The 72,089-nt window shown below is 37.6% G+C and overlaps 1 protein-coding gene across 2 annotated transcripts; it reads left to right on the top strand.

The window, feature by feature from the left end:
* The first annotated feature begins 24,760 nt into the window (after positions 1 to 24,760).
* On the top strand, positions 24,761 to 68,713 carry LOC105222353 (mucin-5AC). 2 transcript variants are annotated; one of them, XM_049451682.1, is made up of 4 exons: positions 24,761 to 24,802; positions 52,842 to 53,794; positions 60,881 to 63,533; positions 63,615 to 68,713. In XM_049451682.1, the coding sequence occupies exons 2-4, from the start codon at positions 53,199 to 53,201 to the stop codon at positions 67,839 to 67,841; spliced, it is 7,476 nt and encodes a 2,491-aa protein (XP_049307639.1). In that variant the 5' UTR covers positions 24,761 to 24,802; positions 52,842 to 53,198; the 3' UTR covers positions 67,842 to 68,713. The 2 variants fall into 2 exon arrangements, with proteins under 2 accessions (XP_049307639.1, XP_049307638.1); XM_049451681.1 differs by having other exon boundaries at positions 60,881 to 68,713.
* The last annotated feature ends 3,376 nt before the right edge of the window (positions 68,714 to 72,089 follow it).

Genomic DNA, 72,089 nt, shown 5'->3' with positions numbered 1-72,089 from the left:
TGTTCGTTATGCCAGAGTGGACTCTACTTTTCGATTTCCTGTTGATTTCATAAAAGCTTCTATTCTGCGATTGATTTCGTGGCTGACGTCGCTGTTGGTATTTATACTGGATCCTAGATAAAGGAATACTTTCCCTCCCTTGTTGTTAAAACTTTGTTGGATGACAGTTAGTACTTTGTCATGTCTTCGTTCCCCGCCAGACCCACCTCCATGCCGCAAAGTCTGTCTTTTTTGCGCCACCAAGGGCAACCTTGAAATAGACAAGAGGTTAGTGTGTGTCGATCTGTTTTTCTTCAATCTGTTCCAGGAGTTGGTGTTTCGTGAATATCTAGTCGATAGTTGATTTCCTAAGTTGGAAGCTATGCATATAAGTTCCGGAGAGTAGTACTCTCAATAAGATATAGGATTCAGAAAGCTGATCTCGTGGTAGTCGGCTCAGATTGTGTATAGAGCTATAAGCTACCGTGGCCGGATATCGACGGTTCCCAAAAAGTAGCGATTTCTTGTGGAGTACAGGACGTTCGAAAAATTTCAGATGAATAATTCAAAAATTGAGGGACTAGTTGGCGTATATGAGAACTGACCTTGCTATCTCGAATCATCATTTATATCTATAAATTTAGAATCTTCAAAATTCTGCTAATAAACATTTCAACTAAGATACCTTGTTTAGGATATAAAAATGCAGTTGGACATTAGCGTACTTTAAAAACAAAAATAATAATTTCTTTGCTTTATGGAAACATGGATATTTCAGATTTTATCTGGATCTAATCAAAAACGCTCGTCAGTTATAGCACGAACATTCCTTTCGCTTAGTTCTTAAAAAGCTCAAAAACTCACATACAGCTTTAACTACACCCAAAAACAGTGACAGACTTGTATTTTGAAAGAGATGAGGTCATAAGCATAGTTCCAAAACAAGACAAATTCATAAAAGTATTAGCAGCAGAGTTTCTTTTTGTCTGTAGAAAGTGTTCTGGTTCGTAATTCTTAATCTCATTCCTTGAATGAAATGTTTTTTTTTTTTGTTTGGTTGCTAAGATTGTATGGATTTATTCGTCTAGATTTCTGGATACTTTTTTATCCAATAGCAATCTTTAGTGATTTTGCTTCGAGTTTATTGAGTATACATATGTAAATAATGATATGTTTTCTATTTCAAAGAAGCTGATGATTTGAAATGAATAACCGAGTTCTGAGGTATTATAATACAGAGATTATGAGCTTCCTTCTTGTGATAATCTTTCATCAATAATTTCACTGAAAATTTTAAAACGAAGAGTCCCAAAGCGTGAGTGCAAAATCTATTAGAATCGTATATACTTTTTCTAACTTGTGATAAAACTGTTGGGAAATTTTTAGAGTGTTGTGGAACCTGACTTTTGATTCTTATGTCTTCTTCAATCTTCTGTCAAACTGTTGATTTACTACAGTTTTCCAAACGTTGCTCCCTACGACTACTTAAGCTTCTGTTCCGTAAACACTGTTCATCACGCCTGCTTTGAGTGTTCAAATGTATGATTCACACTCATGTTTCATATTTGTTTATTTACATTAATATTTGCTCGCGGTAATCATAAGACAAAAACAAATTGATAGCATCTCCTCTAACGCTCCCACGCGGAAACGAAGCTTTCGCTTTTATTTATGCTTTACATCTATAAATGTCTGTGTTCCTTTTACAACCTTTGTACTATTTTCTCCGTTTATGAGTTTCTTCCACTGTTGTGCTGTTATTAAATTGCCACTTAAGTATGAAGGTTGCCACCATTTGACATTCAAAAAATTGTTTACCAAACATAAGCACAGCGTCAGAGGGAAACATATTTTTAGGCGCGTAAGCAATGGCATATGCTCAAAAACACAATGGCTATGACATATTCATGATGGCTACAAGTCATTTAAATTTAATAATGCGGAGGTTGGTCATTGACAGAGATTCATATAATGCTTGACTTCAAAATGCTATTTTCACGATGGCAGGCGGAGTGGCCGGCGACAAATATAGAAAACCCCCTAAAAAAAAATACGAAAAATATAGGAAAAGTACAAACAAAAAACACTAACTAAGCCGAACTCGCAGACGTTTCTTCTTTGTGGACTTTTCCATATTTCTGTGTTAAGCAGCTTTTGAATTTTTTTTTTGGGTTTTTTCCTTTTCATTCTTCCTTCGTCACCATTCGACTTGAAAATATAAGATATGCTCAGCTATATTTACATATTGTCGACTGTAAGTCACACACACACACACACACCCACACACATACACACCCACACAAAGTTCGCTATCCGGTCGAGTCTTTGATCTCCCCCAATATATTTACACTGTGTGTTTTTGTTTATTCAACAGCCTCTTATGTTTCCTCGATGAGGACGATGCAATTGGTACAATCAAAGTGTTTCATACACGAGTTCTTGTGCTCTTTGTGCAAATGGCCAATTAAAAAGTGGAGTAGTGAAAAGAAGAAAACACAATAAAAAGGGAAATTCTCAAATTCACTGAAGAAAAGCCACGGCTATTGACTCGCTGTCTGTATGTGTGTGTGTCCGACTGTTTGTCTGGCTGCAATCGTTCGTTGGATGCGCGGAATGTCATTGGCAATTTAGGGTCAATTTCGGCAATAAACGCGGGGGTGAGAGCGAGCGCGTGCCATTGTTTGAGACCCTTTGTTTGCGATTCTTCTGTTGAGTTTCAGTTTGTTACTGATTTTGTCCACTTTCCGCGACAAGTTGGTGACCGTGGGTTGCTCCCTTCCCTGCGCTGTCGCTTGTTTAGTGCGCTCTTGTCAGTCGCTCAATGTGAAGTCACTTCATTGCTCTTAGCTCAAACCGCAGTCACTCAACACGGTCTTATTTACGCTGCTGGTGCGTGTTTGTTTGTTTTCATTTTGATTGTGTGTTCGTGAAATGTGTGGAAAGAAGTCTCGGTACTTCTTTTTTCTCAAAAATTTAAAGTCGTTCAATTTAAGGAAGGCCTCTGTTGGATTTTATTGTTTTAATTCGTATTTTTCATCCTTTCTTCTAGACTACAATCACGCTATTAATCTCAATCAAACTTACTAAAGTTCTCGGGTTTTACATACATAATATTTACAGTTAGTTAAGAAATATTTTCGACATACTTTAGATTCCCTTTAAAACTCAAATGATATTCAGGATTTGACCTTTGGAAATGTCTTCTGTCACGCCAACTCGTATACCTGAGACCAATCATCACTTAAGTTAACTATTTAGATTAGTGATGTTTAGTCACGAGTACTCCCTCTTGGACAGCGATATTCCCCTGACCATTATGATGCCCAGAACTCTTAGTTAGGGTAATGATTCTCCTATACTGCACTCTGGGCCAGAGATTTTTCGCAACCCCAGAAGTACTACAACCCTAAAGCTCGAGTGAAGACAGGAGAAGACCAGGTCGTTCCCATCCAGATGGAATATGAATTAAAGTACTCTTTCTAGAAAGTTTCTCGGCTTTACAGTTTCGTAAAATTCCATTGTGGCTAGGCAAATTGAATATAGTAGTAGCTTGATGCTACTGCTAGTGATGTCATCTACTCGTTGCTGTAGAGCAACTCTGCTATTGAAGTTTATGCATACCTCTCTAAGCAAAGCCGCTTTTCGGAGAAGTTCCATTTTTGTTGGATTAAACTAGATTTAACCCAAAAAAAGGTTTCACTTGCATCCACTCGATACATTTTTGAAAAAGCTTTTCTACAGAGCTTCCGCCACACCCACATACTCGTATTTAATGAGTAACCCCATCGCTTCCCTTTAAAGAAGCTCTTTTACACCAAAGTAAGAAGCTCTTTTACACCAAAGTAAGACAACCAAGCCTTTCTGACCCTCTCCTCAACGTTAAGCTTCGCTGATAGTCTTCTATCTAGGCCGAAACCCAACTACTTCATCTTTCGATAGTGTAAAGCCGGGAGCTTCCAATGAGGGTTGTATTCTTTCCCGGTTTTTATACTAAGTTTTAAATAATACCCGTTTAGTTTTTTATGGATTAACAACTAGTCCTCTGTTTTCCGCACAGCTAATTTCGTACCATATCTTATATCGTATTTAGGATTTTTTCTTTAACAATTAGAGCAACCAAGGTATAACAAACAGAATACTCAGCTAATGTTTATGCATATGAATCTCGGCATAAGAGCATCCAAAAAGAAGGTGCGAAGAATCTTGAAACCAATGAGATAAGAGAGTGGATAGTCTTGTCTTGCAGTTAAAGAGCTGAGAAAAAGAAAGGTTCACGCATCAGAGGCATCACAAGTGCTGCCTATTTATTTGAACATCTCATATAGTTTATTCTATTGGCTACTCTCCAACAATTATCAAAAACAACTCACTCGAACTAATCTAGTTTGGGACCTATATTATACTCTACTTGGGCTGTGATGTACCCCTTTCTACTTTGACTTACTCTCGCCGCATACTTTATTGTAAACCAACACCATACAATTAGTTCGACTGGATTGCTAGGTCTGAAAGTCCTAAATGGATGGAACTTATTAGTTCCAGTTAAATGGGCTTAAAATAACGAAATAAGACCTTTTCCCTCCTTAATTAATTTAGTTCATACTCATTACTCTAAACTCAAAGTTCCTTTAAGGTAAATATTTCCCACTATTTTTCGCAAAGCCGAGAGAAACGCAAAAATTGTTTTAATGCCCAATAATCATATTTTCTTCATCAAATAATTTTTATACTCTCGCAACAAAGTTGCTAAAGAGAGTATTATAGTTTTGTTCACATAACGGTTGTTTGTAAGTCCTAAAACTAAAAGAGTCAGATATAGGGTTATATATACCAAAGTGATCAGGGTAACGAGTAGAGGTGAAATCCGGATGTCTGTCTGTCCGTCCGTCCGTCTGTCCGTCCGTCTGTGCAAGCTGTAACTTGAGTAAAAATTGAGATATCATGATGAAACTTGGTACACGTATTTCTTGGCTCCATAAGAAGGTCAAGTTCGAAGATGGGCAAAATCGGCCTACTGCCACTCTCCAACAATTATCAAAAACAACTCACTCGAACTAATCTAGTTTGGGACCTATATTATACTCTACTTGGGCTGTGATGTACCCCTTTCTACTTTGACTTACTCTCGCCGCATACTTTATTGTAAACCAACACCATACAATTAGTTCGACTGGATTGCTAGGTCTGAAAGTCCTAAATGGATGGAACTTATTAGTTCCAGTTAAATGGGCTTAAAATAACGAAATAAGACCTTTTCCCTCCTTAATTAATTTAGTTCATACTCATTACTCTAAACTCAAAGTTCCTTTAAGGTAAATATTTCCCACTATTTTTCGCAAAGCCGAGAGAAACGCAAAAATTGTTTTAATGCCCAATAATCATATTTTCTTCATCAAATAATTTTTATACTCTCGCAACAAAGTTGCTAAAGAGAGTATTATAGTTTTGTTCACATAACGGTTGTTTGTAAGTCCTAAAACTAAAAGAGTCAGATATAGGGTTATATATACCAAAGTGATCAGGGTAACGAGTAGAGGTGAAATCCGGATGTCTGTCTGTCCGTCCGTCCGTCTGTCCGTCCGTCTGTGCAAGCTGTAACTTGAGTAAAAATTGAGATATCATGATGAAACTTGGTACACGTATTTCTTGGCTCCATAAGAAGGTCAAGTTCGAAGATGGGCAAAATCGGCCCACTGCCACGCCCACAAAATGGCGGAAACCGAAAACCTATAAAGTGTCATAACTAAGCCATAAATGAAGATATTAAAGTGAAATTTGGCACAAAGGATCGCATTAAGGAGGGGCATATTTGGACGTAATTTTTTTGGAAAAGTGGGCGTGGCCCCGCCCCCTACTAAGTTTTTTGTACATATCTCGGAAACTACTATAGCTATGTCAACCAAACTCTATAGAGCCATTTCCTTCAGACATTTCCATATACAGTTCAAAAATGGAAGAAATCGGATAATAACCACGCCCACCTCCCATACATAGGTTATGTTGAAAATCACTAAAAGTGCGTTAACCGACTAACAAAAAACGCCAGAAACACAAGATTTTACGGAAAAAATGGCAGAAGGAAGCTGCACCCAGCCTATTTTTAAAAATTAAAAATGGGTGTGGCGTCGCCCACTTATGGACCAAAAACCATAACTCACGAACTACTAGACCGATTTCAATGAAATTCGGTATATAATATTTTTTTAACACCCTGATGACATATACTAAATATGGGCGAAATCGGTTCTCAACCACGCCTTCTTCCAATATAACGCTATTTTGAATTCCATCTGATGCCTTCTCTGTATAATACATACATTAGAAACCAATGATCATAGCGGAATAAAACTTTACTCAAATACGGTATGTGAGCTGAGGTATCCCTTGTGGAAAAATTGTTGTGATGGGACTATAACTTTTCAAGGTTCCTGATATCGAACACGAAGAACTCAGTGCCTAACCTAACCTAACCTAATTTTTCACCGAAAATATCGGTAAATCTCTCAGAATTTAATTCTAATTAATTTTACAGCAAAATAAAAAAATATGTAAATGACGGATAATGAAATCTCGATTATTACTTTATCGTGCGAGAGTATAAAATGTTCGGTGACACCCGAACTTAGCCCTTCCTTACTTGTTTTCTCTTTAATTTTGCTGTTTTACTTAAATTTTCATTATCGTAATGTCCAAACCATTTTACGAATGACACAAAAACTCACAAAAGATTTCGAAAGCGTACTTCTCCAAACTTCGTTTGTATAACGGAAATGTACCATAACCGTTATGCTTATTAAATTTGCAAGCAATGTCCTTTCTTCGCATTCATTCGTCCGGTTCACAATAAAAACGCGTATTTCGCACCGCTCCGCACCACTCCTTACTCCTTCTCACTTATATTGACAGCTTTCTTTTGTGGTGGTCACCCCTCATCATCGCATTTATGGTGACCAAATATACCCGCAAACGTACATATGTATTTGCTGTCGTCAATATGCTGCCTCAATTATTCAGTAGCAACTTTTTTGCTACAAAAAATGAAAATGAGGGAAAAAAGAAGAATTTCCCCCACTCGCCCTTTGATTTCACTAATCTTTCTTTTCTCATCAAATTTCACAAATTTCCTTAATGGCTGGTAAATTGGGTGAGCTCGCCCGTTGACTGTGGCGGAAAAAGAATTCTATGGAAATTCATTCCGCACAAACTCCATTTATGTATGTTACACAGCAACAAAATATAATGTCGCCTAACGGTAAATGCGCGCAATTTCGTAATTTAAATGTTTGCATTTTTCCGGCATTTAGACCGAAAAGTATGTGAAACTTTGAATTGATCAAATTTCGGTAATATTTTCTTTGTTGTTGTTTCGTTGACTTTGCGGCACACGCGGCATATGTTGACCATTTTGGCAACGCTGTATGCGATAGGTTAGTAGTTGTTGTGCATAATTTCGCAGATAAATCGATATTTGATAGCACTTGGAAAAAAGTTGCTGACCACAAATTTTTATAGCCATTTTAGCCATTTAAATAAACTACTTCTGCAATGAGGCTAACTTTAGGGCCGCTTATGTAACGAAGTTGGTTGGTGTGCGCGAAAGGGTCGGCAGGGTTATAAAAATTCAATTAGATGCCACATTTAAGTTATGCTAAATAATCTAACTTTTTATGACGAAGTATTTAAGGAGAAGAATTCCGAGAAATTTTAAAAGTTTTAATGTGGCTACTTATTCTAACTGATGTCTGCAATGCAATGAGCGGTTTTTGGGGAATATATATGTATGTATATCTATTAATACATTAAATCTTTTAATTTCAACGAATTTTGTAGCAGCCAGAAGGAAACGATGGAGACCCTATAAAATACATATACATATAAATGATCAGCGGGACGAACTGAGTCAATTAAGCCATGTCCGCCGGTCTGTATACATATATACGAACTAGTCCCTAAGTTTTGAGATGTGCCTACAATTTTACACACGTTCTTTTCTCTCTACAAAGTTACTCGTTTGTAGGATATCGGTTCATTATAGCATCTAGCTGCCACGCAAACTAAACGATTAGTATCAAGTTGCACTTTCATTTACAAGATATCTTCACGAACTTTGGTATGGATTATTGTCCACAACAGAAAGTGGACTATAGCCTACATTTACTATACAAACTGACCGATCCATATAATCTATAACCCAACGGATTCAGTTTCTATTATCTAAATGGCAGTCCAATTTCTTAGTATGATACGACCATCAGAAGTTCATCTCAATAAATTGAAAAAAGGAGACTATATAATGAATTATCGCTAGCCCTGTTGTTGTTGGTGTAGTGTAACGGGTATCTAATACCCGTTAAAATGGTAGAAATTAAATAAGTTGTCATCGACGTCATCCCACGAAGCGTGATGTTTCGACGAGATCGGACCAGAAGGAGAAGGGTGTCAGATATGTAGGGTTAGCAGGGCAGGCAAAGAGATGGCTAGTGTCATGCGGGGACTCATTGCATGCCGGACATAAGTATATTTGATATGTCAGGGTCTATTCTGGATAAATAGGACTTGCTACAGTATCCAGAACGAAGCTGCGCAAGAGTCACTCTCGTTTCTCACTGGCTCCACAGTGGTTGACGGTCGGTGCTTGTCGGAAGTTATTTGCGCCAGAAGTATGGTCGGCGTATTGTGTGATGTCGTGGACGTAGCAAGGAAGGACCTCTTGATGCTCCTAGGATGCCGTTTCCTTCCAAGCAGGTGACTGTAGGGGGGCACAGTTAGAACTGCTTCGAGAGGAGTTCATTATGCTTCTTAACTGGGAGCATACGGGCCTCAATATGCGGGTGTTCGATGGGAAACATCCGTGAGACGACAAGTCGCAGTCCGGAGTGCAGAAATCTGACAGGTTTGCAGCTTCCTCGTCTGCGTTTCACTATATCCAGGTGACCATTTTGATGCGGGTTAGTTAAGGACCGGCCGTTTCTTTATCCTTTTCCCATGTATTGCCGGCTTACGACTTGAGAAATTTGTTGCGGTTCTGTACTTTAGCGATAGTCGTGGTGGTATGAGGAGTGAAGGAGTAAATACTGTTTAAAGTCATACCTAAAATTTTAGGGTAATTGACAGTCAGAATCTTAAGGCCATCGACTATAAGATTAGAAAATTAAGGCTGTACTCCTTCGATCTACATACAATACAAATATTGCTTTTGAGATATCCTTCAATAGCAGCATTATTTGTTACTGCGCAATTATTTCAACTGTAAGATATTCTGTAGACTTTTGCGAAGTCGTCGTTAACTTCAAAGACCAATGTGACCATAAATAATCACCAACTGTTAACCACATAACAGATCTTTGGAGAGAAATTCATATAATTCGAAATGGGTAGTTCGCTAAGAAAAACCTATGAGAGCCTGACCCTACTTGAGGCAGAATAAATGATAACAGTTAAATTGATATATTTATATATTTCCGGCTACTCAATGTTAATCTGCATATTCTGGGACAAGCAGAAGCATACAAACGAAGCAAGAGAACAAAAAAGCTGATTTATAATATGCGTGTGAGCAAATTAATTCTCACAAAGCGCAGTTGTTTGTGCTATGTATGTGTGTCGCAAATGGCAATGTTTCTATCGGCGAGAGACAAAATGCGCACATTATTTTTATTTTCACCAGTCACTGGACGCACAATGGCAACTTCAAGCCGAGATCAGAGCGAGTGATGCGCAAAATGCAATTTGTTGCCGTCTTACGGAAAGCAACCAAGAGCTGAAAAAGCGACAACAACGGCAAGTACAACTACAACAAGAACAACAAGGTTACAGCAACTTGGCTTGCGGGCAATAAAACAGATTGAGTACAAAGCTGAAAATACTTGTAGTAGTAATAAGAAATAATGCAAGCCAAGTAGTTGAAGAACTATTGAAGTGGCGGCTACATTAAAAGCACCAAGCACCGAGCTCCAGCTACATAACACACAGAAAGGAGGTTAATCTACTGAAAAATTGCAATAAAATCTCAGACGAAGAATAAGTATCAGCTGCTGCGGCTATCAGCACACGAGCAGTGACGGACAAAAGCGAGCAAATAAAATTGCCCGATTTGACAGTAAGGAGCCAAAGTGTGGAGTGTGGAATGAGGTTCCGCAGATGTGTGTGTGTAACCATTGTTCGTGAGGCGACAGCGAACGCCAGCGCCACGCTTTTTTTTCGCCCGCGCATAAAACCACAAAAATAATCTTCCTAAATAAGTACGTTAAATAAATGAAAACACTTTTGCTATGTCAGCAACACTATCGTCATAGGCAGCATGTTGCCGCGTTTATCTGTCGCTTACACTTGAAAAGAGAAGAGAAAATCACAAAGCACAGCTGATAAACTCTAACCAGCTAGGCTAGCAAGAGTGCTGGCTGACGCAAGCTCTTGCCGCATGCAACTTGTGTTGAGCGCAACGACCGACCGACCAACCAATCGGTCGCCTGCTGGACCGCTTGAGTCTACTATCAGCTCACTATTGTAATAGTTCCTATTTTTCCAACGCCTCAACTAGTTTTTTCTTGTTTTTGTTTTTGCAATCAGCAAGCGGCAACATCACAAATGACTTTACACAGAACACTCTGCTGTACGGCGTTGCGGATGCTGTGTTGCTGGTGCTGGTGCCGTTGTTGTGGCAGCGGTTGCCACAACCATCAACATAATGTCGAAAAGATGAACAAGAGTGGTCAAAAAATTATGCTAAATAGCCAAAGCGGCTTTGTAATGCTTAAACCGAGCGCTAAAGTGGAAAATAGTGAATTATGGAAATTGCGAAAATATGTATGTAGCCACTTATGGGTGGCTATGCGAGGCGCCTCAACGCGCTGGTAATAACAATAACAATAACAGCATTAAGTACGCGCAATATTTCCTTTGAACATTAGCGAGCCGCTACCAGGGTAGAGACTACTTTAGCGCAACAACAACATATGCTGCATAGCACAGCATAATCTAGTAAACCATAAGTGCAAAATTGGTCCATAAAATTAGCTTTGGCGATGTGAATTGATACACCCATTTGAGTCAAGGTAAAATTGCAGAAATTTTAGATAAAGTTTTGATTTGGGTAATCAAATGCGGTACTTATGTTTTCTCAGGTTCACATGAGTATATGCAATATACCTACATATGTCTGAAATACTTTATCTAAACTATATATAAAATATATAAAATTAAAGTTATCATATCATAATCATCATAAGAAAGCAAAATATCAAAGAAATATGTATATAAAATTCTGGAAGTTTTTAAAGTAAAATTAACCTAGCCATCATACATAAAAACTGGATATTTCAGCAAAATCTCAAAATTTACTTCAAAATTTGCGGAAAACACGAAAAATGTTAACTTCGGCTACACCAAAACTATAAAACCCTTCACTTATGTATATTTTATAGCATGGAGAGGTATTAAAAGATATTTTTCTTAATTTTTATTGGTTAATTTATATTGCAGCTTTGTGATATAGTGACCCGATTTGACATTTTTTTTCGGAGATTGTAGTGATGCCTTGGATAATAATCTTTGCCAAAGTTCGTGAAGGTATCCTAACAATTTAAAAGGTTTTCATACTAAGACTTTATTTTGATCGTTCAGTTTGTATGGCAGCTATATAACATTGTAATGCGATCTAAATAGTATGTTCGCAAATTATAAGGTGTCATCTGTGTCAAATTTCTTGAGGATCTAACCTAACCTAGTTTATCTTGTTAAATAAAAACAATTTTTGTGCTTATATCTTTTAGGAGGGTTTTAAAGAGTTGTGTTCAAAAAGTATCGCGAATCGTAACTGACAGTTTTCTTCGATTGCAGGGGCGTGGTGCATTATGAGTTCTTGCCACAGGGAAGAACGGTCAATAAGGAATATTACCTGCAAGTTATGCGCAATTTGCGCGAAGCAATCCGCCAGAAACGCCCGGATTTGTGGAAGAACAAAAATTGGCTTTTGCACCACGTTACCCCTGCTCACGCCTCGTTGCTTTTGCGCGAATATTTGGCCAAAAGCAACAAATTAATGGTGCCGAAGCCATCGTATTCCCCAGATCTGGCCCCCTGTGACTTTTTCTTGTTCCCTAAACTGAAGAGGCCCATGAAAGAACGGCGTTACACTTCTCTTGACGAGATAAGGACGGCATCGAAGGAGGAGCTGAAGAAGATAAAAAAAAGATTTTTTGAAGTGCTTCGAAGATTGGAAAAACCGTTGGCACAAGTGTATAATATCTCATGGGGATTACTTTGAAGAGGAAAAAATACATATTCATGAATAAATAAATACTTTTTGAAAAAACATAAAATTCGCGATACTTTTTGTACACACCTCGTACAGGATTTTTTTTATAGATACGCCACAAAAGTAGACCGATAGAAACAGCAAACGATGCCATATTTTGTTCCGCTCTTTTAACATTTCTCTTCAGTAAGGTTTGCCATTTCATCATGGAATAATATACGATCCAACAACGAGTCGAAATTATTAAAATTTACAACTGATCGAGTTCCATACATAATGGGATCGAATATACTTTCACAGGAATAAATAATTTAATTGATATCCCAAACCGTTTTTCTGTAGCGCTATTATTGAAAGACCCTTTACTTGTTAAGAGAGCAGCGCTTGAACAAAGTGAACAGAAAAGTGATGATTCGAAGACGATGATTACTTAATTGGTTAATTATCCTTTATTATTGTGGTAAGGTGTATTCAAGTTCTATTTTAAATCGAAATAAATGAAACTTAAATATTAATGAAGAGTAGACAACATATTAAACTGACTATAACAAATTTTGTATGCCATCGGTAGTTACCACAACATGAACCAAAGTGCCGGGTCAAATAATTCTTTTAAAATATCTCCAGCAATCGCTGAAATAGTTTATGTCCATCTATACATAAGAGTTTAGAAAAAACTCCTATGTACATTGAGGTAAATAAATTTAGTTATACGACCGTAAGGCAAGCTCAACAACCTTGAAGCTGCAGATGGCACCCATTTCAACTTCAGCTGAAAATAAGTGCTGGCGTCTAAAAATATTCCTAACCAATTTCTATTTCAAACTTTTCTGACCAAATATTCATTTTTTTCAGCTATAATGCTGAACAGCAACTGGTTAAAGTATTTTTAATCTCTGTCGTTCCCACTTCGAAGTCATTGCAGAAGCCAGGCAGCCTAAAACAGAATTGAAATAAAAGGTCTTGAGACACAAAACACCACCACCGAACTATTTTTAATATTTATACAAATTATTTTTACTTCCTTAAAATTTCAATGACATAATGTGTGCGGCAGTCAGAAATATGACCACATTCCAACCACTAGCGTCATAAGTTCACATTAGACAAAAGAGCACAACGCAAACAACAGCAGCAATTACCGTTTAACTAACTAACGTGACACATTTCCCCGAGGTATTTAGCGGCTGTAAAAGCGTTCCTCTCCATCATAAACACACACACAGGCTCGTATGTGTGCACATGCTTGCATGGCTAGACACTTGTGCAACCAAATCTTGAGTCAAGTTGCGGTCGGCGCAGCTTTTTGCATGAAGTGCACCAATTGCACCATTCACAACGCTCCTCGGCGCTAATGTCACCAATACAGCCATCGCCACCACCGCCAAATTGTAAATAATACCAGGCGCTTAGCGGCGTCATAATAGACGCAATTTTAGTAGCTGTTGACAGGCCGCAGCAGCCACTTTTGAGAATAGCTATGTGGATGTGTGAGTTTGTGGAGCGTAAATGCATGTGTATGTATGTATGTGAATATTGCGAGACATGCAAACAGTCACTAGTCGCCATAAGCACGTAATGCAGGGTATATGTATATACATATGTCACCGCCGACATATCACTGCAGTGAAACAGTAACTAGTTATGAAGTGTACCTGTTTAGAACTAGTATTTTATAACTTAACTCAAACTATACATTTTTTAAGAATGAAATTAAAATAATGTTTTTAATCATTTTTGAAAATAATTCTTTGAAGACATTTTCTTTATTTTATTTTTTTTTAATAGTACGACAATGTGAGCGCCCAGTACTGTGATGCAACGCCCTTGACTATTCCTTCCAGTTCTTTTGGTAAAAACTCATTAATCCAGCAACTGTGTACTTGAAGACATTTTATGACAAAATATGAACAGGCAACTCTTCATGCTACCGCGTAAGTTCAACATTCTTACCAGCATAAAAGCGCTAGCTATCACACGTCTTCAGTTTACAAAGCCACATGAAATTTTAAGTTTCGCAAATTTATGCGCTTTCGTGAGAACTTTCGGGTGGCACACATTGACTATGAAACATGGTCTGCTCTTAAGCTCTTTACGGTTATATTTTGGTGTTAATTTTGTAATTGTGTTATGCTCCCGCGTTTTCTCGCTGATATCACCATGAGCGGTTGTTCCGCCAAGAGTTGCCAACAATGAATTTTACATTGTGCGAAAATGTTTCATTAATAAGTTTTAATGAAAATGAACTGTAAATAGTTTTTGAAAGGTAGCAAGTTAAAAGGGATTTTCATGTATGGAAAAAACTCACAGGGTTTCGGTACATTTATTTTGTTGTTAAAGCATTTTTTACCACAATCTACCCACTAAGTATAACTTTTGTGGAATGAATATTTTGGAAATAGGAGTAAGCCTTCATCATTTATAAAGTGCTGTTTTGATTATGCGTTTTTGTAGGAAATATCTCAACGTAAGTATATTGAGTTTGCCCAAAGTATGTTACACCCAGAAGGAAACGTCAGATATCCCATAAAAAAATATATATATAAGTGTTGGATATCCCATTAAACAAACGTACATGAGTTATAAATGATAAGTATAAGCTTGCGTTATTGACATGTTCCGTCCGCTTAGGCACATACGTGGCGCACAGTCACTGTTTGATGACAGTGCTCATATTCATTTTGTTATGTTGGTTGTCCCTCTTGTCACTGTTGTGTATTGTCATAGGTCAGTGTTGCACTTTATAAGTGTGGTGAGTATGCGTACGTTATTTTCAGGTGTGTCCACTGCGTGTTGTCCTGTCATCCTTTCTCACCTAAGTAATCAGCGTACCGAACTGAGTCGTTTGAGCCATGTCTGTCTATCCATCTGTCTCTAACGAGTTCATCAGTATTTTAGATATCGCTCTAAAACATGTCACATGTTCTTTTCTCCCCAAAGACATAACAATACAAACTGAAAATTCGGATTCAAGTTCTCGCATTGGAAACATCTTTAATTGTGAAGAGTATTATAGTTTACATGCAGCTGAAGTTGACGCTTTTTCCTGTTTTTAATATCTTGAGCTATCTCCTAACCCAATTGCCCAACTTGCCAATAAGCCTTTTACGCTCAGTTTTTGCATGAACAACGCTAAAAGTTGCTCTATTATATCAGCCGGCACAGACCTTTGTAATATGACATTCCCTTGACCACACCTCTTAGGTAATTTTATATGAATTCCATATTTTTGAAAGCTTTTGGCGTGATAAACAATGAATCGCTTTTAGAAAACAACTTATTTGAAAGCTTCTTCGGCCAAAACAGTATAAACTCCTATTTCTCAGACAGTTTCAGTAGACGGTCATTCGATGAGAACGAACGGTTATCAGAATGAAATATTGTATATACTCGTATTGATAGTACTTGCGATAGTAATCTATCGTTTAAAGCATTACAGTAATATTGGTGTAAAAAAGGTAAATCAAAACTAGGGAACATTTAAGAAAGCAGAAGTGATTAGGTACGGACCTAATGTAACGACACTATAATGACCCAGAAATTCTAGATGTACTGCGCGTTAAGAAAAGCCCTCTACTATCTGCATATGCAGATGACTTTGTAATCTAAAGGAAGGTGTTGAAACACTATTAACAGTATCTAAATACAATCTAGAATAGAGCATTGCAAGGGGGTCTTGAATTGCATAAAGAGAAAACTGATTTGTTTATGTTCACTATGAAATACAAAATTCCCTCCAAAGAGGCTCTCTCGTGCATTGGTGTTACAAAGTGATTGTCAGACCAATTCTTTTCATCGCTGCGATGCACATATCATAAACTTTGAGAACCACTTCTAGATGTGACGGCTTTTTGGTCATTTACAAGGCGTTTAGATCTCATTAGTCGACTAACTTAGATCAGATCAAGTCTCTGGCGACAGCTGGAGTTGGAAAATACTCACATAGAGCAATCTTTATGGGCATTGTATATTTGCTTTAAGAATATTTAAAGTACTCAAATTGTATTGGAAATCCTCGTATATGGGGCTACATACATCACTCTATATTGGTTTAATATCACCACAGCTTTATTTTTTGCTACTCGTTTGATAACCCGGACCACAATAATGAAGAGCTTTGACCAACTAATCTTGGAATAATGACTTCTACTCTATAACAAGTTGTTCGATTAATTTTTGGACAGTGTTGGAAGACTAGATATTACAGGATCCGGCACTCGAAGTTACAAAAGCCATAAATTCGGTTTGGAAAAGGATTTTTATTTATTTTAAAGTACAAAATGTGTGAAAATAATAATAAATTCAGGACCAATTCACTTTTGCTCGATATGACCAACTTTTGCCCTAACTATGGCTGGCCGAATGTGACTTGCCGATATTTTGGCCCACTCACGGACAATGGCTTTCTTCAGCATCTCGAGACTGGTGTATTTTTTACTTCGGACCTTGCTCTCCAAAATGGCCCAGAGAGAATAATCCATTGTCTTGCTGCGTCTTGTTGAAACGTCCATGGTTTGCGACCGAAAAGTTTGTTTGCCCACGGCTTCAAAACAGCTTCCAAAACACTTTCCCAATAATATGTCGCATTTACTTTGACGGCAGGCTCGATGAAAACAATTGGAGAGCGCCCATCTGCGGTGACAGCGGCCCAAACCATTATTTGTGGCGGGTGCTGCCTCCTGGTGGGCAACCGATGACTTAGATCCTCGTATGAACGGTCGGTCAAGTAAACCCTATCGTTTTGAGAGTTTATGAATTGCTCAGTTGGAAAAATTTCTTCGTCAGAAAACACAATGTTCGAAATTTGACCGCTTTCGGCCAAACGAAGCAACTGATTCGCTCCCCCAAGTCTTACTTGTTGCTGCTTCGGTGTGAGATCATGGGCCTTTTGGAAATTGTAAAGCTTGACTTGGGCTCATTTTTCAATATGCGTCGGATGCTGCAGTTGGATATTTTTAGTTCTTTAGCCATTTGATTGGCTTTATTCACATTAAGGTGTTTTAGCTCACGAACAATTGCTGGCTGTAATTTTCCAGCTAAATATAAAGCAATCACACTGCTACGTTTGAATTCCATCGCTGATCATTTTTTTTTGCGTTCACTTTTGCAAAACGCTTTTGTACACTTGTGAACAATACTTCGAACTGTCATTCAGCAAATTTATAAACAGCTGATTTCAATGCGACAGCTGCGCGAACGGTGTGAAGTTGGTTACACTTCGAGGGTCCTATAACATACAATATGTAACTGATATGAGCCGGCGGATTGGGCACTGAGATCGTTTGATATCACACCGTTAGACCTTTTCCTGTGAGAATATGTGAAACCTAATGTCTATGCGGACAATCATGCTTCGCTTTAGTTCTTGGAGCAAAACATCAGGCGTTTAATTCGCCAGTTACCAGTCGAAATGCTAGAACGCGTTATCGAAAAGTGGACTCAACGGATGGACCATCTGAAAAGTAGTTGCAGCCAGCATTTGAAGGAAATAATATTAAAAAAATAAATGTCAAAGAACTTTCTTTCGAATGATAAGAAACAGTTTCCATTAAATTTGAAGTTTCTGTGTTTTTTTATTTAAAAAGGTAGGGAACCTCGAAATGGCTCATCTTTCCGTGTTGAAAGTTATGAAGGGTATACATTTTGCACTTCAAAGATTATTTTATTGAAATAGTGGAAGCATTCAATAGTTGTGCCATATGAATTAGTTTTAATGAGAATCTTAAAGTGAGTTTTTATTCTCTTTTATTGGTAGCGCACTTATATGAACTCCATCCTTCATTCAATGGACATCGAGTGGCATGTAAGGGGCTTGAATTTTATTAATAATATAATCAGGTTTTAGCCTTTGAGGTAATTAGAGACTTTTTAATAAAAATGTGGCTTCCACACAGGCATTTCATGCCATGTGATTTTGCGGTTGAAAAATGCATAAGAGCGCTTTACAAATTGCCTGCGGTTAATTTTCATGGTTTTGCTGACACACAGAATGTACGCGAATGCCGTTATGGGCGCCTTTGAAGCGTAAATTAGCTTGCAATTATTATTTTTTCTCAATAAAAACGCATAAATATAAAATGCATTCGAGCACAAGTAAATATGCAAAATGAACCGGAGGCGCTTTAAAGTACCTACTTAATCAGCCGCACACATGTTCCGAGTTGCCGAGCGCATGAAATGGCCAATCAAAAATCACACACACACACACACACTCACACTAATGCGCCGCAAAAAGTCGGTGAAAAATATTGTAATAAATAAAAATGCAAATATTTTAAAATTGTTACGCGTTTAACGCTTCTGCACTAAGGATACGCACGTGTGCATGTGTGCGTAAAAGATTTTGTAATTGATGTGCATCAGCCAACAACAACAACAACAGCAGCAACTCCATACCACATTGTAATATATATGTATTTGCGCAGGCTTGTTTGCGTCAATGAAAAGCAATTAGCACTAAAGTAAATCGCTTCGAATTGTTTGAATTTCACGCATACGCACTCACACACACACACACCCACACGTCTGCTATTGTAAATGTGTAGTTGCGTGGTCGCTTTGTGTGCTGTAATGACTCGGCAGTCACTAGGCCATCAGCTATCAGCAATCGCACGGCTTCAGCGCTCAGCAGCTTTCTGTCAATCGGATAACAGCGCGTCGAGGTAGAATGCGCACATTACTGTACTTACACATGTCTACCCAGCAGAAAGTGATATAGGTATTTTATGGTCTGCTTATGTTCGGAATGAGTCAGTTTTTGGTGGTTGCTATAAAAAGTTGGCAACTTTTCGTATATTTCTTAGACGCATTGATTAAATGAGTAAAATACTATATTTAGAGTGTTGCCACCTATTTGAAAATATTCGAAAAAATGTAAAGTTAAAGAAATATAATACTACAAAATAATGAAACTTATTGTAGCTTACCGTTGGTAATATTTTATATAAGAGTTGCCACCTGGAAATTTTTTTAATTTTTTAACAAACGATTTACATATATCACTATTGGGCTCCCAAATTTTAAGTACTTGAATTGGGCTTGTATTTAAAAATATTTTTTTAAAAGGTTGCCACCTATTTTTAAATGTCCGAACATATAAAAGGTCATAGAAATATTATAAAATAATGAAGTAGAGCTTAAAATAGAAATATATCTGGACGAGTTGCCACCTATTAAAAATATTTTACTTGTTACTATTGATATAACAAAAATTCCATCACTATCGCAATATATGAATCTCCACGATAATGACGTTATAATTGTTTTAAATAATTAAAGTGATTGATTATATTCCATAAAAAGTTCGAATGTTGCCACTTGTTTGAAAGTGTTTAGTTAAGAAATGAAAAGAAATTTGGAGTGGTCTTTAGCACATTGCTTTCAGTTAGCTTTTTTTGTATTAGTGTTGCCACCTATTTAAATATTTTAATTTAATAAAACAAATTATTACAGCAAGCGTTTCAAACCGGTTGTAGCAAGCTTAAATTTAAAAATATTTTTGTGGAGTTGCCAACTGTTTACAACTTTTAAATCAAAATTTTGTTTACAAGATCAATTAAACTTTTGTGGGCGAATTTCCAATATGTGTATATCTTCTTCATTTTACAATTTAAAATGATTACGCAATTTTTCGTTTAAAACCAAATATGTATGTTCCAAAGTAGAATTATTATACTAAATAAAAGGTTAAAAGGTTGCCACCAGTTTAAAAATTTTTGGTCATAAAATGATAGAGAAACAATAAAATTTGGAAGGGTCTCTGACAAATTGATTTCAGCTAAATTTTTTTTGTATTGGGGTTGCCACCTGTTAAAACACTTTGCTTAAGTAATAAAAAATTATTACAGTATGCGTTTCAAAAGACTGTAGCAAGCTGAAGTTAAAATATTTTTAGGGTGTTGCCACCTATTCAAAAAATTTAAGTAAAATAATTAATTTTTTTATAAAGTTAAATAATTTTAGTGGGCGAACGTCCACCAGTTATGTATATCTGCTTAATTTTAAAACTTAAAAAAAAATTTTTTTTTTGTTTAATATCAAACATATTCCTAAATAGGGGTCCTTTACCCCCGAAAACTGCACTTCAGAAACCAGGTAAGCTAGAATTATGAATGTTTAAGACTCAAAAAGTTTTTGGCTTCTTCTTACTGGGGACTAAGATGAGAATAATCATGGTTCAAGTGCCATCACTTTTGGTCAGACATTCTTTCGATCTCAACTTGCAAACAATTAACCGAAAGTATTCCATGACTTTATTTAAATAAAACTAAAATTATTTGTACTCCTGTTTAATGCTACCAAAATTTTTTTGGCACATCATTTTTAACCATCTTCAAATTCTTCATTATTATGCTGAAAGTCCTCGAGTTTATGCATTTTTCTACCAGGTTAAAGTATGGTCGGGAGCACGCAATATTTGTCGATTATAAATCCCATTTCCATACATCCGCTTAATATATGGCACACGCATTTCTGTATACCCACGCATACATAGCCAACTTAAATTTATTTAATACATTTATGTACGATTCATATATGCAATTACAACCGCATATTTCACGTGTGTATTTTATTTTATTTTGTGACCTTTAACTTTTGATTTTATTTCAAGTGACGCTTAAAAGCCCAAGCCATAGCTTTATTGGCATCATGTCGAAATGCTGACTACCACAAACATATGTGCATCTTAATGTGAATAGTCAACATATAAAATACATACAAATGAATGCATAACATGAAACGGGCATTGCAAAGCATTTTCTACATTAAGGAGGTTCTTTTCGGCAAACAAATTGGATGTGGCGAAACTTTTAGTAATGTGAAGAGCTTCGTTTTAGCATGATTTATCAAAAGTTCACACTCTGACATCTAACAAATAGAAATTTTTCATTTTCTCATATCTCAAGTTTCATTTCGATCACTTTTCGCACACCCTTAATAGCTGTCAATTGAGCTTTTCGCTCCATAAGTTTAATGATTTTCCATACTACTTTTACTTGTCGCTTTTTTCTCGCATGCATTTTTTAATCTTTATGACATGCTATTTATTATAATGCATGACATAAATGGTATATGCGATCAGCGCTTGATTTTATTCACTCATATTTATATGCAACTAAGTAGCAGTCTGCTGCAAACGTTTGCGAATATGCGAAATATCATCGATATTTTAAAGTAGTCATATTTTGCTTGATTTTTTTTCATTAACGCGTGAAATTGCGCGTCAGCAAACGATAATGAAACGTAATGTTATTTATTACTGCTCCACTGCGCCATATTTCAAATTTATGTTGCTTTAAATGCAGTGCTTGGAAAAATCGTATTTGACTGAATTTCATAAGTGGTAATTCTTTTTATTAAATTTTTACATACTATATATTATACAAATTTAAGAAACTTGCTAGGAAACTTATTCAGAAATGTATAAACTTTTTCTTTGTAATTGATATATAGAAAATATTGATATACTCGTACAATGTAAAGGGTGATTTTTTAAGAGCTTGATAACTTTTTTTTAAAAAAAAATGCATAAAATTTGCAAAATCTCATCGGTTCTTTATTTGAAACGTTCGATTGGTTCATGACATTTACTTTTTGAAGATAATTTCATTTAAATGTTGACCGCGACTGCGTCTTAGGTGGTCCATTCGGAAAGTCCAATTTTGGGCAACTTTTTCGAGCATTTCGGCCGGAATAGCCCGAATTTCTTCGGAAATGTTGTCTTCCAAAGCTGGAATAGTTGCTGGCTTATTTCTGTAGACTTTAGACTTGACGTAGCCCCACAAAAAATAGTCTAAAGGCGTTAAATCGCATGATCTTGGTGGCCAACTTACGGGTCCATTTCTTGAGATGAATTGTTGTCCGAAGTTTTCCCTCAAAATGGCCATAGAATCGCGAGCTGTGTGGCATGTAGCGCCATCTTGTTGAAACCACATGTCAACCAAGTTCAGTTCTTCCATTTTTGGCAACAAAAAGTTTGTTAGCATCGAACGATAGCGATCGCCATTCACCGTAACGTTGCGTCCAACAGCATCTTTGAAAAAATACGGTCCAATGATTCCACCAGCGTACAAACCACACCAAACAGTGCATTTTTCGGGATGCATGGGCAGTTCTTGAACGGCTTCTGGTTGCTCTTCACCCCAAATGCGGCAATTTTGCTATTTACGTAGCCATTCAACCAGAAATGAGCCTCATCGCTGAACAAAATTTGTCGATAAAACACATTTCGAACCGAACACTGATTTTGGTAATAAAATTCAATGATTTGCAAGCGTTGCTCGTTAGTAAGTCTATTCATGATGAAATGTCAAAGCATACTGAGCATCTTTCTCTTTGACACCATGTCTGAAATCCCACGTGATCTGTCAAATACTAATGCATGAAAATCCTAACCTCAAAAAAATCACCCGTTACATCTTCTTCCTTATTCACTTAGACACCATTTACGCAGTTATAGCCGAGTTTACAACAGCGCGCCAGTTATTCATATAATATATAAATATTTTTTCCTAGATCAGCATGCCCTTTTTATGAAGAGTTTGTCTGGCGCCTCACAGTTTATATAGTACATTCCGAGTCCATAATATCCTTCGTAGTTGCATTTTTATAACAAAAAAAGGTACAAGAAATTCATTCATTATTCAGATATTACAGCCTTTACCGGCTTTGGCTCACCTTTGTCACTACATTCGGCCGATATATAGTCGGTTTCTGGATAGTACGCGTAGATCCAAGCCTCATTGTCAGTAATTGGAGTTGGAAAGTATTGTTTAGTAGCCGTTAACGCGACGTCGACTGATCCTTCCGATATTCCAACGACGCCACTAAAATCTCTGACTGTAATCGTCGATTCTCAAGCACCAATTCCTCTATTTTATTGACATGTTGATAATCAGTTGATGTTGATGTTCACCGTCCTCTACGTGGTTCGCAATTAAAGCATTCTCGACTCACTTTGAATAATTTGTACCAATCAAAAACACTTGTTCGCGACAAAAATTATCAGCCAAGGTTTTGCTAACATTCTGAACGTGTCGGCAACAAAAATTTTATTCCACACAAAAATGTAATGGAGCTTTAATTATTATTGAATAATTTCACTAATCGAAAGAATCGCCGAATGCACTTTATTTACTTCAGAAAGACTAACGTGTACTAAACCCTAATGATTATTTTGATGTGACTTTTGACACCGATGTCACTGAAAGTCATGCCAACGAAGAAAAAAATAATTCGACGAATGTGGTGTCGCACAAAATTTAAATTCAAAAGTCTTACTATTTTTTGCCCATGGCAGTATATGGTGAATTCGATTCATGTGCTATACCTTATATCGTAATTTCTATTCTGTGCACTTGACAAATTCAACATCTTGCCAATTTGCAAAGTTCTTTTCCATACTATGCAATAACTTACAAGCTCTTTTCTCGGTAAATTTTAATTTTATTTTTATTTTAATTTTTTATTTTCAATTTTTAAGATGGACAGTGCTTTTTTGCACAGTTCAGAAAATTAAGGAAGATATTTTGCTTCAATACAGCTTTTCGCATGGTCCAGAAGCATGTCAAACGGTTGTTTTAGCTCGTTGGCCGGTATGGCCACCAGTATGCCGGTGCAAGCCTTTTGAATGGCCGCTACATCTGCATAACACTGCCCTTTCATGGGCAAATGTATTTTCCGAAAAGGAAGAAGTCGCACGGTGCCATATCAGGTGAATTTGGGGAGGTGTTAATGGTTAAAATGTGATTTTTGGTCAAATAATCGGTCAATGATGTCGATCGAATGTTGGATTCTGAGCAATTTTTGGTCGTCAGTCAATTTGTGCGGAACAAACCGCGCACACACCTTTCGTAAGCCCAAATGTTCGGTCAAAATGCGATAAATCGATGTTTTGGAGATGTTCAATTCCATTTCCATGAATTTCAATGATGATTTCGGCTGATTTTTGATTAATTCACGAACAGTTTCGATGGAATTTCCCGTGATTACGGATTTTGATTGACCCACATGTTGATCGTCATTTATGTCCTCACGACCACGTTGAAAACGTTGAAACCACTCGTGCACCCTGTTACGGGATAGGCAATCGTCGCCATAAACTTCTTTTATCAATTGAAACGTTTTGGTAAAAGTTTTACCAATTTTAAAACAAAATTTAATGTCGGCTCTTTGTTCGAAGGTCATTGTCGCACCGAAAACACAAACATACTGACACTTAAAACGCAATAAATTAACTTCCAATCAATGAAATGTCATGAAATTCTCACTGGACAATCGATAAAAATAGCAGATTCTAACGCATAAGTCGACATATAGATGGTGCCACCAGAGGGCTCAAAATTCAAAAACTCCTGTTTACTTTTGAATGCACCTTGTTGATAAGTTATCCAGTGTGTCAAAATTTTGTTTCCAGCTTCACTTTGCCTAAGTGTGCTCAAAGTAGATTAATGAAACTTATCAATTAAGTGCCATACGTATTATAATAATAACCACCTTAATATAATATAATATTTTTTTTATTCCAGATCCGTATACATACATATATGGTGGCCAATGTATTAAAAGGTGAGAAAATTAATATTTTTCGACTTGGTATACATAATTCTTAAAATGTTACAAAAATATATTTGAGAAAAGCAGATTCAAACGAATAATAATTTTCTTTTACTTAAGCAAAGGTTTTTGTGCGGAAAGTTTAAGAAGTTGCCATTCTATTTATATTCCTAATCCATCATCACTTATTAAATTGGCAAAAATATCTGTAAGATTTTTGAAATCAAACTCGTAATCAAGATAAACATTTTTCTAAGTTTTTCGCAAATATTTGAATCAGATTTCTTTAATTATATTATTCGAAAGTAAACGAACGTTAAACGATTTTCCTCACTTATTTCCAGTTTCTCTTCAAAAAATTGTATTAAAAATGTTTAGAATTAACTACGATTTTTTACGTCGGCTCGTTGAGCAAGCATAAAAATACCCATATACTATGCCAGCTAGCTCCTTCTCTGCATTAGTTGCAAAATAATAATCGTACTATTATTTTTCATAGATTTCCTTTGGCATGATTCATACCCACTTCTAACAACGCAGCTATAATTAAAAGAATTTGTCGAATGTCACATAGCAGTCTTTGCGCCATTTGCATCCATTTGCACCACTTGCGCCCCCATAGATGTGTGTATATCTATGTGTAAGGTAAATTTGTGCGCGCTCATAACTTCCAATCGTCATTATCACCATGCTCTGGCACTGTGTGCGCAAAGCCGTAGCCGGGGTTAGCAGATGCTCAACTGCATATTTGCGTTTGCGAGCTTGTCGAGACTTTGACAAATTAATGACAGCAATGGCTATGGTAACACAAACGACATGCGTCGACAAAGCCACTCAACCGCATATCTGCTGTCGCATTCACAAATGAGTTGCTCATACGCCCCCGTGTTCGCGCAATCATAATCATTTTAGCAGACAATGTCACGCCGGCGTGTGTGCGATGCCAGACATATGCGGTCGATGTGCGGTGCCCGATATGCAGCCAAGTACGTGTGAGTGTCTTGAAATACAGCTTGCCTGCATTTGCTTGCAACGCAGTTATTTTGCGTTTGCGAGTACTAAAAGTGCGAAATAATGTGCATATGCGTAATTCCTGAAGGCATAGTGAGTTGGTTCGGCATATGTTGCTAATCTAGGAATGAAGATAGTTTTGTACAATCAGAAATGAAGAAATATGAAGATAGCATATAGGATATGAGAAAATTTGCTTTCAGCAGCATGAAAGCAGCATTTTCAGACAGCTCATTCGGGTGTCGTTTTGATTGATAATTTTGTATGGCAGCTATAAGCAATAGTTGACTGATTTGAAAAATTTTGTTTCGAAGTTCACAGTGATGCCAAGCAATATCTCGTGAAATGAAAAAAGTCTTTCACACAAGAATTTCTTTTTTATCGTTTAGCTTGTACTATGGCAGCTATATGCTACAGTGATCCGATTTGAGCAGCTTCTTCGGAAATTAGATCTTTGTCTTAGACAATAATCTTTGCCAATTTTTTTAAAGATAGGTGCTCAAATGAAAAAAGGTTCCATACAAAAATTTTATTACGATCGTTTAATTTGTATGGCAGCTATATAATATACTTATCCAATATGCGCATCCAACAAATTTGCAGCTTCTTGAGAAGAAAAGAAAATTCCAACCCGATATCTCAAAGTCTGAGAGACTAGTTTGTGTATATGCGGACAAACAGAAGAACATTATTAAATCTACTCAGCTTGTCAGGCTCATCATTTAAGGTCTCCGACGTTTCCTTCTGAGTACTCAAACTTATTATACCCTGTTTACGATCTAATAAAATATGCAAGAGGTATATCAAAGCGATGACAAACTATACCCAATAATAAGATATGGAATATATGGAGATTATCTCGAAATCGGATTAAAGCTTCCTACATTGAAGTAGAATTTTCAACTGAATTTCATTTTTCTTCAACTTTGTGGCGGCATGAACTCATTAGGAATATGCTCAACCTCACAAGCTTACATACATACATATATAACTGAAATCGAACTGGTCAGAAAAGTATCACACTTATCCCAATTAAAAGAGTTGGTAACTCGACGATCCAATAAAAACATCAAAACCTTATTTAACTATTTTGAACTAATATAAACCTAGTTTTTCTGATCCAACAACTGAAAACCAATGCGGACCAATATATAAAATATAACAGCTCACTATATGGGAAGAACACGTTTCGACTAACTACTTGTAAACTAGTATAAAATAGGCATATTTCCGACCTAAATCTGAGAAAATTAGAACGGTTAATTTTTTTTTCCAAAAAAATAAACAAAATGTACAATACTGAATAGTTGCTCATGTCTTTTATACTAGTTGTTGAGTATGTAATAGTTAGAAGACATTTTACACTAGTAAATCTTACTACTGGCTATGTATGTATTTTTTTGTTCCTACATTTGCTTTCAACACAGTTCTAAAGGTGCGTTCCAAAGTAAACAGGACTTAAAAACACAGAACAAATGGCTGTTTTGGCAAAATCAATTTATTTTATTCAAAACAGTCTCCAAAGGCATTTCGAAGGAGGGTTTTAGCTCGTATGCCGGTGAAAGCCTTTTGAATGGCCTCTGTGTCTGCATAACGCTTTGCAGAAGTCGCTCGGTGCCATATCAGGTGAATACGGGGAGTGGTTAATGGTTAAAATGTGATTTTTGGTCAAATAATCGTCCTTCGAATGTTGGATTCTGAGCAATTTTTGGTCGTCAGTCAATTTGTGCGGAACAAACCGTGCACACACCTTTCGTAAGCCCAAATATTCGGTCAAAATGCGATAAATCGATGTTTTGGAGATGTTCAATTCCATTTCCATGAATTTCAATGATGATTTCGGCTGATTTTTGATGAATTCACGCACAGTTTCGATGGAATTTCCGGTGATCACGGAGTTTGATTGGCCCACATGTTGATCGTCATTTATGTCCTCACGACCACTTTGAAAACTTTGAAACCACTCGTGCACCTTGCTACGGGATAGGTAATCATCGCCATAAACTTGTTTCTTCAATTGAAATGTTTCAGTAAAATTTTACCAATTTTAAAATTAAATTTGATGTTTGCTCTTTGATCTAAGCTCATTTTCGCACCGATAACACAAACATACCGACACTTAAAACGCAATAACTTCACTTCCAATCAATGAAATGCCATGTCATGTCTCATTGGACAATCGATAAAAATAGCGGATTCTAACGCACCAGTCGACATATAGCTGTCGCCACCAGGGGGCGCTAGATTCAAAAAGTCCTGTTTACTTTGGAACGCACCTTGTATGTATTCCTCCATTCACACATGACCATTATCATTCATAAGCGCATGCCACCTGCTGGCGTTGGCAGGTACGTACATGCAACAAATGTTGGAACTAATGCTGTGAAAATTGCCAAAGTTAAAGCTACACTTGCAGAAAGTTCAGCTGCAATTGCACAACAACAACAAACAAGTCAAGAAAATATGTGAAATCGTTGTAGCTGAAAGGAAATGCATAAGAGAATTAAACCGGTGCTGCACAACTGCTACATTAAGTTGCATGCGTGTGTGTGTATGTGAGAGAGTAATTGAGGACTGTGAGAGCAAAAGTTTAACGAAATTTTTATTAATTAAATGTTTCACACTGAGAGAGGGAGCCCCGCCTGGCGGGCTGCCTTCTTCTTGGATTTGCATTTGGCAAGCAATAAATGGGAGTTTTGTGGGAGCAAGTGTGGGATACTGAAAGTAGTTTTGAAATTATGATTTACCAGGAATTAAAATTTGGACTTATAACAAAAAATATTATTAGAGCTTGAAAAACGTAAATCTGATATTTTTCCTTTAAAAGGCGCCAGTTTATTGAAATAATGGTGTTTTTTGCACTTTTTTGATGGTACTTAAACAGAAACTGCAAAATTTTTTTTCATATATTAAATAAAATTAAATATTTTATTTGACTGTTTTTTATTGTTGCACTATTGACAAAGAAATGCTGAAAATTTCGGAAAAATATATTTTAAACTCGGCCATTGCGACGCCATTTCCAGTGATGCCTCGGAAAAAGATGCACCCGCGTTGGCACGATAACTCCTTACAGGATCATCTAAAGTGAAAAAAATACTAAAATTAACTTAGAACTTTTGTCGAAAAAAATGAAAATTAGATTTTTGCCAGATATTTTTTACAAAAAAAAAAAAAAATTCAGTAAAAATTCCTCGACAAAATCGGAAAATGTCATTTTTAAAAGTCTTCAAGAATTGTATCTCAAACACCTGCGAAAAATTTCATAAAGAACGGTTGAGTGGTTGTCGTGAAATCTTGCCAACCGAATTAGAAAACACAGTTTTAAGAAAAAACGCGTTTAAAGACGGCGCACTTAGCCTAGCAAGCCTCGAGCGCTCAAATTCTCAAGTCTGCATCTCCGACAATATTACCTCGAACAACTTGAATTCAGGAAAATATTCTAGAGGTGTTGTAGAATTTAAAGTTTAATCTACGACTGACCGAATAAGCGAAAATATAAAATAGCTATAATTTTGAAGTTAAATAAATTTCGAAAAATTATTTTGAGATATATTTTTCCATTTCCATTTTGCCTGCTCATATTTTGACCTTCTCACATAAAACTGTAGGCTCAGAATCAACGCTTCCTGTTCATTCTTAAAAGTTCAATTTCCCAGGCGCTGAGCACTTTGTCACATGCTTTTCAACTTTGCTTTCATTTTGTTTATCTTCGCCGTCGAAGTGTGATTCGCACATTATTTCGCCGCTAATCTGGCGCTCATCTTCGTCACATAAATGCCACCATCGAAAGTGGTAACCTCTCTATTTTACAAAGTAACGTTTGTGCAGCTGGTAGAAATCAAAATCAGTCTTTGCTCTTTATATTTGCGTATTTGCACATATTTATTTACTTTAAGGCGCCGTAAAATCCTAAAAGTACACACACACACTCATGTGTGAATGTTCAGGTCGGTTGCGTGTTCAGAATATTGTATTTGCGCGGAGTAAACATACAGTTTTTTTTGTTTATTTTTATCAGCCATTCTTTGCTCCTTCTAGCCATTGTTGCTGTGCCTTGCTTACACTTCAATTTCCATTTATTTTTATTGTATTTATGTGTGGCATATGACGATTATCTTCACCAACTTTCGCGTATATACATATTCGTATATTCTAGATATGAATAATACTAGTGAGGGTCGCCGCTGACTCCAACACGGACACATTGCCATTTGGGAAAATATTTTGGAATGTGCCGTTTCCATAAACCCATTTTTTTTTTGGTTACCTTTTAATTAACCCGCTCTAATGAACAATCCTAAGGCTAGTGTAATGTAAGTGCTGTTTAGAATTATAGCTCCATAGTGGGAATATGAATGTATTTTAGACTTGAATGAATTAATTATTAATAATTTTTTAACAATTTGGGCATTATTCTGACTTTGAATCATTCTTCCCTTCCTTTTGATGATACTTTCCAGAGCAATCTCTATGTCTGGGATATTTAGTTCGAAGAGTTCAATTGGATCATTTTCGAGTTTTGAAAGTTTCTTTTACTTAATTTTTTCAAAATAATTACCGCCTTTATAATTCAATGAAAAAAAATCCCCTGGTTTTTCTTATCACTTTTACGAACTCTTGTGGATATACTGGTAATTTTGCACGATTGTGGGCCGCGATCGTAAATTTGGATTTTTCGAGTTACGCTTACTTTCTTAAGAAATAAAAGCAATCAGTGGTGCCAAAACTAGCGATCTGAGAACTCTGTTAGAGTTCCTCATCTCGCAAAAATTAATTCAAGGAAGTTTGTTGCAAAAACTGAGTTTTTTCATTCGCATTGTGACATGGCGCGCTATCTTGCTGAAACTAGTCACTTACAAGATCACGTTTTAGTCTATCTTTCCAAGCAGAAGTGCTGAGCATTCAGCATACAGCATTCTGCAGTAACGATTTCTGTCCACAATCAGTTATTTTGTGTTTAGGTAGTGGTGACTCTTAAATTTCGAAAGTATTTTTGTTCCAAAAGCACAGCAATTTTACTAAGTAACGCCACCAGATACTTCAAAGGACAGCAAACTCGCCATATTTTTTCCCGCTTATTATTCTTTTTTTACTTCCAAAATTATTCAACGCGAAAATAAATATAGCACACCCTGTATATTGTATGCAATGTTAATATTTTTAACAAAACTGTTTATACAACAAAATACCGACGTCCTACGGGCAGCTGTCTTACAGGCAGTCAAACAAGATGTGGCGGAAGCAACAAGCGAATATAAATGTAATAAAATAGCAAAAAGTAAAAAACAATATTACTAACAACTGCGGAATCGAAAAATGAGTTGTTAATAATACTTTTTGGAAAATAATGATTATCTAAATATTGCAAGTATAACATTGAAAATACTTTTACTTCATTCAGCTTGTTATTCATGGTGTAAGAAATGAACATATTGATTAATATTATTGTTGTTGTATTAAATATACAATTTTCATAGGAAATACCGCTCTTCCTCGACATCACTGCTGAAAGCTAAGGCTATGAACATAGTGCAGTCGCGAGTAAAGCAACAAATAGAGCGATTAATGTCTCAATATGGTCAAATATAACCCCTAATTGATCGTTTGTCCATCCGAAACAAATTCATGATGCACCAAACCACGAATGCGGAAAAAGACAATAATTATCGCCTTGATTTTTGAGCGGCCTTGGCGTAGATTTTTGTTCTCGGCTCTTTTTATCCCCTCTATTCCAATAATTGTTGACTTGTTTGCATGTCAAACTCATAAACCCATGTCTCATCGGCAGTTATAATGCTCTTCTTGTATGTGCAATTGAAATTGGCATGTCCAAAAAGACCTGTTTGTGGTACTCTCTTTGAAAGCTTAATCGGAACGAGTCGTGCAAGAACACGTTTCATACCCAAAATATCCACCAAAGTCATGCGAACGGACCCGCGAGAGATGTCGAGTTCTCTTGCCATCTCTCTAACATTTGCCTGACTATTTTCAAGCACCAAGTTCTTCACTTTTTTTAATATCCTCATCTGTTAAAGAGGTCGAAGTTCGTCCAGAACGAGGTCTTCAACGATCTCTCGACCGTCTTTGAATGCTTTCTACCACATCTAGGCTTGTGGTTTTAATAAAACTGAATCACCGTAAACCCTTTCCAACATTTGGAAAGATTCCGCACCCGAAAGCAACGAAAACTCAATAAGTTGACTACTTCTAGTTTCAACTAACAATTGTAGGCCAAATATACGTCGTGGTCAGGCCCTCCGTTTACTTAGCACCGCTCGTTTTTCTAAATATAATTAAATTCCGGCTTTTCTTGGAACACCAATTTGCTGACAGCCCCAGCATTAATATGCCAAAGCAAGGACAGACACATATTTACTTTGGTATGATGTGAAAATAAATGTCTAAAGTATGTTAACTTTCCTAACATAATACAAAAACAATAACTACTGTGATATGCCATTCGCACAAAAGCGAAGAGAGTTCATAATCAAAACGATAAAATCAAAAGCACACCAACAAATAAAGTGTCGAATGGAATACCCCGAGGTGAAAAAAGAAACTGCTTACAAAGAAACAATATTTTCGGCAAACACTCAGGAGCCAAAGGATAACGCAAACGAGAAAGTTTGAATGAAACGGACAGCACGCTGCTATGATATTCACACGCACACACACATGCACATATAAAGAACTCAATAAAGCCACACATGCATTGCTGTGGCAACCAACAGGCAAGTGAGTGAATCGATGAGTAAAGGAAAATCAAACGAAGAATTGCTTGCAAACTATGGGAAGGAGAAGTGTTTAGTAATCTTTTCTGTAGAATTACAATGCGACTGACAGCAACAGAATCGACCACAAGTAGATACTTAAAGACGCCAACATGTGTGGGCACACAGGCATACATGCACGTGATTGGAATATGACAGTGAACTGAAGTGGCCCGCACTCTCGGGAGGGTGAGTAACCAAGGCCGGCAAAGGATTTCAAAGCTGGCAGCTCGACCGTTCTGAAAACCACACAAAGCGGAATTAGACCAGTGCCAGTAACTATGGACTTAAGTGGTAAAGCATGATTTTATGCTAAAGATGTCAGTATACGCGAGTATGTATATACTATGAAGGTGTAACGGTGCTGCTTCAAGGCAAAAGTTCAAAAGGCAAATGAAATGCACATTAGAATGGCAATGACAAAAGTAGCAATTGAGCGAGTAAAAAATGAATGGCGTAAACTGGGTGGGGACAGTTGGGGTGTCAAAGTGTGCAAAGAAGTAAGGCTAAAGCATAGCTGAGAAAACTTGTAAAATTGAGTAAAAGAAAGTGGAAAGGAGTGTTAATGGGTGTAAGATGCAAGAAATATACTGGAAATATATGCGCTGAAGCTACATATATATGTTTGACGGAAGGAAGTTGCTTTTTTGGCTATGAGAAATTTATGAAAGAATGACATATCAAAGAAAAATTAATAAACAACTCAAGTTTGATTACAGTATATTTTTTTAACTGTTTTGCCACGTTTTGCATAATCTCATAATCGCATTGATGTCACTAAGGCAATATCTAGTTTTTTTTAAGGTTACTTCTGCCAATTTTCCACAGGAATTCCTTTTAATTAGATTTTCCAAGCTTTGTGAGAGATTATATTGCTTTTTTCGATTAGAGATATTCTCGAAAAATATCTTAAAGACCAGAATGACTAAGGACTTTCTATATAAGTTCTTTCACAACAACAAAAACTAGATTTTACTCCACCTACGGGGGGCCGTGTATATGCAAATTGGCTGACGTTCGAGAAAATATTAAAACAAAATCAGCCTTTGGTAATGTTCTCAAAATTACGAGTGGAAGGACTTAGTCCAACGAAATAATTTATGATACATTATTATTTTAAGTTCTTCAAATGTAATCAGATTACATAAGAAACATCTTATGCCAACTCATCATACGTACAAGCTCAGTATTTTAGAATTTCGATGGCTTCCCGGATACCAAAATTTTATATTTTTAATGAAACTCATAGACTAGGGTGTTTGCAGTTAAATAATATATTAATACACACAAAATTTTGAAGAGTAAAGAACTCTTTATTGGTACCACTCAGCCCGAAACACAGTTTCGTCAACCTAAAAACAATATTACGCCAGAATATCATCAATATGGTCACGCAGTATCATAAAATTTAGCTCAACTGAAACGCTTCGAGTTAGAGAAAGGCAAAAACTAGGCCGCCACTGCTTCACATATAGAAATATCTGGAAAATCAAGCATCAACAGAGACATTTCAATGACAACAACAAGAATGAGACTAAAACAAAGCTTGTACGAACATTAAACATCAGGTTGCGTATACGTCATGGCATACCTCCACACACCTCACCCAAGGCATTCAGCAAAAACAGTAGCAAAGCAAGGTAGTAGCACGAAAAACTTAAGTCCTATGAGTGCCTGGAGGTTACACATTGGGGATTTCAATGCGTATAAAGCAGGGAACTGCGCGCTTAGGAAAATCTTTCCATGAGGCCACAAACTAAGAAGCAAAAAATAAAAACTAAAACGAAAAGGCGCTGAAAAAAAACAAAAAATAACCAAAGAAAAAGAGGAAAAGTAAACTACTTAAAAGAATGCACTGAGTGTGGCAAGCAGCAGCTACTGAAGCAGGAAATGCCACCAAAAAAAGTGCAAAAAACTGCAAGAGTTTGAAGGTGAAATGGAGGTTAAGCTGGAGGCCAGCCACCTCGACAACTGAGCACGAAAGAAAAACAGTGCCGAAGCAAGCAGATATCGCAGCAGCAACCAAAGAGTCTTTTCCGAAAAAAGCTCAATACTCAATACACTCCACACAGTCGCGCGCGCTATCAACACGCTGCTCATGTACGTACGTATGTATGTGCTGGCACCACTACAACGGCACAAGTCAACAATGTAAACACTTTAGCGCAAGCTGCAATGGAAATCCGGAAACATTTTGTAGAGTGTAAATTTCGGCCGGCATTCGTTCAATGTTTCCGGCCACAATTGGGTGGCAATAGCGGGGCGGCAGTGTGGCGGCGCGCGACCGTGGCAGTAAATTTTGGCAACGACAGCAGCGGCAAAGCATGCAACCAGTCGAATCATTGATAGCAATTGCGATTGCAATTCCGATTGCACTGCTGATAGCACACACATACACACGCACATACATAGATGCTGGTCCTGCGCGCAGTAATGCTGCCGCCGCGCTTGCTGAAGTGTGAATTTGCGGAAATCCTTTGCTTGAGTTCGCTGCCGCTTCTTTCACAGTTACTTTATATATGGCATACACGTCTATATTTATTTTTATTTGGCTGCACATTTATTTTCTGCGTGTTTGTGTTCTACTTACTCCTTATGTACTTTATGTTATGCTACTTTCTGCGTTTTTATTTTTATATTTCTTTTATATCGCCTCAATGTAAGTCAGTTGGCCCCCAAATGCTCTCCTGCTTACAAGCATTTATCGATAAATCGCGCTCAGCTTGTAATGGCACCATTCATTGCTTTTCTTTGCAGTGTTGCTTGCCCTCACTCTCCTGTCACTTTTCGCGCTGATTTCCTGCTTGACGACAGTTATTCGCTTGTTTTAGTTATTTTACTATTTTCCATTTTCTTTTGTGTCGTTTTCCGCTTGAATTTCCGTGTATTTGTAAAAGTTTAATTTTATGTATCCACAGAGGAGTCGCGTTACTGATTCCGTGAGAAGTGATAAAAAGCCATCTCATTTGTGTGAGAACTCGCAAATAAACAAATATTTGTTATTAGTAAAATGCAATCTTAAATATTTTATGCAAACATATATTTTATTAACTTTTAGTCAAATACTAAAGAAAATTAAACGTATTTTTATTCAATAACTCAGGTTAAAATTTTAACTTTTTTTGAAACACAACCTATAATATTTTGAGCGTGCTAAGATCACTTCTTAATAATATGTGAAAAGAAAAACATTGACGCAAGATTCAGGAGTCCTTCTCTTAATACAAGAAAAATACTTATGATTTTCGTGAATATTTCACTTGTGCAAAGATTTTTTTAAGTCTCTGACATTAATCTGTTCTCATTCCTGTATTCCATTTCTTTCGATAGCGCTTCTCCTCTCACCTTATTCATTACTCATAGCACCCAAATTTGCCAGAAATTAATCTATATGAGCGGACTTTATAAAAAAACAGAACAAATGGTTTTCTCGGCATAATCAATTTTTTTTTATTCAAAATAGTTTTCTTCTGCTTTCAAACAATTGGTAACAAGCGTCGATCGATGAGAGCCATTCTTGGTCGTCAGTTTGTGCGGAACAAACCATGCACACACCTTTCGTAAGCCCAAATGTTCGGTCAAAATGCGATAAATAGATGTTTTGGGGATGTTCGATTCCATCTTCTTGAATTTCAGTGATGATTTCGGTTGATTTTTGATGAATTCACGCACAGTTTCGATGGAATTTCCGGTGATCACGGATTTTGATTGGCCCACATGTTGAGCATCATTTATGTTCTCACGACCACTTTGAAAACGTTAAAGCCACTCGTGCACTCTGCTACGAGATAGGCAATCATCGCCATAAACTTGTTTTATCCATTGAAACGTTATTTTATGGTCATATCACACCCCAAAGCTTTATATGATACTATAAGTCCATTTATTCAATCCCTGGTTCATTACTTCAACCCCAATTGACGATTTATTCTTTACTAGAAAAATTAATAAAAAAGGTTCACTAAAATACGAATCTCCTATCCTTTATTAGTTAATGTATTTATGAATCAACATATATGTATTTCCTTTTTAATGTTTCTCTCGCTGAGTTTTTGGATTTTCTCATTCGGATTAGCAAACTCACTGCCATCTCTATGAATACTTTTTGGTACAGGCAGTTCGGCACTATGTAGCATAAGTAGGTCAGTTGACCGAAGACAAGTACGGATACTGTGTAGTTTGTTTGGAAGTGGTTGTAACGCCTTTTGTTTGAGTTAAACAAAAATAACAAGCACTTACATGATCCTTTGGTTCGGTCTAAGTCATTGGTATAGCAAATGACCTATATCTGGGTTCTTGTTCAGCCCAACATTATTACGCAGCATTTATGTTTCTGTATTCAGATTGTAGGTTCGAACAGCTCGACTGGTAATTCACCGGCCTCTGCCGCTCTGTTGTTCTTCAGGCGGATAGTTGCTATTCGAACCTCATCATAGCTGGACAATGGAATTTAAATCAGGTGGAAGCAAGGACGCCCAGGTTAATAAGGCACATACATTTGTGGTCCAACCAGAAACAAAATCAGCTCTATTTGTGTACTGCACAGATATTATCTAGGACCAGTTATTTTATAAAATTTCTATATACCATAAAATGAAAAAAATCGAAGAGCCGTCTTAGTGATAAAACGTTGCGATCGAGGATGATACTTCTTCAAATGCAAATGCCGGCAAACACAGCGAATTAGGCTCCACACTTTGGTCGGATGCATGAATGCTGACAATATCTTAACTGTCATACTTCAAAATGAAGAAAACTGGAAGAATATTGAAAATGAAATAGAAAACATACTGCTGATAAAAAAATACAGTAAGTACATGTAAGTCTTAAGACCAGAAATATGGAAATCCACCCCGAAGTAATGCGAAATAGGCGCCAGGATGGGTAAATCGTCAATTTTTTCCCTCTAGCTCCACATGCTATGTCTATACCTTGGGAAATATACTCCCGAATGTCTATTATTTTAGCTGGTTATTTCAATGCAGATTTTAAGAAAGAAGAGTCCACTACCCTTGGTGAATATTTCAGAGAAGTACTTCATCTTGGCTGGACAAAGTAAGACGAAAATTTCTATCTTTATTTATTAAAGACAATGTTTGTATATTTGATTACCAATTAGTATCATAAAATTAGTTCATTAAACAAAAAATTCGTCAAATAATTCACCGAAGTTGTAAACTTAAACTTAAAATAGATTAACATATAAAGACAACAATAAACACAAGCACAAATAAATATATCAATCACAAATATCAACGAACTCTTTGCAAACATATTTATGCTTTTTAGCGATTTACAAAACTTCTGTGACACAGCTACGTTCCTGCAGCAGTATAAATAACAGTATGTACCCCAACCACTTGTGTCATATCAGCAGCAATGCACGCTTCACTCGTTATCAATACACCATCAACGAAGAACTTAACAAAATAGCTATGGAAAAGTAAGAAAGAGTGTAAGAAAAGTTTCGACTTAAGAAACAAAGTTGCAGATTGTCGAACATCCACGAAAATCCCTACAAAAATAATAACAAAATGGGGGAGGGAGGCGAAAGAGAACAATGCATATTTGGTTTGCAGCCGGAAAGTACATACGTAAAATGTAAAGCAAAACTTTCGAAGAATATATAAATACAAATACAGCACACACACACACACATATTTATTTATACGCGCATATAAAAATAGATACCGACGATAAGCGCAAGTGGCGTACGTGTTGCACACACGATTCCCAGCTCATCTGCACCCAAAACTTACACCGAAAGACTCAATGCTTACGTGCATTCATAGTTCAATACCTAACGGTACACACATAGTTATGAGGAGAATGCGGGATAGTATACGTATATGTCTATACATACATACAGCACTTAAAAGGTATGCAACACGTCAATGAACAGCGACAAACAGTTGTAAATGTCACGTACTTTCTTTAAGTTGCCAGCGACACAAAGCCAATACATAAGCGAAAGTTAGGAAATGGATAAATTATGACTGACGCAACCAAGTGAGCGGGGAAAGCAAAAGAGCGACTTATGAAAGGATTTGTAACAATGCTGAAATTTACTTGCAACAAAATGTTGGCAAAGCTTTGCTCGGCGCATACAAATTGGCGAGGGATCAAGCGATTGAACCAAAACTGTGTGGAGGTGGGCATATTTCAGCAGTAGATGGAGCTTAACTGGAGAGGGTTACTAGTTTCTAATAATGTGCTAAGGTCATCTTTTTTCAGAAGTACCGTAGCGCGATTGGTATAGCTGTCATTGTGTCAAAAATAGTGTGCAACAAATGACAGCGAAAGCCAAAATAACTGCAAATACCTGCAAAAGTAATATCAATCTCACTGTTAGAGGCATTAGTAGTTTGAATGATCCGCTTTCATCTTTAATTTCTAAGTGCAGTTTTTTTTTACTTTTTCAACATTCCTTTTACAGTTTGTACCCTGAGAAAGTTAAGTTACGTTCTCTACATCCTAAGCCTTTAACGAATTTAGTGAGATCATGAAAATTCAAACCTTAAATCATAAATATACATATATTCTTATAACTGTGGTTATACTTAAATCACCAATTAATTATTGGTATGAAAGCTTTTGACGAACATGTCTGAAGGTCCGAAAGCTCCAAAAGCTGCTTACTTTCGTTAAATATAAAGCTCGTTAGAAAAGTACTTAGTACAGTTTTTTCATAATTTAAGGAACTTCAAGCATGAAAGCTTTTAGTAAACTAATATTTTTCGAAAGTGTAACTTTAATTCAAAATAAAGCTTATTAAAATTTATATTTTTCTATTTTATACGGAACTTTTTTTTTAACCTAAAGTGAGCTTTCAACGAGAAAGTTTTTGATGAACACACAATTTTCGAGAGTTAAAAAATAAAATCACTAAACACTTCTTTTATATCATATATGGAGATTAAAGCACGAAATAAAATGTGTTCCGAAGGTCGAGATTTGAGTCGAAATAAATGTCGGTAAAATAAACTTGTGCATATTTTTTTTATCATAAAGGAGACTTGAAGCAGGAAAGCTTTTGGTAAAAAAGCTCATTAAATTTTGTTTAAACAGTTTTTTTTATTTCTTTTTTAAAGGAAGTTGCTAGCGTGAAAGCTCTTGGGGAACAAACAATTTTAGAAAGCTCAGAATTAAGCACGATAATATCTTTTTACTTGGAGAAAACATTAAGCATGAAAGCTTCGGCGGAAAACTTTATGTCGGCAGACCACCTAAGATTCAAATTAAAGCTAGATAAATATAAATATAGAAGCATGAAAGCTTTGGCGAACAAATTTATTTCGGGAAATAAGCTTATTTTACTTTTCAATTTAATTCGACGAAAGCTTTTCAATTCAATGTTTCATTATCCAGGTACGCATTAACAAAAATCCATAAGCCGTCCTTGTTGCGCCTCTAAAGCTTAAACAATGAAAGCTTTCCCCTGTCTCTACTTTTGTGTGCAAAATTACGTTTTCACATTTCTGCTTGCTTTCAATCTCTTTGAGGAAAGTATTTGCCAACAATTCACTATTTCACAGCATCCCCGTTAGTTTGTCGGATGATGGCTTTTGTAATGACTTTATTATTACAGTTGATGCCTCGTGGGATCATGATAAATGTCAGACTGAGTTACAAATACAAGTGCCGAACAAACATACGAGTGCCTGCGCAATGAATAAGATAACAAAAAAGTGCACTCACACCAACGCACATCACTATTTCGTCTCGTATGCACAACTTTTCAATGCGATCTGACATTTTACTCACCTTTGCCAAGTAACGGCGTTTTTTCACTATCGAAGCACCGAATGCAAACAGTAATTTCAGTTTGTCTAAGAGAAGTAAGCACACATTTGTACACACATTGCAACACACGACGAATCTGCTGTCAATCAGTCACTTAGTCAAGCGCTTAGGCGAGCCAACGCTTCGTCATTGGCGTTCGGTTTAATGTTTCCTCAATGTTTGCCGCTTCCTTCATTTGCATTGCTCAAGTGTCCCAAAGGCACTCTAAATGCTTTGCGCTCGCTGACACATCAATTGTTGGGACGCTTTGCTTTTCGCACCCCTTTTTCATTTTCATTTTCACTTTGCATATCAATTTTATATGGATCCTGTCTTTCTTCATGGCTGCGCTTGTTTTTAGCTCACACATGTGTACAAACATGTGTTTTCGTTGTATGTGTGCACAGCCGCTAATGTGTATTGACAAATGAACTGTTTGATTTGTCATTTATTGTTGAAGAGCGGTTTGAATGCCTGACGCCTTTGAGATTCGTATGCGGCAGCTTAAAAGATGGGTTTGCATTGTTGATGGCGACAAACATACATAAATATATCATTATTTATTGATAGAGTAATCATATTAAATGCTTTAAAAAGAGATTATCATAGGTCTTACCATATTTTCTTTAATGTCACTCAAAGCAAATTGGCTTCCAACATAGAAGCTTCAGGGTTAATGAGATTTCATTTTGCGAATATTACTCCCCGATATCTGTATGAAAAGAAATTATATTTTTTTGTTTATAGTATTTTAAACTTCTTCTTAAAAATTAACTAATTTTTTATAAGATTTCAATGCTTGTCTGAAACTTAATGTTTTCACATAATTCTGGCAATTTATGGATACCATACCAAAAGCATTGCGCCGCAATGGCAACCAAGAATGAATCAAGCCAATTTTTGCGGAGGCAAAACTTCGTAGTCGCTATTTTCCAAATAGTTTTAAACCGGTCGTCCAACATGAGACCGACCGTTGTCCTGATGGTGGTTTATTACCTGGTCCGGCCGACAAATTATAGGTATTTTTTTAGCAATCATTCACCAACGTTTGTTAAGTTTTTACTTAAGGCCTCCATTATTGATTGTTTCATCCGGGTTTTGAAGCCCATCCTTATGACGCCAACAAATGCAGATCATTACCTTGGCACCATAGATATTTAGTTTTGCCGTTAACTTGGCTGGTAGGGTAAGTGATTCGCCTTGTCTGAAACCTCATTTGGTTTCGAACGACTCGGAGAGGTCCTTCCCAACCCTGAAAGAGCTTTTAGACAGTTAAGAGGCAGCTCCTTTTCAAGTTGTTTAAAGCAGCTGTAAAATCGACGAAGAAATGGTGTGTGTCGATTCTTCTTTCACGGGTCTTTTCCAAGATTTGCCAGGTCTAAAGCCACACTGACAAGGTCCAATCAGTTTCTTGACGATGGGCTTTAATATTTTACACATTACGCTCGATTTAACCTTATCTGCGATGTTGAGGAGGTTTATCCCACGGTAGTTTGCACAGATTGTAGAGCATCCGTTTCGGTGGATTGGGCAGAGCACACTTAAATTCGAATTGTTTGGCATGCTTTCGTCAGTTTTTCGCCGTCGTGTTTGAATAGCTCAACCGGCAATCCATCGGCCCTCGCCGCTTCGTTGTTCTTCAGACGGGTAATTGCTATTCGAACTTCTTCATGGTCGGGCGGTAGAACGTTTGCTGAATCGTCATCGATTGGGGAATCGGGTTCACCATCTCCTAGTATTTTCTCTATTCTAGCTTGCATTCTATTCAGCAGGTTGGAAAAGTGTTCCCTTCACAATTTTAGTACCCTCCGGGCATCCAGAACTGTGGGGATTCTAGAAGTATATGCTCCGGTTTTAAAACCTTCTGTTAGTCGCCTCATCTTTTCGTAGAATTTTCGAGCATTAGCCTTGTCGGCCAGCTTGTCAAGCTCTTCAATTTGATGCTTCATCGAAGAGAAATTGTGGCTGTGATTGATACATTTATATATACATAAGTAAAACACACATATAAAACCTTCAGAATCAATATTTGTCAATGACTTGTCACAAGTATATTTAGCAAAACAAGGGTAACAGAATCCAGCTCCTCAGGGCACCACTTCACAACATGTTAGTGCTGCTAGCGCGCTTTCCTCCCTCTAACCCGCAGCAAGTGGTTCAATCACCTCACTTCATTTGTTTAATTTATTCTCTAAGTACTTCATGACAAGTGTGTCGTGAGAATGTATGTGTGCATTTGTGACTTTTTGTCACCCCAGCTCCTGCACCGTCGCCCAGATCAGTCATTTCCCCCAACAGCACTTCCATTTCATTGTGAGGTTATGTCATTTTCACTGACAACAAGTCAATCGTTGGCATTTGTTATTTTGTAAATCAATTTCATTTGGGATATTCGGTTTTGTTTTGTTTTCTCACACATTTAATTGTTTCCAAAGCTTTGGTGATTATTCAGCATTTAGCCATAAGGTTCGCACGACAGTCAGTGTTGACAAGCATTTGATAAGGATCGGGTGTCAAGTGTAAATTTTGTAAGATATTATGCAGTTTAGCTTTTATTGGGCACTTAAGGTACATGCTGTCTCCAGTGTGCTTACGGATATGACACATACACATTCACATTACGCAAGTCCTAGATTTTATATAGAATCTTATCTGCCATATAAGCAAATGTAAATGTAAATGACACTTACCTTGTATATAATATATAAAATATAGTATTCATGCGGTCTTGCATTCATGTATGCGAGTTACATGGACGAAGAAAGGCATTGTCACGTTCCCAACAAATCGCAAAAGTAACCGCACCAGCAAGAAAAGTGTCAAAGCTTGAGGATTTCAACTTTGTTTGCTCACATTTACTATTTCGTATTGGCATAAGCATACTTGTATTAGTGCAATGAATTTGTATGCGCTGGCATGTAGCATGTGTGGCAGGGATTTGCGAATCACTGTAACAAATAGCCAATCGGAAAGTAATGTCTTGAACAAAGTGGTATGAGGGATACAGCGCAGATTTTGTCCACGCTTTGAAAACATGTTTTAGAATATTGAAGCTTCCCGTTTCGTATAAAAAATATGGTGCATTTTTAGGGCATCTCTCTTTAGAGTTAACCTGAAGTTTGACTTAAATTCGTAACCCGTCTCGAAAACAGTTTGGCTTATTTTGGAACTTGATTCATAATTTTGCTAAGATTTGAAATCGTAGTTAGTGTTGCATGGATTATTTGTTGGTGGTACTTAAATATCTATCAGTTTGTGTCGAACCATTTTTTGACTAGCCTCAGTTTTCTTCGAGTTTTCGAGTCTGAGTCTTCCGTTAAGTTCATTTATTTTAGGCCAAGCAAGTTTATTTTAAAAAAATCTATATACAGTCTTCATACATTCAAGTTTTCTTACAAAAACTTTTTTGCGACCAGTCTGTTTGTATGTCAGCCTTATGCAATAGTTCTTAGATCTGAACAAATTCTGCAAACATTATATTGTTGCCTTAGGCCGAACTTCGTGAAGATATCTCGTCAAATAAAGAATATTCCTACATGAACTTGCATCCGGATGTACACTTTGTATGGCAGTTTTATGTTAAAATGGTCCAATATCGGCTGTTCTGACTAATTAGTAGCTTCTTTGAAAAAAGGGTTGTATGAAAACCGAACAGTATCTCAAAAACTGCCTGCAGAGAGAAGCATGTCTAAAACAACTTAGCGCGTCATGCTTATCATTTATACTTTTTTATATTTTACTATGCCTCCTATGTTTCTTTCTGGGTTTTAGAAACTTCGTGGTAAATTCAATAAACCCTGTTTGGGGTATATACCCTATATATTCAAAATTCAGCATTTTATGGAAGGACTTTATACAAATGTAACTTAGGTTAGGTTAATCTGGTAAGCCAATAAGCCAGTTTTGGTCCTTTGCGATACCAGATGAAGTTCAGCTGCTGTGTCCAAGAGGAGTAGGAATCGGTTAGAATGTCTGCGCTTGACGCGAATTTTAACAGACTCTGCGGTCTCACTATTGATACCTCTTCCAGTGTATCATATCGTGGGAACCGCAGATGCTTACAGCGTAGTCATGCCAATGCGGGATAAGCATAGGTTTTGGCACAAATTTCTACGATAGAAGTCAGGCGGTCAGAACTGCCAGTTGTTTGCGGAAACGCAACACTTAGAAATTAATCGAAATATGCACAGGTGTCAATAAAGCGCTTTGACCATATTTATTGTGAGATCGATTTCTGCCACCTAACTCCTATTCTCCCCGAAACTATGGCATACAATATACTTCAATTTACAGTATAAAATATAAGGGCATTTTTTACTTCTTTCTTTGTGGCTTTGGTAACTCCTCTATCACATACGAGGTGTGTTCAAAAAGTATCGTGAATTTTGAATTTTCGCGGGTTACGTATATTCGAATTTCGAATTTTTTATGGCGTTATGTTGGTCTCATGTCTATCACTTATGCCGACAAGCTCGGCCATTTTGAATGTTCGTTTAATTGTTGACAGCTGCTTTGCTTGCACGTGTTTTGGATCGTCTTCGATTTTTACCTATCAAAAAAATTGCACCACGATAACGCCCCTGCTCACACATCGTTGCTTGTGCACGACTTTTTGGCCAAAAACAACACACTAATGATGTCGCAGCCACCGTATTCCCCAGATCTGGCTCCCTGTGACTTTTTCTTGTGCCCTAAACTGAAGAGGCCCATGAAAGGACGACGTTACGCTTCTCTTGACGAGATAAAGACGGCATCGAAGGAGGAGCTGAAGAAGATAAAAAATAATAATTTTTTGGAAAAACCATGGCACAAGTGTATAATATCTCATGGGGATTACTTTGAGGGGACAAAATAGATATTCATGAATAAATAAATAATTTTTGAAAAAACACAAAATTCGCGATAGTTTTTGAACACACCACGTATATCATTGCAATAAAAAATTATCCGAAGATCGTGAATAAAACGCAAAATATTTAAATACTTTTTTATATTATTTTTTTCGCCTTCGAACTAATTTTTTTGCTATAATACATTTATGCAAACTATTTTTCTAACCCTCGAAACACTGTCCATAAGCAGTTTTTAATGGCCTTCAGCTCTTCAGTGATTGTTTTTTTTTCGACTGAAAACGGGTTCTTCGAACCGCCAGTTTCAGTTTGCGAAACCCGAAATACACGGACCCAAATATTTTGAATATGATAGGTGATTGATGATATTCATTGCGTTTTTGGCTGTAAATTCGGTCACAATTGTATTTCGATGGAATGGTGCATTATCTTTCAGTAAAATCAATTAATTGTTTTTGCCGAAATCCGGCTGTTTTTGTCGGACGCTCTGGCGCAAACGCCTCAGTACGGCCAAATGGAACTTCTAATTGATGTCTGTCCCTCCCGAACATATTATAGATGCACCAAACTATGAATATCGACAAAGACATTGAACCTGGCCTTGACTGGAGACCTTTTGCTTGACTTTTTTTGGTTTTGGCTTGTTTTTTCCTTTTATTCCAATGATTGTTGAGTTGTCTGCATACCATACTCATAAACCTATGTCACATCGGCAGTCATAATGGTCTCCATGAATGTGAGAACGGAATTCGCACTGTCAAGCAAGCTCAAAGGGAGCTGTTTACAGTACTTTTTAAGAAACATTCAGCTGTATCAGGACGAGTCAAGTAAGAACGCGTTTTAGACTCAAAATATCTATCTAAATCAATTGAACGGACTCGCGAGAGATGTCGAGCTCTCTTTCTATCTCTGTAACACTTGCCTGACGATTTTCAACCACCATATCTTTCACTATTTTAATATTTTCATCAGTAGTAGAGGCCAAAGGTGATCCAGAGCGGGGCATGTCTTCAACGTTATCTCTAATTAACATAAAAACCGTTTTAGTTGTACTTATACATAAACTCTAATTCCAACAAAATTGCAGACCAGTTTGCTTTTGTTTTCCAAATTTCATATTTCTGTTTATTATTACAATTTCTATAAACTTGCGGCAAACTTTTCCAGCAGGTAAAGAATTTGTATACATCCATAGCGAAAAATATTCGTACCTTAATACCTTTGGATTCTATAATAATTTTTAATGGACACACATACACATACTACATATAAATATATAACACTTCACTTAAACAAATGCTGCAAATAAATAAAGGTTTATTTTTAAGCGAAACATTTTTGACAGCAAAGGCTTTCAGCTGTCATTTTAGTATTTTAAATGCGACTACTGTCACTGATTTTAACATATTGTTTTGCATTTAATACCCAAATGACAAACCCAAAAGTACTTTATGTAGATGCGAGCTAAGCGCTGCTGCTGCAGAAGGGTTGAAGATTTGCAGAAAGAAACAAAGCACTAATTTAAGATTCATAAATGCGAGTTTATTTTTATACATGCTATTAAAAGTGACTGGAAAACTATATACATGTGTCAGTTATAGTAGAAATTGCTTTCTCATTTCATAAACGAAAACTGGAAGGCTTTTTAAAGCAACCAACAAATGACAAGAAAAATTGTTGCGTCCATTTGCAATTTATTATAAAGGCAATCAGCTGGAAATGTAAAATTTCAAAGACATTTTAAAGAAACTGTGCTTGAAGTTTCGATTAAAGTTTTGCCTCAACAAAAATTAAATGCTTTCTTTCAACAATCTATCAACAGCTCGCAAGTATACAAAGCCATAACTTGAAAATGCGTTAGCACTAACTAGTTGCAAACCCCAAAATACCTGCAAGCAACTAACGGCAGAAAAACGAAAGAAAACTCAAACGCGTGTGCTGAAATTAAACCGCAAGGCATTTACCGAATACGCAAATCTCTTGCGATGCCACAGACTCAGAGTGCAATCGCGACAGTGCGCCAGTAAGCGGCGGTGGCAATTCGGCGCTTGCAACGCTGCATTGTGGTTGCGTAATTATGTTAATAAGCTTTAGCCAACACCACCAACGCAAACGCATCGCCAGCGTCAGCAGCTCTATTTTAAGCGCACACCCCCACATACACACACACACACACATTGGCGCTGCCACGCCAACTCCTTCGCTGCACACTGGGCTTCCTGTTGCTGCGCTTAATTGCCTACACAGAATGCATTGTATGCGCGACAACAGCAACAATACTTGCAAACAGCTGTGACTGCGGCAACAACAACACTAGCAATAACAAAGACATAAGTATAACATTAGCGGTTTCGCGCAGCGCTCAAGTGTCGAAATCGGACAGATTTGCTTTGGAGTGCTGAAAATTTGTTAGCAAAAAAAAAAAGCGAGCGCTAAGTGGAGATAATATGCCATTTCACTGCTGTGCTCGCGTTCGAAAACTTTGAGACAGTTTTTGTGGTTTGCCTAAATGCTTTTGTCGAGCATGCGAATGTGAGCCTGTTGTTGACAAGCGTGTCGGTGCTTTAATTACTGCTAAGCTCGGTGGATTTTCGACGAGCAACTTGCGTTTAAAACGCGGAAAACTTTAAAATTTTTGGTACGTTTTTGTTGAGTGAAAATAAAAGTCACATTCAGTTTTTTTTTTGTATATTTTTGTTAGAAATAGTGCTTAAAGATCTAAATTAGGTAATATAATAGTATATTGAATTCATGCAACACAACATGGCGTATGAGTAACATCAAATTAGAAAATTTAGCTCGAATAACAAAAATAAAATTTAGTTTGGAATTTTTTTATTTTTATTTTTGGTATTTGAATTACGATTTATAGATTGAAATTAAAATTTGTTACATATTCGGAACTTATAATTATGTACGCTATGGCGTATGAGTAACTTTAAAATTATAAATGTTGATTTACTTTAAAAAGTAGTGTATTTTTAGGCTATACTCCAAATATCGCTTCATACTTGTTAGGTATTTTGAATTTTCTATTTCTCTGAAATATCGTACATGTAAAAACAACAAGCAATCGCTATTTCCAATACTAGTAAGTCTCATTTCAGGCGTTTTAGACCTGTATTATCATTGTGTATGGCCCAAATGACGAACTCCTCTCAAACAATAAAATATAAACTTTTTCTTAAAGCCTAAAACTTCATATGAAATATAGTTGTTTATAGAAACTGAAAAAATACTAAAAAACATACTAAAAAAATACTGTTTGATCTATAACTATATTTGCGCGATTTGCTAAGAGCTGGCGTAACTTATTTATTATTTCCTTTTTTCCAATATTCCAACCAAAAAGTGTTCTTGCGAGGAGTTCTTCTTCATTGTTTTAATATGAAGAAAACCTCAACCAAAAGTCAACTTATTTTGGTGAAAGTTTATGGTGAATGTCATTTAGCTAATCAAACATGTCAAATGTGGCTTGTATGACTTAAAAGCGGCGATTTCGGCTTGAAAAACGACAAAAAAAAGTTCTAAGATAATAAAAAAGTTGAAGTACTACTCGATGAAGATTGTTGTCAATAAGAGTTTGCCGCTCAAGCAAACATTTCAAAACGTTTAGCAGAAGTATACATTAAAAACTGTTTAAATGAGTTAAGCATCCACCCCCTCTTCACGGGAAAACTGGCGCATCCTAATGCCACAGCGCAATTCACCACACCTGTGCTATTGCCCACTAAACAAACAGGATAGACAACAAAAAAGGAGACTTCATTCGATATAGACATTCGCTGACACTGCGCTCGGTCGTCATCATCACCCGGTCCAATTCGCTACGACTGCGACGCGTCAACATCTTGTGCCTCTAACGCGATTATCCGGCTTCTCAATCACCAGCATCGGCAAATCCTTCTCGGAAGTGAAGTCTCACCGCCTAACTCGTCGAGTTTTACAATAATTAACTTTGTAAAATATAAATTTATGCTAAAAATAAATACTAAATGATTGTACATTTTAACCCGTGTGTTTTACTAAAGAATTGTTAAAGTGGTTAGAACTTTTTTGTGCACATTTGGGCAGCAAGTTATTCAAAAACCAAAGAAGTTCGTTGCCAAATGAATTTAAGTCAATAGACATTGAGAAACTATTTTGAATGCAAAAAATACAGAAATAAATCATTTTACATCAACTTGTAACTAGCCGTGAAAAATCCAGCCATTACAACCACTATACGAGTATATACAAAAATCACAAGTAAAACCTTGCAATCTACTGAAATCAACGGCAGCACCGAATATGATTGACGTCAAGATAATGCTCTATATGTGGTGCGATCAGATATACGTGCTGTATTATGAGCTCCTAAAACCGGTTGTAATCATTAATAGAGAACGCTATCGATAAGAGCTCATAACAATCAAGCGAACTATTGCTGAAGAAAGTCCGGAGTTTGCACTTAGACACGAGGCTAGGCTCTTGGTGTAAGATCGTTTAAAAACTATTTGAAAAACGTAGGTAGTCAAGTTTTGTCTCACCCACTTTATAGCTAATACCTTGTCTATTCGGACTACTAATTGTTCTGGATGATGCAGAACTCTCTCACTGGAATACTATTTCAGAATAAGGTATCCAAAACCCCATTTCAATGGACTTCTCATTAACTTTCTATAAAATTACTTACGTGCTCTTACAAAAATTATTAATAAACAATTAAATGAAATTTAAATGCATTTTGTAAGTAAATTAGCAGATTCGGTATCAAAAGGCTTCATTGTTAATGAGTTTGCCACCCTACGGATCAATACAATTATAAAAGATTGGAATAAGTTGTGAAAACATAACAAGTAGCTATCCATAACTGACTTTAACTTACGGTATGTCTGCTTAAAGGCAGTCAACTTTTAAGCATTCATCAATAATGTTGGAAAAGTGGCTTTTGATGCTTTCAACACAACAACAATTAGTTCAAAATGAGCAATATATCACTTCTTCTTCTTTATTGGCATAGACACCGCTTACGCGGTTATAGTCGAGCTTCAGTTGTCCTAATTTTACTTTGCTCAAATAAAAGGACTCAAAATTATACTGAGTACTAATTATATACATATACATATACAATACATCTATAATTGAGTACTCGCTGGAAACCTTAGCCATGCGACGCATTTTATAACATAACTTATGCCACTGACATATCAACTTATTCGATAATTGAAAATTGTTCTATACTGTGCCCAGGTGTAAGGTGACATTGTATTTATTTTGAAAATTCTTTATTTATTCTTCCAAATCAATTTCATCCCCTTCAAAGTAATCCCCTCCCGATGCAATGCACTTATGCCAACGGATTTTCCAATCTTCGAAATACTGGTTGTAGTCACTTTCCGGGATGGCCTTCAGTTCCGTCTTCGCTGCGGCTTGAATCTCCTCTATCGTATAAAAACGGTGTCCCCGGAGCGGTCTTTTGAGCTTGGTGAACAGCCAGAAGCCGCACGGCGCCAAATCAGGTGAATACGAGGGTTGCGGAACGATATGGGTTGAGTTTTTGGCGAAATGATTACGAAGTACGAGGGCAGTATGGGATGGTGCATTATCATGGTGTAAAAACCAAGAATTGTCTTTGCACAATTCCGGCCTTTTTAGGCGGATAGCGTTAAGCAAACGACGCATAACGTTCAAATAATATTCCTTGTTGACTATATGACCGGTTGGAAGGACTTCATAATGCACAACAAGGCGATAATCGAAGAAAACAGTCAATATGACCATGATTTTTGAGCGAGTTTGGCGCGATTTTTTGGGCTCGGCTCTCTTTTGGCACGATATTCGCTCGATTGATCGGTTGTTTCGGGGCCGTCAGCATAGATCTAAGTCTCATCGCCAGGTATAATGCATTTCATGACACGCTGGTAGTCGGAAAGCATCGTTTCACACACTTCAACGCGACGCCTTTTTTCCAAAAAATTCAATGTTTTCGGTACCAGTCGAGATTTGACGCGCTTGAGGCCCAAAATATCCTTCAAAATGGTATTGGCTGAGCCTTTCGATATGCCAACTTCATCAGCAAGGTCTCTAATTGTTAATCGACGGTTTTTCAACACCAAATTTTTAATTTGTTGAACGTGAGCTTCGTCGGTTGAGGTTGATGGTCGCCCTGGACGCTCTTCGTCTTCGACGTTCACGGCCGGCTTGGAACTCACTATACCATTTGTAAACATTTTTTTTAGACATAGCCTCATCACCAAAGGCTTTCTGCACCATCCTCAACGTATCCGCAGCAGAAAATTGATTCCGTAAACAAAATTTTATGCAAATTCTTTGCTCAACAAATTTCGACATCGCAAAAAACGAAAAACTCACTTTTAGCAGCTCACAAAACGACACGTATCTCAAACACTAATGAATATTTTGACATGAAATTTGACATAAATGTGACTGACAGTACTACCAACCCAAAAAATAATTCTCCAAATCCTTCGACGCGCGCAGTTTAAGTTCAAATGTCATCCTTATTTTTTGGGCACATTAGTATATCTAAATGGGGTTTTCTGTTAAAATATTTCAGCTAACCGAAAATGTTGCCTACATTTAGGATGATACATGCGTGACATCAGGGTAGACGATTCTTAAATAATTGTATCTTCTTGATGAAGTTTTTATTTTATTCTGATTAATTGGCTAGTTAATTTATCTACTCCAATACTGTAATTTAATTTACCTGCTCCAACAAACCATGGTGGTGCAGGACTCTGCTAAAATACATTTTGTGCATTGTGCCTACATGCAGGATAATATTGATTACGGATAAATAGAAGGACAAAGAGTTCTAAAAAAGTATAATAAAATAAAATATGTGTGTTATTTCCCATAGCAAAAAAATCATTAAAATTTCTATTTTAAAGAAAATTTGATGGAGACTCTTTCATTCTTTAATATATAATAAGATTTCGAAAATATTTATTTTCCACTTTTTAAATTACACAAAAGTAGATTGTAATATACCTATTATAAATATAAATGTTCATTTGCATAGAAAGCACCGCAGAACGATTAATTTATCATTTGTTTGCAAGCACTTCATTTGTTTTTAATCATCATTTCTTTGACACTTATGTAACTTTCGCGCCTGATAAGCAGCTCGCCAGTCAACGCAGATTAATTTCTATAGCCTATTGACGCGATAACATTGCCGCACAATCCGCAAAAACGGGAAATAATTTGAAAGCATTGAGAACTTCAAACACGGCTGGGTGGTGGTTGGTGGGTCGTTTATGATGCAAATCAGTTACGATAAATACTTTAATGTCAATCAAAGAGATTACCACTTCAAAAACAATGGCGCTGGTAAGCCGATGGCGACGATGGCAGAAAAACAAACAACAATATCGCCATTGGTTGACTAGACAACCAATGTGGCGCGCAAATTTAAGTGTCAAAACTGTTTACATAGGTATTCTGTTGTTGCGCCAATGCTTGGGGGCTTATGTTTGCTTAAGTGCCTCAGGCGCGCGCTGCCTTCGAAGTTTTATCAAGTTTATTTCACTTATTTCGGCAGTAATCAGGTGCTAATGCTTTTTTGTTGTTATTTTTTCACTTTCGCATCACATTAATTAATTTTGGATTTTTTTCTTCTCTTTACAGATTTTCCATTATTTTCAATGTTCTATGAGGACCCAGCTACTAACTTTCCGTACACAATATTTATAAATATTTAATAAGGCAATTGGAGGCGACGAGAAAACGCTTTGTTAAGCACTAACATAAACACGCAAAGACAAAGACAAAGACAACGCAAAGCAGAAGACAACCACCGAAAAATAAAGCAAAATCGACAAATCAAAGCAAGCGGAAATTTAAAAACAAACAAAAACAACAAGCGGTTTTCACAAAGGGAAAAGAATCACACTTTCAGTGTTTTCGTTCGCTTTTTTTGTGAGAGTGTGTGCAAAGTCGAAGGTTTTGTAAGCGCGAGGTCGAATTATCACGACCGCAGCGACAATGCGTCCGAACGTGTTGTGGCTGCTGACAGCTGTCGGCCTGCTAGCGCTGACCACTCAAGCGGCGCACGTGCGACAGGCGAGCAGCAGCAGCGGTAGCATGGCCAGCAGCTATGCAAATGATCCACGACCCGATGCTGTGAACGAGGAAGAGAGCGATACGTTGGGCACTGGTGGTGCTTACGAATTTCGCCTGCCACAACCGCAGATAAACAAACAACAGCAGCAACAGCGTCCGCAGCAGCAGCAGCAGCAGCATAAAACAAAACGGCCCAACACCACCGCCACTTATGTAACCACAACGAAAACGAGCAGCACTAGCAGTAGCAGTGCTGGCAGCACAGCCAAATTGTCGACTAAGCGTCCGACAAGTGCCACCACCAACGCGAGTGGTAACAAAGCGACCAGTGCCACTTCCACCGTCACCACGGCAGCAACTCAGCCAAGTCAACAGCCCGGATTTACATACAATGTTTCGGTAACACCCCAGCAGGCTGCCTACCAGCCAACTACTCCCGGTGTGACTAATGACGAGCCGGCGTCGACCCAAAGCAGTGAGAATGACGATGAATCGTCAAAGAAAATTATCGGCTCCAGGTGAGTGTGCTTTATTTGACACTGAAACTCTTAAGGGTTAGGGGAAAAATTGTAATTGTTTACAGATATTTTAGCGGGTAAAAGAAAAGGGATTACTCTTTAATCATTTTGGAAAAAATTACTCAAACTTAAATGTGAATTTAGTTGTTTTAAAAAGTAGATTCTACATACCCTCAAAACAGAGTTTTTGTATTATATCTTTCCTGGCGGAAAGAGAATTCGAGACTCGAATTCTTTCTTAGATTAACCAGCTAATTAATCATAATAATATGTAGTTATGACTTGATCTTGGCTATAAAAATTATTTCATTGACATTGACATAATTGTAGACTCGAATTCATTCGATTAATCGTCAACTAATTATTCGGATTTATCAGTACTTATGACTTAATTGTAGAGATTATTTGACCCTCGAATGATATTCGCTGTTTATTGTAGAAAATTAATTCGAAACTCGAGTTCTTTCCCTTAATCCTGGACTAAATAATTGGATTAATCAGCAGTTATGACTTAATTTTGACTTTGGCAATAAATACTTTATTCAATTATTTGACTCTCATATGATATTATCTCTTTTCTGTCACAATAAAAGCATTAGTAGATTTAGTAGTAGTAGACTTTCGAATGATATTCTCTCTTTGCGGTAGAATCGAAATTCGATACTCGAGTTCTTTCGATTAATCTTTACGACTTATTCCTGACAATAGAAATTAATCCATTGGTATTTAATATGACTTTCTAATCATATTTTCTCTTTTCTGCAGTGAGATTGTAGAATTGAATTCACTCGATTAATTGTCAACTAAGAAATAACAACTTAAGACTCGAATGCAACTAATTATACGGTTATTAACCAGTAGTTATGACTTAATTTTGACTATTATTCGACACTCGAATGATATTGTCCTTTTCTATAGAAAGAGAAATGGAGATTCGAGCTATTTCGATTAATCTTGAACTAAATATTCTGATTAATCGGTGGTTCTGACTTTTCTTAAACATAAAAATTTAACCATTGGGAGAGGTATTTCGATGATTATTAATAATTCAATTTATTTACTGAGTTATGATATTGAAATTCAATATAAATATATGTTTTTTTTTATAAATTAAGAATAACTAAAATCATCAAAGATCCAAAAGCAACTCCTTTTTTCAAATATACTGAACTCCGAAATATTTGGTCATACTCATAAACCATTGCAATTATTTCATATACTTACCTATACTGCTCTTTCGTAAAGTAATTAACGGTAGTCTGCTCTTGAATACATTCTTTTTATTTTTAGATTTTTTCAACTTGGAAATATGCAAACTTTTTCCTTCACTTTTTCTTCTCTCTTCCGCCCTACCCCTACTACTTTAACTGCTGTAGGTTATGACCAGCGCTCTCGCTTTATCGATTAGCTAAACATTTCGGTTGTTGTGGCAACCCTTCATTATGAATTTATTACCTTTATTACAGCCTGCTTTCAAGTAGCTGGCCAAAAAAAGAAACTCGTGAATGAAAAATAATTGACAAAAAATTTGTTTGGCCGCTTTTAACGATGTGACCTTTTGAAGTTATGAAAATATTCGCATTTTAATTAAGGACAAGAAGATCTACGACGACGCCGGATAGCATAAATAGAATGTAATTTAATTCAGCGGCATCTAAGTCAAGAAAAGAAAAAACTTTCTCAGCGTTTTAGTATAACAGCAGTTTGCGTTTCGAAGTGTTCGTATTTTGCATTTCAGCTTTGTGCTTTTATGGCTTAGCAAAAGGGCGCTTTCATATTTAAAGTAATGCGAAATGTATTTTTAAGTTAATAACAAACTTTTCGTTCAAGTTTGAATCTTTAATTGGGGATATTTTGTGAATATCGAATGGAATTCTGAACACTAAGGCGGTAAATCATTGAAAAAGCAGCAGCTCTCTCATGAGTGTGCTCAGCGCATAGCAATTGAATGTTAAGTTCTCGCCCACTTTATTTATTATTTATTGAGCTTCCTAAAATATTAATTCAATATCTTTCCGCTTTCTCTTGCCTAGCAAATAATTATCCAAAATCCTCCTAAAGTCAGTATTTGCAACAATTATCACAAATGCAGTAATTACTTCGTATTCTATCACTGCCATCAGTATTCTAGTTCACAGTTAAATGCTTTATTTTCCCGTTACTTTACAGCTTATGACAAAATTTTTCATTTAGATTCGCCCATCATACCAATGATACTGCATACATACATTCCAACATATGTGACCTAAATACAAGAGATGTGAAATTTCACAAATTGAAAGCCTAGCTTAGACCATAATTGAAATAGAAGCAAAAACACAAAAAAAAATCTACTCGTAGGATTCGCATTCATATTTAATCTGTCATGTTGATCTAGTCGCGAATCAGAGAGCTCGCACTCGCACACGCGCCTAACAAATAGGCGCACACAACCGCCATCAACCGCAGAATGGCAGTGCCCTTATGGCGTACTGAGTTCATCTATGTATGTAAATTGGTATATGAAATTGCAATGTAGCGGCGATGCGAACGCAAACTACTCATGAATATGTAAAATGTTTGAGAAAATTACGCTTGTGGTGTCGATGCTGATGCTGGGCGCTGGCAACCTAATGGAATGCATGCGCACGCGTATTATTTGATTTGCCCAAAAGCACAGTATCGAATTTCTGAATTTCAGAAACTGGTCACCCACAGATATGCGCTCATTCGTGAGCGACATGCGAGTACACTGCCGCATATGACCGTGCAGTATGGCATTCAAAAGAGTGCGTGCCTGTGGTGCAATGTAGGATGGTAGTAGAAAACTGTCACATTTGGAAAATTGAAATCGATGTCGCAAACAGTCAACTTTTTATTAGTACATGAGAATTATGCATGCAACTGCTGGAGTATAAAAAACAAATGTCAAAATGTTTGAGGTTTAGCTTAAAACTACCGAATTGTTTAGACATCATTTTTTTATAGATTTTTCTATAGCTCGCCATTTTAAGAGAATTAAAATCACTTTTCTTGTCGTCAATAAGAGGATAGTTACAGCTTGCAGGATCACCGTTGTGTCATGCAACGGGGCTTGGCTCTGGGAGAAACACGCACATTGTGAGGGAGGATTTGTTGCGCTTTATTTCATATTTTTAGCTTTCGACATGAAAATATGGTTGTATGATGTGCTTTAAAGATGATGTGATGCAGTAATAATATAATCGGTTTTGAAGTATTTAATCGACATTTATGATTTTTTATGCTCTCTAAATAATACATCTCGATGCGACGTAATGAACCAAGCATTGTAGCTCAGATCTATTAAGATCACATTTATTAAGTTAGAGCACATGCCATGTGAGCATATTTTATGTACCGGCGTACCGTTTTTTGTGAAAATGAAGTCCTAATTTTAAATGAGAAAGTAAAACAAAAATTATTTAAAGTACTAACCACTGCTTTTACACATTTTAACCACCTTTCTGGCAATTTCCTCCATTGAAGCAAACCAAACCCAATTTTCAGCTTCTGTGTGGCAATAGAAGTGCTGCTCAACCAATGCTTGTCCCATCGACGAAAACAAATTGTAGTCGAAGTCTGGTGTATAAGTCGGGTGGAGTAGCAGCTTCCAGCTAGGTACTTTGATTGTATATTGAACCGAGTTTGCTTTGTGTGAATGTGCATTGTCGTCTATAAAAATTACTTTGGCGTGTCTTTGGGCCCAGGTGTTACAAGCTCATGATATACCGCAGCCTTCTGATCTCACCAAACAAATGACATTGCCTTCTTACCAAATCGATCTTTTCTTGTGGTCAATGTTGATGGTTGTCCCCGGTCAAACCATGATTTTCTCCATTTAGGATTCTTAAAATAAATGCATTTTTCATCGGTAGTGACAATTTGATGCAAAACTGATTTTATTTCGTGTCTTTGAAACAAAATTTCAGAAATCTTTTTTCGGTTTTCCATTTGTCTTGACTCCAAGTAGCATCTTCATCCAATATTGCCTGTAGTTCGGCGTCTTAGAACTTTATGATGGTCTTCACGTTCTTCTTCTTCATTCTTTGCATCAAAATTCTCATCTCTGAAACCTTGAAAACTGGTTTACAATAAATGTTCTTTTCGGATACATTTGTATCCTAACGCTCACTTCATACCGCTGCATCGGTATTTAAATACATTTTTTATATGATGTGATGTAATATATGTATCTATCACGAAAATTCACAATTTGATGTAATTACGAAATGCTTTGTAAATAAAGGTGTGTTAAATGATCTTAATTTCCGTGATGTGACATTATTGCATGTGGGCTGATTTTACTTGATATGATGTGATGTTAAATGGTTTCATATAATGTGATGTTGGACTACCAGGTCACATATTTTTTCAAGAAGATTTTTTGTTCGAAGTGACCGTGTAAGCTGTGTCTTAGCCAATAAAGCAGAAATAGCATTTGATCTTACTTTTACGATGTGATGTGATTACATGCATATGTATTTTTTAATGCGATGTGATATGATATAAATGATCGATATGAATTTACTTTTCATGATGTGAGAATATTGAATGTTATCTAATATGTATTACTTGATGTGATGCGATGTGATGTGAAAGGGTAAGTTACATATGATATTATGTTTGATTACCAAGTAAGATTTTTTTTCGAGATGCTATTTTGTACGAATTGAGAGCATTTATTTTTATTTTCTCTTACCTTCATCATATTTTTATGATGTGAATTCATGCGGCGTAACAAATATTTATTAATGCGATGTGATATGATACACATGATCCACATGATGTAATATACAATTTTGTGTTACGAGAATAATTGGTGTAAATGCAAAATATTGCGTGTAGCAAATATTGGCATATGTTATATTTATATGTGATGTCAATTGATGTGATGCTGCGTCAAATGTTACAGTATCATATGATATCTCATCATAATCACATGCTGTATAATGAAATAAAATAGTATATTTTTATGGAATAGAAAACAGTTTAAGAGTTAAAATAGAGATTTTTGGCAAAACGTGATAAATCACATCTTTTGTTCATAAGAAGTTGATAGAAATCGACATCACATCATTTAGTGATACGATGAACTGGAGCGCTACAAGTAAACTTTTTTATCACATATAAATAGTTGATCGGATGATGCCATCTGTGGCGACAGATCAAGAGAAGCCATAAAACTATTTTTATGGCTTTTGACATCAGAACATCATCATGTTATCGGATGATCAAATCAGAAATACACTAATTGAAAATTTATTTCAAATGTGTGCAGATCAGATAATCAAACGACGCAAGGATGTATTGAAAGTAGGTTTTGTGCTCTCTTGCTCACATCACATAAAAGCAAACCTATGCCGAGTTATTTCAAATCAGTTGCCCAGCTGATCAGATTAGTTAGCTTGGCGATGTGATAACACATTTTCATCGCATCTAAAAGTTAAATGTCGCCTATTGGACCAGCTGCATAAGAGAATCAATAAAATGACCACGCAGATATTGTATATATATGTATATTTAAGGTTTGTATACGAATGTATACATATATACCCTACAATAAGCAATAAATGTCCACTGCTTTACGAATATGCGGTATACAAGTGAAAATGGTTAAGATTGAAAACCAAATTAACAAAACTTTTATTTCAAGATGACACAGAGGCTATTTCGAGAAGTAGTCATCCCCCTTTTTATTTTATTGTTAGACTACCAAACTACTCAAACACATCACTGCTCCATTACAATCGAAAAATAGAAGCCTCCCATTAATATTCCCAAAGTCTCACTTTTGATATGCACTTTGTTGTCCAGCTTCCAAAGTATGAGTGATGATGAATATAGTATTTCTAAATAAGTAAGTTAATATTTCACTTCTCAAAGTCATTGAGCAGCTGTAAGCTTACGTTGTGACTAATGCCTCGAATATTGACGCCATTAATTTATTTGCCAAATACCCAGCAGAATAACATAAGTTATAATCTGCACAATTTGCACAATCAATTTACGGAAAATATGTATGCAAATAACGCTCTTGAGTAGCTTACACACTGACTTATACGCTCGCAGCGAAATATAAATTGTATTTTGCATGCTGCCAAATAATTCAATAAAAATCATTTGTCCAAATGCAGCTACCAAAAATATAGTTTATCGCACTAACAAGCAGTTATGCACAGTTATTCCATCAGACAAACAAAATGTGCTACTCCCACTACGTTGCCTTTGCAATTGCATGTGCATGGCTGTGTGTGTGAGTGCGTCGTGTGATGTGAGCAGAAAATGTGTGCTAATGCAACGGTATTTATCACTTGCTGCTACTGAGCTTAGCACTTTTGCACACATACACACACAAATACATTATTCAACAGCAAGATTATGCAATTTTATTTGTGCTAGATCATAAGCGCTCAGAAGTATGCAACGATATAAATGACATCAACTCAAAATCACCGTAAATATTCAGTCACACGTGATAAATTGAAGCTTATAGAAATATTGAAGCATTAAGTGATGCTTAGAAATGTGAAAACGTATATTTGAAAAGCGTCAGTGAAAAATGATGGTCGGATGTTATGTTAGCTGAATACTAATAACTGAACATCTAAGCAAAAAGATATGTTTTTACATAAAACGGCTCATTTTGGCAACTTAAGGTCAAAATACTTCTTTTCTCAGGATTGCTACCAACAAAGCTTACATTTTTTGTTCTCACCTTGTCCTCAAAGCTAATATAATATGAAGTTATAAAGTTATTAACTCCGAAAGCTTCGAAAAATTAAACGTCTTCAAAATGAGTATGGATTTATTGACTGTTAAAACTCCCAAGAACTACCTTGCGCTACCCTAAGTATACTTCATTTTCTGCCTATGCGATTAGTTTAGAACTCAATGAAACGTCGTTCAAAACCATTAAGGTACCAAATACTTATATATTTCAAAGTTTTTTCATAATTCTGCAATACTTTTTCTCTAGTTTAGTTCTAACTTTTTACTAAAACGCACTTTCTTTCTTACTTCCACTCCTAATTTTCCCTTCATACTTATAACAAATCACTAATGTCCCCTTTCCTCTCCTATTTACAGTGTCGTCACATCCGTTTCGGTCATACTCAACGGCAACGAACCCGAGTTCACTGACGCCTTGGGCCACAAAGTGCCCAAACCGCAACCCTCACTGCAGGTGGCCAGTCCGATTGATCTACTCAATCCCGATCGCTACGAGTTCTACACGTTCGATGAGAATGGCGAACTGGTGAAACGTCTCATGACCATGGAGGAAATACAGAGTATTGTGGCAAATGGCGATGGCGAAAATTCATCCATCGTGCAACATATGCCAGTAGGCGACCGTGAACCGGAAAAGAATGTGCAGGATATTGTCGATAGTGTGCAGAATGTGTTGAATAAGGAGGTGGAATCGAATAAGAACATTTCAAAGGATGCGTTACCGCCGTTGGATACGCCGGATGTGACCTCATCTTGGTCAATGATTTTGCCAGCGATTTTCGGTAATGGCGGCAGTGATATTTTCCCACAGCAAAAGCCACAACAAATTGTCATGACACCGGACTCCGAGTTGCTGGAGGCCTCAACAACTGCCGCACCGGTTACGCATGCCACCAAACGACCGAAACCGAACAAGCGCAAGCCGGGACAGAAACGTAAGCCAACTACACCGAAGCCCACTACAACATCCACCGCTGTGACACCGCAGGTGGTGCAAGAAGAACTTGGTCCAAATGAGTCTGTCTACACCGGCATGCAACAGTACCAAAATGTCGCTGCGAATATGCAGCAATTTGATGGCTTCTCACAGCTGCAGATGCAACCGATCTACCACAAACTGCCCGAATACACAGACGTGGATACGACAACGCGCCGCGTCTTCCTAAATAACCAAGAAATCATACAAAGTGCAACGACAGCCCATCCAACAGTGGCAACAGACAAGGAAGAATTGCATGAGGGTTATGGCAAGCGACCGCCAGTTGTTGTGCATAAGCGTCCAGCGGCGCCTCATCGTAACAAGACTCCGAACGGTGAGCAGAATGATAGTACGACTAAAAAGCCGCAAGGTGGTCATAACAAACAGAAGATAAAGAAGAAGCCAACCACTACGACAACACCGGAACCAACCACCACCTCAACAACCACACCAGAGCCAACAACGACAACTACTACGACGACAACAACAACAACAACCACCACTACAGAGGCACCAACAACTACTACCCCAGAGCCGATTACTAGCACAACCACGCCGAGACCAAGTTCTACAACACCCAAAAAGAAGAAGAAGAAACCCACACGTCAACCCGGTCAAGGCAATGGCAAACCACATCAAGCTGCAGATAAGCGCAAACCGGCGACTGGTAAGCCACGTCCCACTGTAGGTAATAAGCATCCAACAGTCGCAGATGTGCCCGCGCCGGCACCAGCAACCGTTGAGCCCACAATCAGTAAGCATAATACCACTGTGAGCCACAAGCCAAACAAAACTCGGCCACGTCCGCACAAGAAGCCAATAACTACTACTACTACCACACCGGAACCAACTACAACAACGCCAGAACCTACAACAACAACCACTACTACGACAACAACCACTACTACAACGACAACCACTACACCAGCACCCACCACAACCACAACAACACCAGAACCTACAACAACAACAACTGAAAATACGTTAATCGTGGAGCACTTCCCAGGTTATCATCCAATACATGTCAAGCCTTCACATGCCAACAAGCGGCCTGGTGTTTCGAGCTACCCGCTACCACACTACAAACCCGTACACCCTGGACATCATGATGCTGTTGAAGCTGACAAAACTGATGAACAATCAGACTATGGACAAACCAAACGTAAACCGCTGCCATCACTTGCACAAATCCAACAACAACACCATAAGCCGTCGTTGGATGATCAGCATACCATGACGGCCTTCGATCAAATAATGGAATCGCTCAAACAAGAACTAGCAAACGAGAATACTGAGGCCGATATCAACGAGTCTAGTGCTTCTGAGAAACGGCCTGTCGTAGATGAACCATCATCAGTGGATACGCACAAGGAGCCTGTGAATATTGAGTCAACATCCTTCGATAGTTCTGCAGCCATCAATACTGGTAGCATTGAAGGCGGAGCGCTTAAAGAAGAAAATGTCAATGCAGTGGACACAGTAAGCGTGGAACAAGAAGAAATGACTATAGTGGAGGATATCACGGAAGAAACACCATTAATTACAACAATACGTCCACCAACCTTAGCTGCGACATCCGAGGAGACGATAAAGAAGACAACTGCTGCACCTATAATAGAGAATACAACTGAGAAGTTCACCGAACAAGAGTTAACAGACACCACAAATCTTTCGGAATATTCTGCTGAAGAAAAAGAGAAGGACGAAAATGAAGCAGCAGGAACGCTGATACTTGAAGACAAGCTTACAGATAAGGACGAAGAAGATTCGGCTCATGTTGTTAAGTTTGAACCGCTTTACGCTGATGTACAAGAACCCATTGTAAACAACGTTCAAACAACAACTGCACCCCACTACGAGACCACACTCAGCACAGTTGATGACAACAATGATGACACAACTGTAGTAGAAGTCATCGACGAAGTAAATGTCGATAGCAGTACCGAGTATCAAATACCCATGCTGCCAGTGACACACAAAGTTGATACCCTGATTGCAGAAAACCCCTTAACCACGGAACCACCACCACAGGTAGCCGATCTTAAACCATTCTTAAATATGGATATGTTAAAACCAACTGATCAAATAAAAATGTCTGAATTCCAAACGCAGGCGGCTACCGTAGCTTCAACGCTGGTCGATGGCACGAATACAATTGCTGCTGATCAACTCATGAGCTCCAATGAGACGCGCAGCGAAATTGACTTCCTCTTATCTGATGTGTTACAACAAATGGCCGAAGTGGAACCGGATCCATACCGCCCCGATCCAATGGAAGATGGTAATCGTTTAACGAACTTTGCACAACTGAACACATCTTTCTTACTGAAACCAGATCCAGCAGCATTAGATGACAATGTGCCAGCATACGGCAATATGCCCGCAACGATCAGCACAACGCAAGCGCCACCTGCCAAAGAATCGGTTGACACACACTCTGCGGAACCTTTGTTAGTGCCAACGCCAGCTCCAGTTAAAGAACTCGAAAACGAATTGACCACAGAAGTTGAACCTGCTCCGGTGGCCTCAACATATGCCTCTAAGGAAGATGACAGCTTGAATGAAGGGAAACCCGCTATACCGGCAGATAGTAAAGAGAAAATAGAAAAGGGGCACGAAAAGGAACACAAAGCCGAGCTATCGCTGGAGAATATGGAAGGAAACGAGGCCGGTATGGATTACGTTACTACAGAAAGATACGTGGTTGTAGATGAAACGGAAATAGAAACTAATAGTTACGAAAAGGAGGCGACAGAAGAGAGCGCAATACATGAACTAGTTAATGCTGACACAACAGAGCAAAAACAAACAGATCAGGTTGAGAGTATGGAAAAAACCGAAGAAACTAAGATTGAGGGAGTTCGACCAGACGAAAACCCCACTATGAAACCTCAAGTACCATCTCTTTCTGAAATTTATGCCACACAACAACAACAAGAGAATACTGAGGATATGTATGAAACAGAGCAAGATAAGGAACCCATTCAGCAGTCTGCAGAAGCTGGAAACTCTGCAGAGCCGCTTCACGAGGCTGAGACAATTGTTTTGGCGGAACAATTAAGTGCCGAAGGCCCCAATGAAGAAAAGAAGGAAGAAATGACAAGTGCTGAGGTTATTATAACAGAAATAGAGGATACTAATCATACGGATATGTATAAACCCAGCGAAGTTAATGAAGATTCTCATGAATTGGCACAAACAGATCCGGAACAAATGGAGCTAATAACAACAACAGAGAAATATGAGGTCCCAACTGAACAGATTTCAATGGATGAAATAGTACAGTCGGCTTCTACAGAAGAGGAGAAATTATCTGAAGAACAAGGCACTCCGCAGAAAGTTGAAGAATCGTCCAGTAAAATGGAAGAGGAACATCAATCAAACACTCAGGATGTGCAGACACCAGAGGTGACAGACGAAGCTATCGAAACGCAAACTCAAGTCGTTGAACAAGTGGAACTACCAAATGAGGACCACAAAGAGGATACTAGTGAAGCATATGTAAGTAGCACATTAGAAACTACGGACACACCCAATGCTACCGACATGAGTGAAAGCGACAACAGCGGGAAAGATAGTGCTGAAAAGGAGGTGAACGAAAACAACTCCGACGAGAGAGTTACTGAGAACTTAGAAGTCTCTGAAGAAAAAGAGACTAACGAAAAAGAATCGCTGGAAAAAGAAGCTAGTAATGATGTTACCACAATCACACCAATTCTCATCAATACCGACACTACAGCTGAGGAAACAAAAGATGCTACAGCTGAAAAAGTCTCTACGGAGGCACTTGTAAGCTCAACAGAAAGGGAAACTGATAGTACCGAAGAAGATAGTGTGACTAGCGCCGCCAACTTGCAAATACAATACACAAATGCTCCAACAACAATAAAACATGAAACAGATGAATTAGAAGAACAAGTCAATAGCAAAGAAACAGTCGGAAGCGAGGCAACAACGGTGGCACCAGCGGAAGAAAGCGCTACAACAGTCAGAACCGAAGATGAAGAAGAAAATACTGGTAATGAACCCGAAGTAGCCACGGATGTTACGGTTTTAATTTCCGATGAAATAGATAGCACCGAATCGGATGAAGACCCGTATATTAAACTTGGCGAATCTACTATCAAATACAGTGAAGAAACAAATAATGTCAATACATCTGGCGATAGCATTATTCTCGAGCAAGACACCACAAGCGATGAGAGTACTGATATTGAGCTTACCTCACCAACGCTACCACAGCCAATACAACAAGATGTGGTAGAAACGACTAAGCCTGAAGATGAGGACTCGACCGAAGACTCGGAAGAGGTATCACAGTCTGGATCAACTGAAGCAGAATCTGCAGAAACTACAGATGGAGATATGGCTTTGGACAATAAGTCAACTGTTTCGGAACTTATCGTCTCTACTGAACAAATTACACTTCAAACCACAGCTAAACCTATCCATACATTTGTAGCACAACAACGGCCTCAAATGCCACAGCTCAACTATGACCGTCCCGATCCACAAAACACCGCTGACACTGGTGACCTTACAGCTTACATTATACCAAAATTCCCCACCAGCCCTGCACTTGCTGCTACCTCAACAACAACGGAGAAAGCATCGCCTTCCACAACAGCCAGTAGCACGACTACAACAACTTCCACCACTACAACGACAACAACGCCAAAACCAGCATCCACTACAACTAAACGGGTACATACACTCAAACCCGTGTCTTACTACAACAAGCAGACCGGCATAAACGCGCCCAAGCCTGCCGAACCTACGAAAGTCATACCCTACTCGGCCAATACCGCTCAACAGCGACCAATGCAACGTCCAGCACAACTGAACAATTTAATGGCTACTTCTACACAAGCTACCCGGCCACCTGTAAAGATGGAGCCGAGCCCATCGAACTCTAAAGGGCTCGAAGCATCCACAGCTAATTTAGATGAAGATCTGCAATCTTTCGTTAAACTCTGCAACGAATTGGCATTTAGCTATTGGAAATCTATTACTTCGGAGAAAATCAGCTCGGCGCGCAGTTTGGTGATGTCGCCATTTGCTTTAACATCGATGCTCTCAATGGTTTTCCTCGGTGCACGTGGCAGCACATCAGGCGAAATGAACGAAGTGCTGAAGTTGGATGACATGGTCACCTTCAATCCACATTTAGTCTTCCGAAATATCACCGACTCTGTTGAACGCGCCACCGATAGTGACATTGCAACAACCGCCTTCGTACGTGAGATCTTCAGCGATCGTTCAAATGGAAAGATATTACAATTCTTCAAGGAAAAGACACAACAATTCTACTCGGGACATGTGGAGGAAGTGAACTTCCATGTCGTGAACGATGTGATACGTCGTCGTACGAATCTGTTAGTGAAACGTCACACCATGGGCAAAGTACTGGAGTATTTGCGCACAAACAGTCTCTGGGTGAATGGACCACTGGCCACAATTTCTGCCAATCTTTTCCAAACCGACTGCAAACATGGCTCAACACAGTTGACTGACGGCGAAATGTTCTTCCAAGTACACCCCTCGGTACGTCAACGTCGTTTGATACCCATACCGGCCGTGTTGTACAAGAGCGGCTTCACCGCTGGCTATGAACCCAAATTGGACGCAACAATTGTGGCATTCGGCAGCATACAGGACACCGTGAGCACAGTTTACGTAATGCCCGGTCATCAGAGCGCGCTTTCGCCAGCCGAAAGTTTGGAACGACTTGAACGTGAGCTTGTTGAGCAGGCTTTCAGCAAGAATGCTTGGAGTAGTGTACTCACCTCGCTGATGGACCGCCCCGGCATGGAAGTACAGCTACCGCGTTTCTCACATAGATCCTTCGTAAATGCCTCCTTAGGTTTGCAGAAGATGGGACTGAAGGGCTTGTTCAAGTCCGATTTTGCAGATCTGCGTGGCCTCACCGGTTCTGCCAATCGCGACATCTACCTATCCGACGTCATACAAATCAACACTTTCAGCACTTGTGGTGAGGAGAAGATTGGCGATCACCATCATGTGGAAATGTATCCAGCGCCACCATTACGTAAACGAAACAAGGATTTGGGCGCAAATGATGATGGTGCCTATGATTCGTCTGAAGCGGTTATCGACTTCGGTTCGCTAGTGCATGAGTCAGCGCTGGGACGTGGCTTCTATGACGATCTACTAGACCCGAAATATCTTGAACTGCCACTTTCACTGCGTCCACGACAGGCACGCGTACCGGACGCGCCACGTCTACGCTTCGACAAACCATTCCTCTATTTCGTTCGTCACAATCCCACTGGCATCATACTCTTCATGGGTCGCTTCAATCCTCGACTGCTGCCGTGAAGCGTACGCAATGCTAACGGCAGATCGTCGCGCTTTATGCGCATGCGCAATTTTTTTTTTTTTTGACTCAGAAGACTAAGAATTATGTTAGACGAAAATATAGTAAACAGCAAATGTTAGGCAATTCATTTAACAATATTTGAGTGCACATACACTCACACATACTTCCATATGTTTGGTGTGAAAACCTTTAACTCTACGTGCTTGTGTCCGAACTAGCGTTTTTGTTAACGAGCATTTTCGTAGGTCGAGCGCAAATTAGAGAAATTTTATTTAAATTTTTTATTTTATTATTTTATTTATTATTCGTTTTTGTTTTTGAGAGCTTAGCATTTACAATAAAATAAATTATTTTAATCGTGTGACGCTGAGGAGAGCAAAACTGTTGTGTTTGTTGTGCCTTAATCTCGTATCACACGCACAACCCGAATTGGATTCGAGATTGATGCGCGACATGCAATTCGTTGCCGAAACTTATTTGTACGCTAGATTTATAAGTTGTACTTTAACTTTTTTCTATGCAAATTATTGTTAATTTAATTTTTATTTTAATGTTTTACTATTATCGATAATACGAAGCACACTCACTAAGCTATTATCACTTAAGTTATTGTCATGGAAACGCGGAAGCAAATACGAAAGCATAGGTATACAACTATGCATAAAAATATTTTAATATTTATGGAGTTTTGGAGGTGAAGAATTATGGTTTCTGTTTTGCTTATAAACTTAGTAAAAGGTATAGCAGTTATAGTCTATAAATACAGATATGCCTTTAAGACGCATTTACGAAAGTGTTTATCCATAAGTAATCATGTATTTATACAAGTAAATAACTGTATGTCATAACAAGGAGTTTCAAATAAAACACAAATATTATATAAATAAATTACATATATTTTATTTCTAATATGTGGTAACTACATAGAAGCGCTTAAGCAGCACTAATCACTGTTCTCACGTCGGATGGGCCTACGTAACCGGAACGTAGCTGAAATGTAACTGGAACATAACCGAAAAGTAATCAAACATAGCTGGAACATCACCGGAAGATACCCGGGGTCTTATCTGGTAAGACATGTTAACTCGGCAGAACTGTGCCGCTGCGACAACATCCTTGCTTTGCTTGATTATTCACACTTTAAGAACGAACCGAAGAAAGAGTATTTCAGATTTGACGTTTCGCTTTCTCTGCTTCTCTCTCATAAAAATGGCAGCTTGTTATGCAAAGCGTAAAAAGATGAGAGTTGTCAAACATTTTAATTCGTTTTGCTTTGCGTCGCCTCGATTTTTCTTTTAGACACGTGCTTTTCAAAGAGAAGCAAAACTCATATATGTACATATGTATATTGATGCTATGCCCCAGAATTTAGCTTTATTTTAAAGATAAGGAACATTATGTTTTGTGGGAAGCAAGAGTCGTTCTCCTCAACATTCTACAATTCAGACACGAAAAAATCATGGCGTTCCCCATTGACTGTAACACTAAAGTAAACTTCTTTTTTTAAAGAAATATGAATCAATGATTCCCTCTGCCTAAAGGAAACATAAAACAGTGACTTATTGAGAACGAAACGGTGTCTCAATAATGGCTTGTGAATTATCATCACTCCAAATGTGTCTATTTTGTTTATTAACGTACCCATTCAACCAGGAAGCTTCATCGCTGAACAATATTTTCTTGTGAAAACTGGTATCGGTGGTCATCCTGTTTTTGGCTCATTTACCAAGCGTGGGGCGGAGTAAATCCGTTGGTAAAGGGTGTTCTGACAAATGCACCGAAGTTAAGAGGAAGAGTATGTGGTTTAGTCTTCTGCCGGGAGCCTCTTTACTTTTTTTTTTCAGACTACAAAACCACTGTAGCGTCTTTCAAGCGAAGGTGGCTGCTTTTAAGGTAGCAGTAGATGTACTGTTCCGAAGTGCAGTTTTCTTTGGAGAGTTGTGTACTCACTCCGATAACCGAGCGGCTATTCTGGCTTTGAGCTGACTGACTAAGTCCTCAAAACTAAATAGAGAATGACCTCATAGCGAAAGCACCAAGCTGTCATAGCAAAATCGCTGAAAACCGTAAAGCCGATGAGCTTGCTAGGGAGGGCATTCTTTCTCCCATTTCACCTCGCGTCATCTTGCGGTCTGTCGTTGGACTTTGAGACGTGAAATAAGCTGGTCAACAACCATAACTTGTGCGACTGCGGGATCTTTCGGGTGCAGAGTGAACCGTAAGAGGTCCTCCGAAATACTGGCTCTTCACGGCGCTACTAAATATTGTTTCCCGCGTTTTTTGTCAAAGCTATATGAAAGAAGGCAATGTCAAATTGTCTGAAATGAAATTAAAGTATCTCAGAAAACACACTTTTGGCGAATCAGCAAAATTGTTGGAATTGGTATTAACTGCCTCAAGAAATCTGTGGTAAGCCCAAAACCATGGACAATCTATGAGGATCTAGTGATCGACTTTTAGGAGTTTACTGGTACCACAAAGTACGAATCTCAATTGAGATTCATTGATTTTGGATCAACCCTACGACCTAACCTTACCGAGCGTGAGAGAGGCTTTATGGTCGCTCGGCTACAATTCTTGCAGGAGTTGATTTTAATAGGCAAAACCAAAGGTATATATCGCTTCATTGCTATTATCCAGTCTTATGCACTATTTGTTAGAAATGGCATGTTGAGATCTTTATAAAATCTTAGTTTTGCAAAATCTAAAGAGGAAACGTATTAAAGAGCTAACCAAACATTTGGTTCAAACCAGGTTTATAACGGGTTTTTAATAAGAGCGCTACAAAGGGTTTTTTTTTGTTTCTGTGAAAGTACATTCGATAATGACATCGATGGCAGGCACGGAACTCAATTTCTTTAGCATGGCTACCACGTGCACGTAGGCCCACAGGAAATAGTGTAACGGCGTCAAATCGCACGACCGAGGCGGCCAATTGACTGGGTTATTTCGTGAGGTAACGAGTTCTACAAACTTGATTTTCAATAAATCGATTGTGATATTCGCCGTCCTGGCCATAGTCGATATCATCCTATCGTCTTGATCTTCACGGAGGAAGTTCGGCCCAATGATACCGCCGGTCAATAAACAGCACAAAACCGTAATTTTTCGGGATGCAATGGTGACTCATGGAGTACGTGTGGATTGCTGCCTGACCAATAACACATATTTGCTTATTGGCGAAGGCTTTCAGCCCGAAATGAACCTCAGCGCTGTAGATGGATTTTCGATGAAAATCCGGATCATTTTCAAGTTGTTCCTCAGCCCAGAACAACCAACGATTCGAGAGGTCAAGCGCCTTCAGTTTTAACGTCACCTTGTAAGAATGTAGGCCATGATTTTTTCGCAAAATTCATCACAACGATCTCACAGAGATGCCAAACGCTTTAACGGTGTGTAAGAGAAGAATTTGGGTCTTCCTCAAGACCCAGCATTATTCTCGATACCACGGGCACTTCATCGTCTCACTGCCGCGGGAAAAATGTGTACTATGAAGACCATAAATTGGATGCAGCGTTCTTAATCTATTTCGTCTGTCTCAAAGTAACCCCCTTGGCCCCAATACACTTGGCCCACCGTTTTTCCAATTCTCGTCACTTTCCGGAAAAGCCTTCAATTCGCGTAGCGATCCCGTTTAATGTCGTCAAATGACTCAAAGCGGTTTCCCCAGAGAGGCCGTTTGAGTTAGCTGAATAGCCAGGAGTCATATGTAGTTAAATCCGGCGAATACGTTGGTTGCGGCACGATACTGGTTAAAAATTTGGCGACAAATTCACGAAGAATCAATGCAGTATACGAAAGTGAGTTACCGTGGAGAAAAAACCAAGAGCTATGGGCTAATAATTCCGGTCTCTTCACGAAAATAACGCATAACACTAAAATATTATTCAGACCTAAAAATAGAAATGCTTCAACAAATGAGTTTTCGCACGAAATTTAAATTAAAAAGTCTTGCTATTTTTCGAATTACAGTGGTATGTCAGTACATACCTGTATTTTGTGCTCAATATTCTTAATTTTTATTCCTTCTTTCTTTTAATTATTTGTTGACACTGTGTCCCTTCGGGGGTCTTTCCCAACCGCCCATCTACCAACCACATACCTCCTTCAATACCTTATGCAAACAAGAACAGGTGAACTAAGCTCACACATAAACAATGTTATGACCTAATGAAGTTATTGTGTCTGACCTTTGGATGCTAAAGAATAATAAAAAGTGAGAGAAAGCAATGGAAGGAAACAATAGG

Source organism: Bactrocera dorsalis, chromosome 3 (assembly GCF_023373825.1).
Source record: "Bactrocera dorsalis isolate Fly_Bdor chromosome 3, ASM2337382v1, whole genome shotgun sequence".
Classification (NCBI taxonomy): Eukaryota; Metazoa; Arthropoda; class Insecta; order Diptera; family Tephritidae; genus Bactrocera; species Bactrocera dorsalis.
The sequence above is the reverse complement of the archived record's forward strand: the minus strand, read 5'-3'. Positions and strand labels throughout refer to the sequence as shown.

Coding starts and splice junctions, on each gene's coding strand:
- LOC105222353 (XM_049451681.1), top strand. CDS start 53,199: ATGCGTCCGAACGTGTTGTGGCTGCTGACAGCTGTCGGCCTGCTAGCG. Junction 53,795..60,880: donor AAGAAAATTATCGGCTCCAG/GTGAGTGTGCTT, acceptor TCCTATTTACAG/TGTCGTCACATCCGTTTCGG.